The 72,089-nt window shown below is 39.6% G+C and overlaps 1 protein-coding gene across 7 annotated transcripts; it reads left to right on the top strand.

Moving 5' to 3' along the window:
• The first annotated feature begins 19,533 nt into the window (after positions 1-19,533).
• MYSM1 (Myb like, SWIRM and MPN domains 1) lies at positions 19,534-58,948 on the top strand. 7 transcript variants are annotated; one of them, XM_045477582.1, is made up of 21 exons: positions 19,534-19,648; positions 23,996-24,071; positions 25,790-25,860; positions 27,680-27,757; positions 27,850-27,873; positions 28,985-29,063; positions 32,223-32,321; positions 34,347-35,119; positions 39,401-39,531; positions 40,634-40,737; positions 42,178-42,255; positions 43,949-44,034; positions 47,250-47,304; positions 47,650-47,700; positions 48,393-48,467; positions 49,094-49,282; positions 50,218-50,350; positions 52,015-52,120; positions 52,299-52,356; positions 53,396-53,573; positions 53,679-58,948. In XM_045477582.1, the coding sequence occupies exons 1-20, from the start codon at positions 19,566-19,568 to the stop codon at positions 53,561-53,563; spliced, it is 2,517 nt and encodes an 838-aa protein (XP_045333538.1). In that variant the 5' UTR covers positions 19,534-19,565; the 3' UTR covers positions 53,564-53,573; positions 53,679-58,948. The 7 variants fall into 7 exon arrangements, with proteins under 7 accessions (XP_045333538.1, XP_045333539.1, XP_045333537.1 ...); XM_045477583.1 differs by having other exon boundaries at positions 52,302-52,356; positions 53,396-58,948; XM_045477581.1 differs by having other exon boundaries at positions 53,396-58,948.
• Positions 58,949-72,089: the final 13,141 nt, after the last annotated feature.

Raw genomic sequence — 72,089 nt, 5'->3', positions numbered from 1 at the left:
TACGACCTCAACAGAAGTCACTTAACTGACTGAGCCACCCAGGTGCTTCTCAAACACTTTGGAGAGCAAGTCCTCCCTTACATTATCTGTGTAACCTTACATCGTCTTGGCACTTCAGCCCATAACTCCAAGGTCTTGTTCATGTATGTTCTGTGCCCTCGGTTTACAAGGCCCTTTGCCTCTTAATCCATCTGGAAAAGTGCCTTTCCATGCATCACAACTCAGCTTAAACACCACATTGTCAGAGAAGAGCAAAGCTATGTAAGACAAACACAGGCATTTAGAGTCACACAGACCTGGGCTCAAGTCCAGACTCTCACACATATAGTGGAAGGGTGTCCCAAGAGTCTTCTCATAAACTTTTGATCTATTAGATGGTAAGTAAAACAAGAAAGAAAAATTATTTCGCCAAACCCAGGTGTCATTTTCCATGGGGGGGAAGCATATCTCTGCAGGCAATTCAACCTGGTAATAGCACCAAGCCTCATGTTCAACTTCGCTGAACATCTCAAACTGCTGCCCATGTGGCAACATGTCATAGGTTGGATAGCAAATATATCTGATGACATAAAATCTCAGCTATAATGGATGAGCCAGCACTTTAACTCCATCCAATTTCTGGATTTTGTCTGGGTCAAACATGTTCGCCAAGCTTGTGTATCACTGTGCTGGAGGGATCCATACTTAGGGTTGACCAAAGCTGGGCAGTGAGATTCAGAAAACTTGCAACCAACTGAACCAACTGAAAAGGTGGAACTCTCATCATTCCACCAGTCCTACACCTTCTCCCTGTGCCTGAGTCAGCCTTGGCTGATGCACCAAATGTGGCTTGTGAAGCATTTCACCCATTGTCAATCTCTTGGCCTTGGCATTCACAGATGTGTTCAGCCACCACCTTTACTCTCAAGCCTGTTTTCCAGAAGAAACCCAGAAATACTTGAATTTTACTTTCATCATGACATATCTGGAGGACTAAACAACATAAAATGTGCTCAAAGGGCAGATAATATGGACACCTTGAAAGAAACTTCAAAATGATACTAAACCTGCTTAAATACCATTGACTCAAAATAAGTTTTGACACATGCTAGATTTCAGTCCTTAGGCAAGCCTAATATCCCTTAGCTTCAGTTTCCTCACTATAAATTGTGAGTGATAATTTCCATTGCGAGACCTCAGTGGAGCGTATTAACATACCTAGCATATAGTAGATACCCAGTAAACAAAGTCTACAATTATGCATCTCAAAGTTCTACCTTTCACGGAATATACTTTCTTCTTTGGTACCATGTACACAGAGTGTCCTCACCTATTGAGTGGGCAAAATAAAACCAAATTCACAGGATTTTTAGGGCTAACTTAGATAGGACACATAAAATTATAAGCTCATCACAATTCCCATTTGCATTATCCTAAAATGCAACATGCTTCCACTAGACTTCTAATCGCTCCCAAAGTGTTTATTATGTGTCTATATTGTTCATACAGCTACACATTCTTTGAGTTTCTCGTGTGTGTCTTGAAAAAGGATTGGTTGAGTGATATGTGTTGAGAATTTACCATGAGCCAGGCCCGCAAAGGGTGTTTTTGATCCACTGTCTTGTTGGTTCTTCCCCTAGCTTCTGTAAGAAGGATGTTGGATCCCAACACAAGGTGGGCGTACTGATGCTATGAAGGTCAAAGTCCTCAGACCAGTGTGATGCCATGTTCTCTGCATCACTCTGTAGCTTAAGTGAGGCAAAAGCAGGCATTCAATAAATGTGGAAGAATTCTCCGGGTGATGAGGCACCTGTGCCAATGCTGAATGCTCGCTAAGGCTCAGCACTTGAGAGCAAGCACTCTAGAGCCAAAATGCCTTGTTTCTTCCACTTTTCCAGCTGTCTGACTTTTGATAGGTTCTTAACCACTCCATGCCTCAGTTTAAATCAATTGCAAAGTAGAAATCATAATTGCATCTACCTCACATTATTGTTTGTTTTAAGAACAAAATATAATAGTGTATGTTGATTATTTCATACAGTGCCTGGCATACAGTAAGTGCTCAATAAATGTCTTCCTTAAATATTCAGTCTCAGAGCCTCTGAATGACACCACTGGAGACACTCAGGAAGCTGCCCCTTGAGCTGTGGCAGGCCCGGGCCTCAGGAGCCTGCAGAAACGTGGATGCTGTTGCCAATGGGAAGTGAGGCCCATCTCCAGCTATAATGGCTTCACAGCTGACAAAGGGACACTGTTCATTTCCTTCAAAAGTTGTTTTGCTCTCTTTCCAAGGCTTTAGGGCAAATGCTGCTTCAATAGGAAGCTCTCTCAAGTAGTGAGTCAACAGACACTCATCCTAGGAGGTGATTCACACACCAGAGTGTGTGGTCCACAAATGGTGTGGGGGTGGTACCTCTTGGGGAGAGACTGACGTGCCCCTAAATGAGTTGTTTGTGATCGCAGGCTGCTCACCGAGCAGACATGGGAACAGATGCGCTAATTAAGTACTTGTCATGTCCCTCCGCACTCCTTCAGGAGGGGTGCAAATGGTCCTCGAAAAGATGCTGAACTTGGAGATAAGAAGTGTCATTGCCCCCTATCCCCCAGGCCTCTTCAAAATGAGGGCCGGTTAAGAGTCAGACAGAATGAGGAACTGGAGGCTTGCATGGTTTCAAGACTTGCACAGTTTGTGTGGAGATAAAATGAGAGAATTCCTGAAAAGCTGGAGCTGAGGGCAATTTCAACGGGGTGACAGTCTTGTCCCTAAATTTTTACTCAATGATAAAAATTTTATCAAGATAAAAAAATAATTAACCTATTATTTATCCATTTCTTCCAATGGACTGCTCATGTTCTAGAGGTACTATAAATCTTATTCTGTATCCATTACAGCCACGAGGGTTGCATGGACAGTGCCAAAATGCTTGGATCTGAAGCAGAGCACTGGGAAATTCCGAAATCTCTCAGTGCCTCAGCTTCCTGACCTATAATAAGGGTACTCTGAATAATACCTACCTGATAGGGTTGTGAACATTAATTGATCTAATACAGTGCTACTCAAAATGGGATCCACCCACCAGAGCTCACGTACAAACTTTCTTGTCCTCTGTCAGTTACGTACAAAAAGTAATAGTAACTGGGGTGCCTGGATGCCTCAGTCCATTAAGCGTCTGACTCTTGTTTTCTGCTCAGGGCATGATTTCACGGTTCATGGGATCGATACTCACATCAGGCTCTGCACTTGGGATTCTCTGTCTCCCTCTCTCTCTGCCCCTCCCCTGTGTGTGCTCTCTGTCTCTCTCTCTCTCTCTCCCTCTCTCTTTCAAAATAAACATTAAAAAAAGTAAGAGTTGGGTCGCCTGGGTGGCTCAGTCAGTTAAGCGTCCAACTTTGGCTCGGGTCATGATCTCATGGTCTGTGGGTTCGAGTCCCACGTGGGGCTCTGTGCTGACAGCTCGGAGCCTGGAGCCTGCTTCAGATTCTGTGTCTCCCTCTCTCTCTCTCTGCCCCTCCCCCGCTCACACTCTGTCTCTGTCTCTCTCTCTCCTCAAAAAGAAATAAACATTAAAAAAAAAAATAAGAGTAACCTTTTGGGAACCTTTATCCCAACTGCCCATTACAGCAACCGTTTTATTATATTTTACAAAAGTATCAGTTTGAAGTAGATAAAACATTTTTTTTTTAAACTGGCCCTTCATCACAGTTTGAGAACAACTAATGGAGTACATCTTAAAATGTAGATGTGTCGCAGTATCTACTTTTTAATTTTTTTATGTTTATTTATTTTTGAGAGAGAGAGACAGAGCACGAGCAGGGGAGGGACAGAGAGAGAGGGAGACAGGCATTTAAGGTACCCTCAGTTTTCTCTTCCATAAAGTGAGAGATTCAAAACAAATGTATGTATGATAGTGTAGTGTAGCAGAAGGAACAGAAATTTTGGAAATAGGCCTAACTGTGTTTGGTCTTTCACTCCGCTGCCTACTGCTTGAGAGTCACTTTCTGGGCCTCAGCTTCCTCACTAGTAAAACAGGGATAGTAACACTGAACTTTGTTGGGTCTTTGTGAGAATGGGCAGTGATACTTGCAGTGTGCCCTTGACATAGAGTATTTCAATAATTGTTAGCTTCCATCTCCCTGCCCTCCTGTTGCCAGGAAGGAACTTCTGAGAAGTAAAAATTAAAGATGGTCACAAATGTTTTGCTATCCTCCTCACTGAGAGGTGGAATCTAGATCCCCCTCCCCTTGAATCTGAGCTGGGCTTAGTCACTTGCTTGACCACAGCATGTAGCAGAAGTCATGTTCTAGGACCTACAAAGCTAGGTCATAGGAAACCTTGCAGTTTTCACCTGGGCTTCTTGGAAATCTTGCAGTGGAGGAAGCCATCTGCCATGTAAGTTTCTGATTCCTCTGCTCTCCATGCTTCGAGGAGCCCAAGCTAGAGAAGGCAGTGGAGGAGAGATGCCCAGCTAGTTCCCAGCTGGCCCACCTGCTAGACATGAATGAAGAAGTCTTCTGATGGGTCCAATGCCAGCCATTATCTCTGACAATAGCCACGTGAAAGACTCTAAGCAAAAACCACCCAGTTAAGGCCGTCAACAGGCAGAATTATAAGAAAAAATACTGTACTGTTGTTTTAGCCACTGCATTATGGGATGGTTTGCTAAGCAGCAGTAGATAGCCAAAAACATTCTGCTGGAGTACAACTCCTGGTCTTTCCGCCTATTCCTAACTTATGAGTGGTTGCTGGTTTGCCAATAATTTAAACTGCATTAGTCCACAATCTTGTACTGGCCAGGAGTAAAGTGTTTAAGGTTGCTCTTCTCACATGGCCTGCCCTTGTTTCCTATTCTGTGATCTATGAGCATTCTCTTCTGTCTCCTCTGTGATTTGAGTGCCCGTTCTGGGGTGGGTGGGGAGGAGGCTGCTTGCCTCACTGATCTTGCCTGTCTATGACTGAGTAGGTAAGTGAGTGGAAGCCAATTTGGCTTCATGCTGAGGTTACTTTCTCCAGTCTCGATCTGGTATTTTGACCTCCTTCTCTTTGACTCAACTGGGTTAGAACCACTAGTGGGGAGCATTGGGACTGGCACTTCAGAGAGACCCCCAATGTCCCTTATAGCTCTGACATTCTGTAGGGCAAAGAGTTAGGTATGGAGCAGCTTCCTACCTTCCCTGTACCCTTGCTGATATGGAACTCTTGCCTACATTGCTAATAATGTGTTTAATTTCCTCAAACTTCCAAACAAGCTAAAGCAATTATAATCATGGTTAGTAAGTTTCTGGTTTTCTCTTGACACTTTTGATGGTTTGCTTATATTAGTTCCCACAAAGATCATGACAAAAACTTTCTACCAAAGCCAAGCTGATAAACAGAGCCCTGGAGACTGCCATCACATCCTGTACATGACTCAAATATGACTTCTAATTTCCTCAGCCCCTGGGAAGATGACAGTGTGCATCCACTTTATTAAATTCTGTTGGGCCTTCAATATTTATTTATTTATTTTTAGTGATTGTTGTATTGCTTCCAATCATTCTTGTTGCTCAGGACACAGAAGGAGAATGGAAATTCTGTTAAGGTGGCAAATGTGGTGGTTTTCTGCCTTCTCTCCACGACAATGGTAAGTCATATTCGTCCATCCATCCATCCAGTCATTCATTCAGCATGTCTTTATTGGGAGGCTTCTCTGAACCGAGTCAGGGGCTGAGCCCTGGACATATAACTGTAAGTGAGATCCTTGTAAGCCCTTTCCTCAAAGGGAGTACATCTAGTGGTGGAGCACCTGAGCAGAGAGAGGCAATGCTGTGTAATGCGTGTTCCAACAAGGAAATGCATATACACATACACATTCTTCTGAGGGAGGAAAGCAGAGGCACTGAGGACACCATCCTCTGATAGCCATCTCCTCTGAGCATTCGAGTTTAAGCACAAAATTTGAACATTTTTTGTGACTCAGCTCATGGGCAAATTTCACCGTTGCATTTTGCATCCCTCATGCACCTTATTTACAAAATCTTAGGCAACACAATTGCTGGAGGTGGAAAATCAGTCTCTAATAAAATGCATTAACATGGTGATTGCAATATACATTAGCTTAGTTAAGCCGCACCACAGCCCTGTGAAGCAGCCTACTATATAGAAGCCTCTATAGGTTAAGTTACTTGCCTAAGATCACACAGCCAGGGAATGGCAGAAACAAGGTCTGAAAACAGGTCTGTATGAGTCCAATTCCATCCTCTCTCTATCGTACTGCACAACAGGAAAATATCTACAGAAAGAGCAACTCCACCCCTAACATTTAAAAATAATAAAATAATTTAAAAATAATAAAACCCTTATTGGGGAAACAACAATAAAAGACAAATAGGAAGAATGCTAATGGTCTAATAATGTTAAGATACAAAAAAAAATGCAAATGTTATGGGCTTAATGTTTGTGTCCCCCCCCAAAAAGTCTTAGATTGAAGTCCTAGTCCCCAATATGATGGATGGTATTTGAGGTGGAGCCTTTAGAGGGTGATTAGTTTTATATGAAGTCAGGGGGGTGGGACCCGTATGATGGGATTAGTGCCTTTATGAAAAGAGGAAGAGAGAGAGATGATCCATCTCTCTATCTCCAGGAATATGAACCAAGGAAAAGCCATATGAGGACACATGGATGAGGTGGCCTTCTGCAAGCCAGGAAGTGTCTCTCCCAGTCACCAAATCTGCCAGCACCTTGATCTTGGACTTCCCAGCTTCTAAAACTGTGAGGAATAAATGTCTGTTGTTCAGGCCACTCAATCTATGGTATTTTGTTATAACAGCCCAAGAAGACCATGACAGCAGAAGACAAAATTCAATACAAGCATAACAACGTAACACAAATTGTACAAAACAGAGCAAAACAAAACAAAATAGAAAAAAAGCCTTAAAATGTTAACTCTGTTCTAAGTGATAAAAAATACTTTTTTCAAACTCTTCTATATTTTCTAAAATGTTTATAAAACAGCTCATATGAGCTCCAACTGCTCAAAGGCTAATGTTTATTGCGCATTTAACTCCATGCCAGGATCCATAATTTCAGTTGGTCCTCACAACAATCATATGGGGCAAGAACTACAGATTCCTCTATTTTACATGAGGAAAAAGTGAGGCCAAGAGAAGTTAAGTCATTTGTTAAAGATCACACATCTGGGAAATGACAGAGTAGGTATTCAAACTTCACTCTGTATGGCTCTACAACTAACCTGCTTATTCCAAAAACAATAAACTCTATGCTCTTCCTTGGCTTCATCCTAAATTTAGACTCCAAAACTGTTATGTTACTACAAAATTTTAACCTTCATTTGTATATTTATATTTTGATACTGGGAAGACAATAAGCCTGCAGAGGTGGCTCAAAAGTACAGACTACCCTGAGGGAGTAAATTCCTTAGTGTGAGGACATGAATTAATTCTTAAAGACCACTTAGTAATTTGTTTAATCTCAGGGGGCCTCCTTCATCCTTTCCAGCTTTTCCTTTCTGTTACCCTTCTCATTGGCTGACCTATTGAATCACAGGACCCTAAGGTTGGAAGGACCACAGAGACCATCTAGTCAGATTCCCCAGGTGATGCTGGAGGCCTTCTTTAACCTTCCCAGCAAGGGGTCCTCTAACTATACCTTGAATACAGGTCTGTATGGGTCCATCTTGAATATATCTTGAAGACATCTCCAGGGCAATTGCCGCCCTTAATACCATGATCCCAGCGTCACCCAGCTCTTAACTGGGACCATGTTCTGGCTTTCAGGGAATTTATAACAACCACATTATCTGCAGAGACAGATGAAGCAAATACAGTGCTGTCCTTGCTTTTCCCTCATGGAAAAGGAATTTTAATGTGCTGCAGTAAATTGCTTGTCCAGCATATTCAAGACATTAGTGCCTGACTATGGAAGAAATCGTTGTCTATACTCAGCCAAGAGGCATCTTGCATCAGGCCAGGCTGCCTCTGACCAAGGCTTCTTCTTCAGGCTGCTCCTGCTCCAGTCTTCCACATCTCAGTAAACGACACCTACATCCTAGCATCGCTCAAGCCAAAAACCTAGGAGTTATTCTTGTTGCCTCCTTCTTCCTCACCCCCACAGACAATCTGTCACCAAATCCTGTTGATTATACCTCTAAAATATAACTCAATTTCATCTACTTCTCTCATCGACTCATGTCCAAACAACTACCATTTCCCATCTGGACCCCTGGGCTCCCCCACTTTGGCAATACTCCCCCCCCCAAACACACACACACACACACACACACACACACACACACACACACACACATCATAATCCATTAACTGTCCAATACCCAAAGTGATCTTTTAGAAAAATATGCTAGGTCATATCACTTTTCTCCTTAAAATCCAAAAATGGCTTTCCATTGCCCTCATAATACCATTAAAAATACTTCCTGATACTTCCAAAGCCCCTATAATGGCCTCAGCCACCTCTTGGCTTCATCTCAACAGACAGCTTTCAATTCCTGCCTGCCTCAGGGCTCTCACCTCCCACCATCCTGGAATGTTTCCCCTGCACTGTCCATCTCCTTCCCTGACCTTTGTTGGGCTGGTTCCTATTCATTCTTCAAATGTCAGCTTAAATGTCACTTCCTCAGAGAGGTCTTCCGTGATTTCCCAATCTATATTAGCTCCCTGTGGAGGTCAGGGCTCTTGCCTTGCAAATAACAAAAACTTAACTCTAACTGATTTAATTAAATAAACAGTTTTTCTTGGATAAATTAACATTTGACCCATGGAGCTGAGAAGTCTAGAAATGATCTTGCTTCAGACACAGTAGATCCAACATTCAAATGATGTCATCAGAACTGTGTTTGACTCCATCTTTTCATTCAATCTTATATTTAAAGAATATTTATTGAGTATCTAGTAGATACCAGGCACAGTTCTAGGCGTTAGGATGTATCAGTTAAGAAAATTACCTTCATGGAGCTGTTATGCTAACAAAAAAAGATGCACAAAGAATAGTAAAGATAGTAAACGAGGAGAGTATACTGCATATTAGAAAATGCAGAACAAGATAAAGTAGATTGGTAGTGCAGAGAGAGGGAACGGGGCTTGCAATTTTAAATAGGGTAGTCATAGTAGACTTCTATGATAAGGCGACATTCGAACAAAGATTTGGAGGTGAGGAAGCAAGTCGTGTAAGTATCTGAGCTGGTAGGCTTTCCAGGCTGAGGGAATGGCCAGTGAAAATGCCCCACGCAAGAGTGTGTCCGCCATCCTCAGAACCAGCAAGGGAGCAAAAGTGACAAAAAAAGGAATAGGTGAGGGAAGAGAGCAGGAGGTCATAGGTAGCAGGAGTCCCATCCGAGAGAGCCTCATGAGCCATTGGAAGGTTTTTTAGTAGAAGAGTTAAAAATCTGACTTCTGAATGAATCATTCTGTGTTGAGTGAAGATTTCAGGGGAAGGCAAGAGTAGAAGCAGGGGTACCAGTTAGGCCCCTATCACAGTCTTCTGAAGGAGAGTAACGGGGACTTTGGACCATAGTGAAATGGTGAGAAGGGGCTGGACACTGGACACATTTGAGAGATTGGATGTGGGGTGTGCCAGAAACCCAGGATAAAGGCTTCATTTTCCAGCCTCTCTGAAGGTAGGTGGAGTCACCAAATTCTAAGTTTTGGCTCATGGGACATAAGCAGAAGGAGGTGGGCAACTTCTCAAAGGGAAGAGGCATGCCCTCCGCTTTGCCTCTTACCTCTGCCTTGCTGGCTGACTTTCCGCTGTAACACGGGTAGCTGTCTTATATGTCACCATCTTGGATCCCTCCAGGGGAGCCACAGAGTGACCCAGGGAGGAGCTGTCACAGCAGCCCTGATCTGCCATGCATGGCGATGAGAAAGGAAGACATCTCCATGTATATGAGCCCTTTTACTTTAAATCTCTGCACAAGAGGGAAAATGCCTATCATATGTAAGACAATGGCCATGTGAGCTTCATCTCACATGTGCCAATAGGACTTTATATTGAATGTGAAAATCTAGGGTCAACCCAAGGGAAATATTTTGATGGCAGAAATTTTAGAAGTTTTAGAAGTTACTAAAAGGAAGCTTTACTTCCCATAATGAACTATTTCATTCACAAAATATTTTTTTAATTGAATTATAGTTGACATACAATGATATATATTAATTTTAGGTTCACAACATAGTGGTTTGACAATTCTATACATTCACAAAATACTTTTAACTACATTATTTCCTTTAATTCTTGAAACAACACTGTGAGCAGAGTGTTATTCTCCACTCTATTGTGATCACCCGGTGGATAGGGACTGTATTTTAATCATCTTTATAACCACATCCCCTGTATCTTCAGTCCAGGGTCTAGCATCCAAATGTATTTAGTAGATACCTGATTAATAAGTGGGTTTGCAAATGCTTGGATGCGTGAAAAATATGGTTCCCCCATTTTCAAGATATTCAAAAAAATACCAAGATGGTAAGTGACTTGCTCCGGGTCACACAGTTTGTAAGAGATCAAGTCGGAAAGCTAGGCTCTCTGAGTTGACACTTTGCTTTGGATTTTACCCAAAGAAGAGAGCAGGCAGGAGAAATATGGGGAAAGGGGGAGCAAGAGCTGAGGGAAGATAAAGGAAGAGAGAAGATGGGGAATAAGCAGGGACCTTACCCGTTGACTGGGTCATATTGCCTGAAGGAAAGAAAACAAATGCAGTAGGGATTTCCTCACTTGGAGTCCCGGGGTAGAGCATGACGACATGGTAAAGGCACATCAAAAGCTGGCCTCTCTCGGGAGGGAAGCACGCCTCAGAGCCCGCTTGGTGCTCTCAGCTGTCTGAACTCCAGAGCTGCTCTGAGTCACTTTCCCGCTGGCAGATTCCCGACACAGATACTCTCTCTGGGTAATGGATCCTTCTGTAAGAAAGATCATTTAAGAAAACCAGACCAGTAAAGCACAAGCTGCTTGTGTTTGTCGGGAACAGAAACAAGTGTGTCTTTTCCTTTAAATCGTTCTCGTGTGACTTTAAACCTTCCTGCTTGCACAACCTGAAAGGGAATTATGAGACCCAGATTTTTTTTTTTTTTTTAATCATTCTGCAGCTTTAAAGTTTGGCTGCCTTATTCATTTGGTGGGGAGAATGTGGGCAGGGTTGCATGATATAAAGTAAGCAACAAGGCCATGATATTCATCTCGGGCCACAACTGACAGCACAGAGCCATGATGACCAGAAATGACAGAGCTCTCCTCCCTGGGCAGGTGGCAAAGGCCGGTAGCTGGTGGTCTTAGCCACACCTTGCAGGCAGGCTAGTGCCCATTTGAAGGAGGAGCTATTTAGAGCACAGACCTATAGCAGGCGTTAGGGTCAAAACCAGCCCAGTGGGTATGGAGCGCAGCAATAACCTAGACGGACTGTAGCCCGAGGCAGCCATGTTTGTTAAGTACCTACCACGCACCAGACCCTGGGCTGGGCTGTTCCATTTCCATTATCTTTAGGTCATTTTGTTTCATATCATTTCATCCTTCCAACAGCCCTCTGGGGTAGGGATGCTGACCCACCATTACAGATGGTGAAACTGGGTCTCAGGAACAAGTACCTTTCAAATGCACCCTGCTAATAAATGCAAAGCCAGAATTCCCTCCTGTTCACTTTGCACTCCACCGTTCGTTGTCTACCCCAGCAAGCATCACCTTTGCCATTCTGAGGATCCACCTAAACTCCTATGGGAGCAGACAAAGGAGAAATAAAGATGAAATCTCTGCAGCCTGGGAAGCATAGTGTGGGTGTGTGTCTGTCTGGACTCCCCTGGGAAGCAGTTCAGTGACTCTGTGCTGCCTTCCCAAGACCCCGCAGCCAGAATGGGAAGATGTAGACCACAGGGGAAAGGGAGGAAGGCAGCCCCTGCTCTGCGGCTAATGAGGTGTAACCACTGCACCCCAGGCACCGAGCCCTCCAAGGTCTCTGGAACCTCACGGCAGGTCCACTAAAGCTGCAAATCCGAGTGGCCATAGTATATTTTCAAAGGCTTAGCCAGCTCAGTAAGAAGAATGCCCTAGAATCTTCACTAATTCCGTGAGGTCTGTTTCCAAGACATGGGGCTTAGAGTCCAAGAATCTTACTGAATATCATCTGGGCTGCTTAACAGAGAAAAATCACAGCAAGTTCAAGGTGTCGGTGACTGTGATGGAAATGGGCTCCAGTGAGCATGAAATTAAATCAAATAAAAGCGTGGAAAACCTTGAAAAACCCCTTCCTGTCTTAAATGAAAACTACAGAAAATGTATGTGAATAGTTCCTTGATGGCCAGTTTTTTTCTATCCAAGTAAATCCTTTCAAAGGGTTGGAAGAGTTAGGGATAGCATGTGGCCGTGCAAATACACCCTCACATGTAAATAATTAACACAATATCTCTACTTTCAAAATTATTTTTACTACCACATTTACCTAAACCATTTTTTAAAAAGAAGTCCTTGGTTTCCTTATGAATGTGATAGAACATAATCCATGGCATTGAAACAAACATACATAAAACACATTGTGGATAATCACACATGTTAAACCTTGAGTCAGTATGAACAAAAAGATGGTAATAGGATATTTTTGTTGATGCTGAATCGTAGTGGGTCTATTTCATGATACTTTGCAGGTTTCTGAGGTGGATGATGGAATTTCTTTTTAAAGATTTTGTTTTTAAGTAATCTCTACCCCCAACACAGAGATTGAACTCACAACCCCAAGATCAAGAGTCACGCGTTCCACTGACTGAGCCAGACAAGCGCCCTGGATGATGAAATTTTAATCCCATGAACTCTCCTATGCCAAGGAGGGTAAGGATACATAGAAATCTGTTCTGTTTCATCCAACAAACATTTGCTGAACACATATCAACCATACCCGTATCAGGAACTGTATCAAGTATTAGAAAGAATCAAGGTTGAACAAGTCAAATCACTGTTCACCACCCTGGGATTCACAATCGGGGGGTGGGGGTGGAATGAAATTGCAGGCATCAATTTTAAGTGATACGTTTTCTCAAATCTCTGGAATCAGGATGCAATTACAATCCACAATATGTCAAAATATAATTGACACCACTTATTCTTTCTTAATGGCACATAAAATAAGGGAATAGCTACTATCCATGGTAATGAAATTTAGATTCGATGAAATATGATAATTATTGCACAAGACAGAACATAGTGCTGAAACAAAGAGGTCCAAAATTTCCTTTCAAGCCGAAATGTACCATCCGTCCCTGGAAGAGTAGTTGTGGTTGAAGAACTTATGTCCAAGTGGGTAATTAAGGGTAAATAAGATAGACACACTTATAAATTGTTTTGTTCATAACAACAAAACAATGAAAATGCACTGCTATCTTATGTAACTTTAATTAATAATGATGGGTATTACATAATTCATTTCTATTTACTTCACTTCCTTGAAATTTTTCAGGATCCCCTCTCCTTTGGTCACAATAAAATGGCTGTAAATTTGTTTTATGTACCTGCTGATAATATGCACATTGAGAGCAGTGTTAGTTTCCAGAATTTGGTCTTTCACCCAAATATTCAATTTTGTCTTGAGTGCATGGCTCACAGTTATTACTCAGTCCATGGGCCACTGATTTCCTAGAGATGAAGAATACTATTAATGCTTTTTTTTAAATAGCATTTTATTTTATTTTTTAAGTAGGCTCCATGCCCAATGTGGGGCTCAAACTCACGACCCTGATCAAGAGTTGCACACTCTACTGACTGAACCAGCCAGTCACTCCTAGAACCGTGTGAATGCTTATGGGACAAACAACAAACACAACGTTGGGGTATCATTTTTTCAATATTTTCAGTCTAGTGTATCCGACAGGTATCTCTCAACGAACAAATCTTGCCACTGGCTTTCTCCTGCTCATGTCCTCTATACACCCCATGCTTTGGCCACAGCAGCTTGCTGCAACTCCCTCACCCTGTCTTCTTGTACCACCCATGCCTCCTTGTCTTCTCTTCTGCATTTTGTTTTCTTTTGCCTGGAGTGCACTTTCACTCTCTCTACACTTGGAAAGCTCTTGCTCAACTTTCAAAGCCCAGGTCTAACAACAGTGTCTTATCTTGGGCTTCCTGAGGAAAAAAGCCCTGAGATCAGGGCTTCAGACACTCGTGTATTTGGGAAGTAGTCCCAAGGATTATGAAGAAGGACTGGAAAGAGCGTAATAGTAAAGGAGGGAAAGTCATGGCAAGGGTAAGTTATTGCTCTGTTCCACTCTGTGGCCAACTGGGGCTCCATCCCACAGGGATTTGCTCCCCATTGGTGATCTGTTGTCTCCTTGTCTCATGGGGCGTTAACACCCTTGCTTTCCTAGACTGTGCATGTGCGTACTTTCTGGTGCAGAGAGTGAGAGACGCACGGTGCTCTCAGGTTGTATCTGTATGACACTGGTTGCCATGGCTAATATCGATCTTCAATCTCACTGGTTGCTACAATGACTTCTTTATTTGCTCAGAATGAAAAGTAACGTCCTTACAATGACACCTAAAGCTCTATAGCATGTGGTCCTGTTACCTGTCTGGCCTCCTCTCCTCCTACTCTCCCTTCGTTCATTTTCTCCACCCGGCTGGCCTCCACCAGGCACATTCCTGCCCAGAATCTTTGTGCTGGCCATTGCTTCCACCTGAACACTTTCTCCTGACATCAGTTTGGCACCTCCCTCAGCTTGGCAAGACTCTGCTCAAATGCTACCTTCCCAACAGCTCTACACTGAAACTCCTATTTAAAACCTGCACCACTCCACCACTCGGAGCACTTGGGATCCATATCCTGTTCTACTTTTTTTTTTTTCTTGTTCCATAGCACTCAATCACCTCTAACAAATATATAATTAATTTATTATGTCTATCGTGTATTTTCTTTCCCCCTCTGCTAATATATAAGTTCTATCAGGGTAGGAACTTAGGCTTTTTTATTTATTGGCGTATCCCAAGCATGCAGAATAGTGTTTGGCACATAGTAGGTGTTCAATAAACATTTACTGAATTGAACGAAATATCTTGAAGCTTTGAGATAACAAGATGCTTCATAATATAGAGGACATGTCGTTCATCCAAACATTGATAGGGCACCTACTATGTGATAGGTGTGGATACCATGGACATGATCCCTGTCCTCAAGGAGGTCCCAGGCTAGTGTGGACACAGGCAGGCCCACAGACAAGTACTGGCCAGAGTTATGGGCACTCAGCTCAGGTCACGATCTCGTGGTCCGTGAGTTCGAGCCCCGCGTCGGGCTCTGGGCTGATGGCTCAGAGCCTGGAGCCTGCTTCTGATTCTGTGTCTCCCTCTCTCTCTGCCCCTCCCCCGTTCATGCTCTGTCTCTCTCTGTCTCAAAAATAAATAAAACGTTAAAAAAAAATTAAAAAAAAAAAAAGAAGAAAAGAAACATGTTCCCTGCCCTTAAGAAGACTTTAGTCTAGTGCCATACTCAGACCTGTGAAAAAGAAGAACACTGAAGTGTTACATGTAGTGCAAAAGAAAGATTTAGGGCAACAGTCACAAGCTGCAGGTCAGATGCAGCCCACATAAGTGTTTGTTTGGTTCAATAGTGGGTTTTTTTGTTTGTTTGTTAATTTGAATTGTTTTTCACAAATTAATCTTGATTTCTGGCTTGTCTTAAAAGAAAAATCAGAAGATCTGGTAACTCTGAGCCAGAGTTCCAAAATGGCAACAGTTGACTAAAGCTGAGTCAGAACCAGCTCTTTCAGAGGGAAAGAGAGAGAGGGGGTTAGAGAGCAGCAGAGCGCCCCAGAATGTGGATGGGTTGGGAGTGGGGGAAGGGTTGCCGATTCCAGGCAGAGGGAATATTTTGTTTATGGCCCGTCCTTAACTAAGCAGCCAACCATACACAACCCCATGCAAACTTCCACAATTCCATCCCTGTTTTGTCCACAACAATGTTCCTAAATGTCCATGAAATGAATAAGAATGTGATGAAAGAATTTTACCTCTGGAGGAGATTATTTCATAGGTCGTTTTATAAATGAAGAAGCAACAGTCTAGAGAGGTTGAGTAATTTGCCCGATGTAGGGCTGACATGAGCCTGTAGCTGTTAACAGATTGTACTAAGGGCCTGAGGAAACAGAGGGGACTTGAAACACAGCGCAGTATAGTGGGCATCTGTTGTTTTACTTACCCAGCCTCCATTCTTCCTCTCTCTGGAAACAGTACCCTTATTTTGCTCGGGGAGCCACCGCGCCTCCTTATTCCACGTGATGCTGGTGGAATTGAGTCCACCTGGCTTCTTGGATGGCACGTGACCCAAGCCTGGCCAGCTACACCCATCCTCCTGGAGCTGTTAAGAGAGACGCATAATCCTTTCAGTGGGGGTTGCTGAGAAGAAAAAATGCAATTCTAAATGATGCTATTAGAACCTAACCTAAGATAGCACGATGTCAGGAAAAAACGATAAGCTACCGTTCCTTGGGTAAATTGCTCAACTATTCTGAACCTCAGTTACTACATCTGTAAGTGGAAATAATAATTCCTTACCTCAAAGAGCTATAAGGAAATAATGTATGTAAAATGGCTGGCACACAGTAGGAGCTCATTAATATTGGCATCTTTTCTTTCCCTTCCAAATAATGTCAGATGGATGTAACATTACTGTAATTAAAATGTAAGAAGTGCATTGGCAGACGTTCCTTACAACATATTGAGAACAGCTTTTTCAGTAGCTACCTTATGTGATTTCAGGGAACTGGGGAGGGAAAATAAAATAAAATGCAGCTTGTTTTCCTGGAACAATTCAAGCCATATCCACTGCCTGCCAAGTGTAGCCCATAAGTAAGTCTATGTCTGCATTCATCTATTATCTCACCTCTGTATAGATAAAGTGGTTTTCCTATCTGATCACTGGCCATTTTATTTTTCAAATGGGAACTCTTTTGAATCCCTGGCAGTCATTTAGCTGACAGCTCGGATCATAACATAACAATAACATTAGTGAGCAGTTGTGTGACTGCTTTTAAAGCACTTTACAAATCTGAGCTAATTAGCATGAATGCTAACATGCTAGCTTTTTACGGATTAATATTGCAATTATACTTTGCTTCTTCAATAAAAATGCAGTGATCTTTTTTCACCAGAAATGGGGAGAAACAAAGCCATAAACTGCCTCTCCAATGGATTCAAACACAATGTAGTTAAAATGTGAGACAGACACTTTATTGACTGAACGTTCCTCTAACAACATTTGTGAGGATTTGCAGATATGGCACCTCTTACTAATAATTCTGTTTTAGGACCAACGAAGGAAATAGAGTGTATTAATGGGGGTCAGAAAAAGAATTTGTTAACCCAAGATAAGTTTCCAACCTTCAAAATATACTTTCTACTCACTTCTAGACTTAAGCACCTCAAAGAGATCAGAAAAAGTATCTGGTTATAATTTCTTCTTAAACCAAATGAGAAAATACCAGTTCACATAGTATTCCAAAAAACCCTATTCTTTTTGTTGTGAATCAGAATATAATAGAGTGAGGTATAGAGGGATAAAGACTTGGATTGAAATCTCACCTCGAGTACTCAGCTGTATAACTGTAACTCTATGAATTTTGGTTTCCTTGCCTCTAAAATGAGGTGGGGGCGGGGGATAAGGGGTGATAATATTTACTTTGCAGATTTCCTGGGAAGCCCAAAAGCGATTCTATCCTACACAATATCTGGGATATGAGAGGTGATCATACTAGCCATGACCCATCCTCTCTGTTTGTAAGTCATCCTCTTCCCTTTCTACTCTAAAGTTATTCTGACATTCATTCAATTTCAGTTTATGGAAAGCAGAGCATCATAATGAACTAAAATGTTCTTCTCATGTTTGTGTTAGCTATTACAAATAACTAAATTTACAGGGATTGGAATAATTACAAAAGTTCATTTTGATGCGAAAAATCTAAACATAGGATAATTCAAAAACTTTCTTTTAACATACTATGAAATTGTAGAGATATGGCAGTTAAATTTTGTTATTTTGTCCTCTGTTCTTTGTACAAACTTAGCAAAAAGTGATATGAGGATGTATGACAGTGGAGAGGCTGCCTGGATCAGTTAGAAGGCTGTCTTGAGCACACTTAAATTGTTTCATTCATTCATTCATTCGTCACTTCAATATTTATTGAGCATCTATGACGTGTCAGACATCATGCTGAATGTTGGTGGTATAAGGACTAGTATGCAGACTAGCAGATATAGCCTTTGTCCTTAAAGAATTCATAGTTCAGAGCTAGAGGCAGACAAGTGAATAAACAGTTATAGTAATGTGAGTTGATAAATGCTAAGGTACATGAATACTTTAAAAAAATTTTTTTTAATTTATTTTGAGAGAGAGAGAGCATGAGCAGGGGGAGGGGCAGAGGGAGAGAGAGAGTCCAAGCAGGCCCCACGCTCAGCGTGGAGCCTGATGCAGAGCTGGAACCCACCAACCATGGTGAGAGCATGACCTGAGCCAAAATCAAGAGTCAGCACTTAACCCACTGGGCCACCCAGGTGCCGCTAAGGTAGATGAATACTTAAGGCCAATATCTAATTTCTTGAGAAGTCAAAATTTCTTTGAGAGAAATGGTGTTTATCTTTCACAGTTCCTAACATGATTTGTAGAGGGTGAGCACTCAGTAAAGGGTCAAAAGACCCAGATTCTGGTCCTAGCTCTGTCTTTGACTAGCTATATATCCTTTGATAGTCATTTCAATCTTTTTTTTTTTTAATTTTTTAATGTTTATTCATTTTTGAGAGAGAGAGAGAGAGAGAGAGAGAGAGAGAGAGAGCCTGAGTGGGGGAGGGGCAGAGAGAGAGAGGGAGACGCAGAATCCGAATCAGGCTCCAGGCTCTGAGCTGTCAGCACAGAGCCCAACGCAGGGCTCGAACTCATGAACCTGAGATCATGACCTGAGCTGAAGTCGGACACTTAACCGACTGAGCCACCCAGGCGCCCCAGTCATTTCAATTTTCTGAGCCTGTTCCTTCATCTGTAAAATGTGACTGATGATACCAGTCCTTACTGGGTTATTGTAAAGACCAATGGTTATGAATGTGAATTTTTAATTAATTGTAAAGATCTCTATAAAATCAGTTACATTCTTAAATATTTTTTTGAATTTTAAAATAGAAGCTGTTTAGTACTTCATATAATCGCTGAATGATCCTTTTCCTTAAAGAAAAAAGAAAAGGAAAGGAAAGGAAAAAAAGAAAACCAGCAGCAGGTAAGGGTCTTTCATTGTTGTCACCTTTCATTGTTCAAAGCAGGTCTGGTTTGAACTTTTCAGCACTCCAGATACTTACCATTATTCCCATTTTACCAATGAGACAAGTGAGGAGCCAAGAATTTGTCCGAGAGCACAATCTCTTCAAAGAAAGCCTAAACTGCTTCCAAAGGACTTTACACACTGGGTCCAACGAACCAAGGTGCACATTACTGTGGTCCTTTTTTTCTCTGGAGGCCCCGCCTCCCCTGCACGGAAGGGGCTGGACGAGGCTTCAACTCCGCCCCGTGACGCCTGAGACCCCACCCCAATCCTTCCACCTCTCGCGGGATCTCTCGGGAGGACGGATGGGTTTAGGTCCCATCATGGCGGCTGAAGAGGCGGATGTGGATGTTGAAGGGGACGTGGTGCCATCCACGGCACAGCCAGGGTGAGGCGTGGAGACCGAGTGTCCCTGGGATGGGGAGGAGCGCGGGTGCGAGGAGAGTAACCTGGAAAGGCTGCGGGTCCGGCAAGGAACAGGGAAGCGGAAGACCATCCGCTGGGCCAGGGTCTCCTGGTGGCCAGGGAGGCGCCGCGCCCATCCCGCCTGTAAGCTACACCTGAGCTCCGCGGGCGGGGACCTGAGGCCAGTGTCGGACGGCTGTTTAACCTTTTACCGGGATGTTGCGAGGGCGCCGACTTCGCCTAGCACAATGCACTCTCTGCAACAATTAGATTCCTTCTTCCTTTAGCTCCACCGCAGAATCTCGCCAGAATCCGCCCACTTGCCCCCTCCGGACAATAACTAAAACAAGGGCGAACTCTGGGTGGGACCTGAGCTCTAGAATCCTTAATTCTGTCGCTTGTAAGCCGTGTGACCTTGGGCGTGTCGTTTCATCCCTACTGACCATAGGTTTCACTTGGGGTTAGTTGTGAAAAACTTCCTGAAAGGCAGCTTGACTTGAAGGGATAGGACTTTAGGACAGCTCTGGGTTCTCCTGCATCGGCCGGACTTGCCAGTTGCTAGCAGTGTGACCTTGGGCCAGACATCTAACTTGCCTGAGCTTCAGACTGCTCATGTGTAAACTGACAGTCATGGTGTGTGCCTCATGTGGTTGTTACGAACATCAGATGAAGTAATCATGGGATGTGCTGTAGCATACAGTACCAGCTATGTAAATGTTTTATTCTTCACTGTCTCCTTACCCCCGTGGAAGGTACTATGTGGACCTAGTGAGGGGTCACTATTTAATACTTGCAGATTCTTGGAGAACAGGCCAATGTGGTTTTAAGCAACAATCTTCAGCTTGAGAGATCTAGCCTTTTGGCTGCTTGCTTTCCAAGTAAGAAATTGATACGTACTATTTTTAAAATGTGCTTCCCCAGTCACCTTTTAGAAGTGGAAGAGGCATAGACGGGTCGGGAATCAGGTCAGGAATAGGAAGACCTCAGTTCTAAACAAAGCCAGTTATGTTGCTTATAAATGCCAACAGCCTCATTAGAAGTCTGTTAGGTTGAGTGAACCATGTGGATTTGCTAGTCTTAGACCATTTCTTGACTTAAAAAATGGCAATTTCATATGGTCCAACGTAATATTAGGGCCTCTGTAAATTTTGGAGAACAGTACCAACCTTGCCAGTGAGGGATTAAGATAGTGCGTCTAAAATTCTACTGAACACTAAAGCAGTATAAAAATGTGAGGAGTAATTAAATTCATATAGTCATTCTCTCCCAAACTATTAGGCAAAACTGTACAGATGAGTAAGGAACCTTTAATAACAATCATTGTTCGTATTTGTGTAGATCAGGTTAATCTTGACCAAGTGCTCTTGCATGGATGACTTAATTTACTTGTCACAATAAGTCCATGTGATGAGCAAGGGATACTTATCTGCAGTCCAGAGAGAAGTGAGTTGGCCTCGGAAACTCAAAATGTCTGAGAGCATTGGCTCTACCCCTTTACCATAGGTTCTTTATTTTTCTGATCGTGTTTAATTTTTCTGCCTTTTTCTTTCCTTTCTCTTGTGAATGTGCTTGAGCCTTGGGTCTGTTAGTGACATCTATGATCATCTTAGATTCATGCAAGCAGGACTACAAAAGTTACTGGTTCCTGATGGTCAGAGCCATTGCCTTACCCAACTCCAAGGAGCATCATTAACATTATATTCTGCTGAGTGGTGTTCCCTGATGTTGGAGCTCCAGGCGTATGGAATGTAGTGTGAATGGTGCCCCTTGAAGTATGTAGTTACAGCTAATGACAACGTCTGTGGAACCGTTGAGGATTAATTGAAAACACACTTCTAAGTACTTGCTAAACTCTAGCTACCGAAGTTAGAAGGTGACATTGAAACTTTGGTTTCCCTTTTACTTCTACCTTTCGTTTTCATCTTCCTTTTCTTCTGCTTGTCCTTAAAGTGTTCCGTGGGGTTTTGTCATCAGACAAAACTAACAAAAACTAACACTAGCCACGCAGCCCCTAGTTATGCCATCTCTCAAGATTTAAAATTGCTCTCTGGTAGATTGGAACGTGTAAAATATTGCCAATGTTCAACCATTTTTTACCATAAAAAAAAAAAATGACAGTTATTTCAAGTTACACCTTAAAACATGCTGATGTTTCCCAAATCCGTCACCAACTCACATCTCTCCTGAGCTTGATCCATTTATCTACTTCTCTGAATCTGTTTTTGGATGTTTCATAAGCACCTCAATCTCAGCTTACAAACTTTTCCCAGCACACCTGCCATCTGCCTCTCCAAGTTCCCTAGTTCAATAAATGGCACCATCCACTCAGTAATTCAAGGCACAGACCTAGACTTTATCCCTTTTCCTTACCTCTCTTCTTTCACTCCTTCTGTCCTGTTGGTTGCTAAAGGTCTGTTGATTCTAAGTATCCTCTCAAGTTTATTTACTTCTTCCTGTTCATACTGCTTGTTCCCTAGGCCTAAATTACTGTCACCTCTCTTAATATTTATATAATCACTCACTCTCAACTTGTCTCTGTGTCCCCCTTCTATTCCTTACTGAAGTTAGATCAGTCTTTCTTACATCCAAATCTGATCATGCTGTTCCCTTCAGTCCCTAATTTGTTTTATGATAAAATTCTCATTCCGTAACTCTATAGACCTGGGTGACCCATGTTCCACCTATCTTGTTCATTCATTCAACAAATGTTGATTGAGCACCTTTTATATGGCAAGGCCTACATATATAGCAGTTATCAAAGTAACTCCTTGCTCTCCTAGAACTAACATTCTTATTGGGTGAGAGACAGTAAAACTTACATATGGGCCAGATGGGGATACATGGAAAAAGATAAGGGGAAGTGGATGACGTGTCAGCTTTATCTTAGGCACTTACCCAGGAAAAGTGGGTCTGAAACTACAGGACCTTAGAGGTCAGCGTGGATATAGTGGAAGGACTGGATTTGAAAAGGGAGGAAGCCACAGGGTTGGCAACGAATTGAATGTCCATTGTGAGGAAATAAGGGCAGGTTCAGATTTCTGGCTTGGGCAGCTAGGGGAATTAATATGTTTTGAGATAGGAAACAATGGAAGAGTAGCAGATTTGGGTGGAATTTCTCAACTAAGATTTAAACATGTTAATTTATGCCTACCTGTGGAGATTCAGGTAGGTGTCTAGATGTATACACCAGAGGTGTGGAAGTTGCTAATCCTTATGGAGGAACACTGTAAAAAGATACCTGCATTGAACCTGAAGTGATACTAGTCCCACCTCCTGCACCCTTGGCAGACTTCCTTACGCAAAGTTTTCCTTCTGCTGATACAAGTCTCAGAATCCTTTGGAATGCTACCAAATCACAGTTAACACCTGAGTTAAAACCTTTTTGCCATCAACAGCAGAGAGAAATTAATTGCTTTTAGTTCATTGTACGTAATCCATTAATCCCACAATTTATTAGAACTACTGTAGAACTAATTGAGGATTCAAAAGTATAAACCTGTAGATAGGTTTTTGCAGCCTAAGGTACAAAATTCTTACCACTAGAGTAGGCCTGGGAAAAGTCCGTAATTTGCTAGGAAACTATAACTTCAAGACATAAAAAAGCAAATATTAAATTTAATTATATCCTAGATTGGGCCTTCTAAAATTTAACTGTTTGGCTTTTTTGCATAAGAAGTGAACAATGTGACTTCAGAGAGTTTTTAATAGTTTGGTGAAAGGAGTAAGAATTAACAGTTTAGTCCCCGTGGATGTAGAAAAACCCCCAGATAACCCAAGTTAATTTTTTTTTTTTATTATATAAGTTGTTATTAAAACATCAAGTTTTCTGTTCTCTTTACTGCGAGTATTTTCTATTTTGGTTCTTTGATCCACTGTTTTGTTGTTTCATTTTGAGGATGGTGCTGCTGTTGATGGCCTTTATGCTTTAGATATAACTAAAAGAATTAATTGTAAGGTTGAATTCCTGTATTCATATGCATGCACATCAAAAGAACTCTGAAGTGTTAGTTCATAGCCTTAGAGCATGTTGTGGTTGCTGCTGCGGGGTATTTGTTTTCTCTTGAAGTTGTTTACTCTTGGCAAACAGAAGTGAACAGACTAGCTGGTTAGCGGTTGAAATAGGGTGGCTTAACGCCACTGTATATAACACAGGTTAAAGAAATAGAGCAGGCATTTCTGCACTGGTAAGTCTGTTTGTTAAGGGAAGAAGGGAACAAAATATTTGCGTAACATCTATACCCTGCCAGTCACTGTGCTGTGTAAATTATTTTCATTAACTGGCATAATATCCCTTTTTTTTTTTTTTAACCCATTTTCTTAATTATTACAGAAGCAATGAAAATACAGCGTCTGTTTTACAAGATCACTATCTTGATTCATCATGGAGAGCTGAGAATGGTCTTATTGTAAGTATTTTATGAAAATATCAGGTGCATTAAGCTACTACTTATTGCCCGGGTACCTCTTTTCTTGCTTGGTGGTTCTCAGCAGTTGCAGAGGTAATATACTGAAACATTTTTCTTGCTTTAAAAATAAAAGAGGGGCATCTGGGTGGCTCAGTCGGTTAAGTGTCCAACTTTGGCTCAGGTCATGATCTCACGGCTGAGGGGTTCAAGCCCTGCTCGGGCTCTGTGCTGACAGCTCAAAGCCAGGAGCCTGCTTTGGATTCTGTGTCTCCCTCTCTCTGCTCCTCCCCCGCTTGCACTCTCTCTCTCAAAAAATAAATAAACATTAAAAAAGAGAAAAGAAACTTAGTCTTAACTTCTTTTGACTTTGAAAAATGGCCTGTTGAGAAACAACTTTGGAGCCAGCTAGATTTAGGTATATATCCTTGCCCTACCACTTACCAGATTTTTGAACCTCAGTTTCTTCTAAAAGATGGGGATCGTTGCAGGGTTCATTTTTTTCATTTAGCAATTATTTATTGAGTACTTACTGTGTGCCACACACTAGGACAGGTTCAGGGGAAACATAATTGAGACACAGTCTTGCTCACAAGAAGCTTGTATTCTAAAAGGGAGTCAGGTGATAAATAAGTAGGCTAATTAATTATGGACTGTGAAGAACATAAGATGATGGCTGAGAGTAATGGGGTGAGCCTATTTTAGATGAAGGTGTCTTTGAAGGAAACTGAGAAGGTGACAGTTAAGTTGACAAGTAACAAAGAGGAGTAGATACATGAAGAGTTGAGGAAAAACATTCTAGGCAGAAGGAATAGCAGCACAGAGGCTCTGTTTGAAAGCCAGTACCTAGAATGTAGTGGGAAAGCGGGGAGTGGCAGGGTTGGAGAGGCAGACCAGAGCTCTGTCATGTTTGTATGCAGCAAGAGTAGCACCAAAGAGACCAGTTGGGAAACATTTGTGGCAACCTAAGCAAGAGTAGATGGTGGTATGGCCTGAGGTTGTGGCAGAGGTGTCAGATTTTAATTATGTTTTGGACATAGAACTGCTTGGTAGATCGGATATGGGATTGAGAAAAAAGGGAGGAATCCAGGATGATTCCTAGGTTGAATAAGTAGGTGACTAATAATGCTGGGTACAAAGTTGGGAACACGGGAGAAGCAGGTGAAGGTATATGTTAGTGAGTTTTGAATATGTTAATTTTGAGAAGCCTGCTAGATATCCACGTGGACATTTTGAGTAGACAGTTGGATATAACATTCTAGATGGAGCCTGGAGAAGAGACCTGAGCTGAAATTTTTTAGGTTTTGAGAGTTGAAAATGAGTATGATCCTTTAAGGAGAGATTGTGGCATAAGGGAAAAAAGCGTGGTGAGTTTTGGAAATAGGTGAAATATCTAGCAACATGCTTGCTACCTGATAACTTTTCGTACATGATAGCCATTATGACTTTATCATGGGCAAGTAGCCTGAGCCTTGGAATCCAGCAGTCTTGTGTACCAACTCTCTACTCTTCCACTTGAAACATTAGCGGGGCCATGGATGCATCAGTGAAGTAATAACACCTATCTCACAGTATTATCGTGGGAATCAGAGATATGTCTGTGCTTAGTAAATGGTAGCTTTTATTATTTGTAATCCTTGTATCATGTATTTCATGTAACAAGACATAGAAGATAATTTCAAAAAGTGTAAATAAAAAGAAAAATATTTATTTTTTAATAGCCTTGGACTCTGGATAGCACCATCAGTGAAGAGAACAGAGCTGTCATTCAGAAGATGTTGTTGGAAGAAGAGTATCCTTTAATGATCATGAGGAAAGTAAAACTTTCAGGGTTAAAAACCTGTAAATGCAAGACTTACAAAAGAGACCACTGTTATTACTAGATGGATCTTGTTTGGCCCCAGACCGCAGTTACATAATGTGTTATCTACCTATGCAAAAAGCCTCATTTTATTCCTTTGGTTCTGTTTTACTGCAGAGTTTGAGATCTGACTCAGTATGTTTGAGTCTTTTGTCAACCAACTCTTTATACTATCTGAATGTTGAATAGAAATTATAGGATGTTTTACGTCAGCTGGAACCTTTAATCCATGTCCAAGATCATTGAGTCCAGGCCTTTATCTTCAGTTATAGAAGCTGAAACGCAGAGATGTTAACTTACCCAGGGACACAGAATTAGAATATGTAAAAGTTCTCACTTCTTACTCCACCAATTTACAGATGTTACATGGTATGAATCTAAGTAAAAAGCACAAAACAGATAACTGCAGGTTGAAGATTTTTTTTCCCTCAGAAGTCGTAGATGTTTATCCACAGTTTAGCCACTAGCTTCTTGTCCATGTTTAAATTTGATGATGGCAGTTTAACTTCTTTGGGACTCTGTTTTCTTATATGTAAAATGAAAGGATTGAACAAAATGATTTCTGGTTTTATGATTTTTAAAGATTATTAATAATAGTCTGATAAATAGGGGTTTATTTTTAACTCTCTCATCTGTATTTTATGGATATCTACCTCCTTGTTAAGCCAGAATTTCTCTGTTCCCTTTATTCAGTTATTGCTATGTTGATTTCAGAGTGTCTGTGTACCTTTAATTATCCTAGGTTAACTCCTTTTAGGCTTTCTTCTCTTACTTTCCCCAACATCATAGCTACAGCCTAGATCATTGCTTTTCAATAGAAAAATAGTGCAAGGCACATATATCATTTTAAATTTTCTAGTAGCCACATTTAAATCAGGTAAAATTAATTTTATTAAGATATTTGATTTAACCCACTATATCTAAGATAACATTTCAACATTTAATCAATAGAAAAACATTACTGAGATATTTTACAATCTTTGTTTATATGTGGCTATCAGCTAATGCATTGAACCTTGCAATTCTCAATGAATATTTAAGTGGTCATTGACTCACTTCCAGATACGGAAACAAATAATGAGAGTGAAAGCTGTGTGAACTTTCAGAGGACAGGGATGTTTGTTTTCTTGTATCTTGGTCCTCAGCTCCTAGTACCTAGCGTAGTTCCTGACATACAAGATATATAGTCCATATTTGTTAAGGGAAGAACATCTCAGACTAATCTAAGAGTATTACAATGGGCCAGTTTTAAGAAGTTTGAGAGGGAGGGTCCATAGCAGATTTGACTTAAGTTATTTTAATTAAGGTAGAGAACAACCCTGAATTCTGTTCCCTGTAGAACTATGAAATCATAGTCCCCAGTTAATCCTGGACAACCAATCAAATTCATCTATTACATTTCCCGTATGTTTTAAGAAAAAATTATTTAAATGAAACATTTAAGGCTACATTCTTCTCTTAGCCACTTCTATCTAATAGGGAATATAAGAGAAGCTAATATTTTTGTAGCACACATTTTGTGCAGGTGCTATGTTTGTGTGATTTCACATGCAATATTTAATCCATATAACAGCCTTGTGAGGTATATTTTCATCATAATTTTTGCAGACCTGGAAGGGTTTTTAAGAAGAACTAGTTTAGTTAAGGTTCAAGTGTGATTTTCATGATAATGAGTGCCTACTTAATATAAGTCACCTAAAAATTACATGATTTTATTATTGTTTCAAAAGTTTCTTTAATAATTACACAGGTATTACTTATCTAAAAAATCACTTCCAGAAAATTTCTGGCTTGATCAAAAGGAAGGTGATAAAAAATACATGAAGAGGTAAAATTAATTTTTAATACTCTTAACAGTATGAACTGTATTTTTAAAAATGTGTTCCTAAGCTCCCTTATTTTCTTTTTCATGTGGTGCAGTCTACAGAAAACAGCAAAAATCATGTATGTACTTATATGTTTTATATTCTAAAATTATAGGAGAATTAAATACAAATTATAGTTAGCCTGTGGAAAAACTCTTAACCTTGGGTTGTACAAAAATATAAAATCAAAATTTCTTATACAGATGTTGGAATGCCACAAGATAATTTTATGATATTATTTATATGTCAGAATTTCTATTATGGTCCTGCATAAGCAATTCCATTAGGTTATGGAAAAGATGTTTTCCTAGGGATATGTGGGGAAATATTTTAAAGCTGCTAATGTGTTAGGAATTGGCTTGATTTCTATTGTCCTGTCAGTTAATTTTCACTCATTTCAAACAAAAATTTAATTTGAATTTGTGGCCTTCAAAAATTATCTAGAGAAATCCAGTATTAATATTTTATAAATATTCTTTCCCTGTAATTGAAGGAAATTTGATGTTATTTATTGTTTATAACCTTTCACGTTTGTGGTCCCTCAAAGGGTAGACTTACAAAGGGTAGATTTACAATTGCCAAGGGTTTGAGCACTGAGCAGACTTTGGCTTTTGTATTTCGCTGAATAAATAACAACAAACAAAGAAAAAGAAGTTAATAAAGATTAATGGTTTGCTTGAATTAAATTAATGAGCTTCATCACTATTTTATTTTTAATTTCTTAAGGGACTGCGTTTCAGAAGTAATAAACATAATGCCACAGTTTCTTCTTTTCTTGATATTTACATAGATTTACATGAAAGAATCAGAGAGATAATATTTCTGGAGCCAATTTAAACACTCATATACCTTTTAGGATTTGGAAATTTATTAATGTCTGCTGCTTTGTGTCCAGTGTAAGGAAGCCTGCTGGCTACCACATTGACTTCCTTTGATGTCTTTTAGTGTTATCTTCACTCAGACCCAAGGATTATGTCTTTTGAGGCTCCTATCATCCTGGGCTAGAGAAGTATACAAGACAGGGTAAATCTGCCCCCAGGTAGAGGCTGCAGCCTTCTTTTTCTTCTTCTTTTTAACTCTTAGACACAGTATTGAATTTAGCCTATGGCTATCTGTGTAACCTTTAGCTGCATAAATATGGAATGTTCCATTTCAGACTTTTTTTTTGCAATTCCTTTTTTTCCCTTCAGGGCACACTCTCCTACAAAACCAGCCAGTTACTCAGTAAAGTGGACGATAGAAGAAAAAGAGCTGTTTGAACAAGGGCTGGTAAATAGTGCAATTTTTAATTTATAGTAAAATAATTCTAGAAGCCAATATTAATAGAATTATAAGGTTAATTTGTAGAGACCAGAGATTTCTTTTTAATGATCACATCTTTAGTCTTTCTGTAGTGGCGATGTTGATAGTATAGCATGAGAGAATTCCTTTTAACTCGTGTCTAGATTACCAAAATATTAAAATAGATTTGGATCAATATTTTAGATAGTTTTCATCCTCCCCCCACTCTTTTTTGGTATTAGTAAAACCCAGGAAACTGAGCTCTGTCTGTATACATAACACCAACTACCTAGATTAAAAGGAAGAAAATACTTATCTGATGTTTTCTCTTGGGGGGAAAAAAACCCAGAAAAACAAAAAAACTTGTATATTTGGAATGGTCTGCATAATGAGCTGAGTTCTTTTTTATTCAGATATTTGGCATTGTGCACACAGTCCGAATATTTTTTTAGTGGATGTAGTGGAAGACCAGAAATACTTCTTTTGCATGAATGTTTCACTGAGATCTATTTAAATGTCCACACGTTATATAATAGAAAAAAAAAAAGTACGCCAGTTTCTAATTCTGAAAATTCTCCTACTAACATGAAGAAACTTTTAAGAAAATATTTGGAAATTTTTTTCTATTAAGTGTAGGTTGTATCTTTTTCTTTAAGGTACATGTTACCCAGTATTATGCTAATTTTGAAATGATATATACTTATATATAGGATATTTATGTAATATTTATGTGGGATTTATGAATGCAAATTGAAATGTCATTGTTAACATTTCTGCAGATGAGGGAAATAAAATGTATTTGTATTTTTACAGTTATCACCATGACATCTATATATTCTGTGATGTCTTTGTATAAATAAATAAACTATCTTGACGGTTTTATCTCCTCCTGAGGTTTTTATCCTGTACTGTTGATGTTTTTTATATTGGTATTTCATTCTGTTGCATGATTATCATTTTTATAACTGAACTTTAATTAACTAGTCACTTATTTAAGATTGCTGATTGCTTTGGTGTTTTGCCCCTTACTGAAGACTGTGTGTGTGTGTGTGTGTGTGTGTGTGTGTGTGCGCGCGCGCACATATACACACCCAATAATGGGTTGTAAATTTTTAGATTATTGTTGACACTGGTGGTAATGATAGGGGCTTCATCTGCATGGCTCAAAATTCAAAGGGTATCTAAAGTTACAGGGTGTTAAGTCCCCCTATCACTCCTGTCTCTGCCTTTAGTTCTCATTGCCGGAGGCAACCATTGTCATCTGTTCTTTGTGTATGCTTCCAAAGATATTTTGTCCCTATATAAGCAAATATATATTTATTTATAGATAGATAGATAGATAGATAGATATCTACTTGTATACATAAACAGATATATTAAACTTAGAATGTTTTCCCACAAAACTACATGGAACTATTGGTTGTATTCGCAGCCTTTTTAACCTGTTGATATAGTTTGTTTATACACTGAATTCTCTCAGGCTTTAGGGAAAGGAATTGTGTGGTACTGAATGATGAAGGAAGATTTTTCTTTCCCTTTTTTGGGCATAGAGCTCTCTTTTTTCTCTATTTTGAAATTGGTGAGTTTTTTCTTTGTTCCCCTTGTTAGTGTACCATCTCCAGTTTTCATAATGCCTAAGCTCCTACAGCCCCAATTGTCCAGATCTTTGCTGCGTCCAGAAGTGTTCCATGCTATGAAGTTATTCATTTGCCTTCATCCCACAATAAATATAACTAATTTTGCAGTAAGTTGCCCTCAGCTAGGTGTTAGTTAGGAGAAAAAGTATTTAAGATAGTTGTTAATTATTTATACTTACTAAAAATTATCCTAGAAGTACGTTGAGTTTGTTTTTTTTCTTAAGTTTATTTATTTATTTTAGGGAGGGCGGGGCAGAGAGAGGGAGAGAGAATCCTAAGCAGGCTTTGCACTGTCAGCACGGAGCCCGATGTGGGACTCGAACTCATGAACCTGAGATCATGACCTGAACTGAACTGAAGAGTCAGAATCGTAACTGACCAGGCCACAAGGCACCCCAAAGTACTTTCAGTTTTAAGAAATGTTCATGTGTCAGATTTTCTCATGAATATCAGAAATAAGTATATAATTAATTTATTATTTGGGTCAGGTCTTGAAGATGATTTGCCACTGTAAGTCATGACCTGCAAATGTCATAACGTGACCTATAAATCTGGCCCTGAGATCAGCTTACCTGAGTTGTAGAACTACTGTGAAGATTTATATGTCAAGTAATAGAGTTGACACGTAAAAATTCCTTTTAGCTTTAAAATTATACTGCATTCCCAGGGGCATCTGGGTGGCTCAGTCGGTTAAGCATCTGACTTTTGGTTTCGGCTCAGGTCATGATCTCACACAGTTCATGAGTTCAAGCCCCACATGCTATTAGCACAGAGCCTGCTTGGGATTCTCCCTCTCTCTCTGCCCCTACCCCCACTTGCACTGTCTCTGCCTCTCTCAAAATAAACTTAAAAGTTAGAACACCAAATCTAGTTTAAAAAAAATTTATTGCATTCCTTTCTGTACTTCAGAAACCTCCAGATCTCCCCCCTGGATCCCATTTTTCTTCCCATCACAGCTTCATTGTTCCCAGGCACACAGCCTTAAACAGTACAGGGCTACAGGAAGCTGTTGGTTGCAGGTCCTATCATTTGTGATTCAGTCTTGTAAGTCAGTTTACTGCCATACCATGTAGAGGAAAAGTACTATGGGATAGGTAATGAGTATTGTAACCCATGGATCTGGGTTTAAAAAAAAAAAAAAAAGATATTTTGAAATCACTGTCAGAATATAATCAGTTGATTCTATAAATGGGAAATGTAACCTCCCTTTTTTGAGGCATTTGTTTTTTAGATTGGGAACCTCATAATGTGCAATATGAATACATAGTGTTAAGAATATATAAGTGGTGCATCTTCATTTTGAAAGCTGTAAAAACTAATTTTAAATCATTTTGGTCAGTTTTCAGAAGTCTAGATTCTAATGAGTTTAAGAATCTTAGCTATATATGAGACTTCATTGTGTGCTTTAGAAAATAAAGATGGGTTGTTCTTTTAGGTTTTTCTTAATGTGACAGTTGCTTGGAATATTAAGTTAATCAAAATCAATTTCTTTTCCATTTTGATAATACAGGCTAAATTTGGCCGAAGGTGGACCAAAATTGCAAAGCTAATTGGAAGTCGCACTGTTTTACAAGTTAAGAGTTATGCCAGGCAGTACTTTAAAAATAAGGTAAGCAGGATATAAATATCCTAGTCAGTAATAATAATTGCAATAAAAATTAGTAAGCAAAAGTAGCTTTTTAATTGAGGCATTAAAGTCAATGTCTGAAGTTTTTGTAATAAAAGTATTTTTTATTCATAAAGTACTTAACACATGTTTATCTTCTAAAATCTGAAAGCATATCTTTAGTTTTTTGAGTATTGCTATTGGAAGTCATTGTTTCCTGGAAAATACCTTTTCTTCTTAAAGATTGGCTACATTATAGCTTTTAAGAATGATTAGAGCTTAGGGGCCATAAATGTTAACATGATGCTAAAATCTGTTTAATAGCAGTGAAACTTTTAAAATTTTTGTGTAAAATTATCTGAGAACTTCAGTAAGTTGCAGTGTTATGGTCTAGTGCTTTATCCTTTCAAGTAATCTATGCTATATTTAACCATGTAGTTTTGATATTTAGAAAATTGTAATATGTTTTCTGCTTGAGTTCTGGGAACACAATTATACAGAATTTGAAAGGGTCTTAAGTGATACTTGCTGTTTTCTTTTAATGTAAATAATAGGTTTTACCCTGTATACAAGATTTCTCTTAGTGTCATTTGAGCATAGGAAGTAGGTAATGGAATGGATTCATTATACATCAGTCATGTGCTCCGTCTTTAACCGAACAAAAGCATTTACAGGGCAGCCCACCATGGCCAAGGTATTATGGAAGAGAATAAAGATTAACTTGGTTATTCGCACTTCCATGCTTCTCAGAGTCAAACATGCACAACATCTTGTAGTGTTAATCTTTCTCAAAGATTTGGGGTGAAAGGATACACTGTGATGTTGAAAGAGACATTAATATCTTACGAAATATAAAATTTTATCTGAATTTTTAGGGTAAAAACAGGAGATTTCGAGTAAATAGCAAGATTGTTAAAAGCTATTCCAGGCTATATGTCCACATCTGTTTTTCTCTCCTCCTACCCCTTTGTTCTTTACACAGTAAGCCAGTTAACCTCAAGTACTGGATCCTGGGGTTCTATTGTGATACGGAATCACAATAAGCTCTTTTTTAGGAGCTGTCATCCTTGGGAATGTCAGTCATGTACAAGATTTTTCAAAAACCATTTATGTAAAGATTTTATTTTAAATCCTTTAATTCATTGACAATTGTTTTCTTTTCCTTGACTGGATATTTATGTCTATAATAGCAGATATGGAAGATAATTTCATGCTTTAAATTATAAGCTGTATAATGCTGGAACTCTATTAAATGAACCTTTGAAAAATAGTTGTTTCTATTATCGCTGTATTTACCTTCAATTTACTAAATAAAGATATGTGACATAGATTCCTTTAAATGAGCTGTTTAGCTTTATAAAAAATGATCAGTGGAAGTGTCTGACATTCTAAAAATTAAGCCATTAAAAATATTTTAATATCTTAAAGAATCCCTTTGTATGACAGTTTTTTTTTTGTTTTGTTTTGTTTTTTTTGGTTCATTCTCTGGTTGATCTACACCAGATTCCTGTTTTAAACTTAAAATGTGGAGGGGCGCCTGGGTGGCGCAGTCGGTTGGGCGTCCGACTTCAGCCAGGTCACGATCTCGCGGTCTGTGAGTTTGAGCCCCGCGTCAGGCTCTGGGCTGATGGCTCAGAGCCTGGAGCCTGTTTCCGATTCTGTGTCTCCCTCTCTCTCTGCCCCTCCCCCGTTCATGCTCTGTCTCTCTCTGTCCCAAAAATAAATAAACGTTGGAAAAAAAAAAAAAAATTTAAACTTAAAATGGAAAAACAAGTGTAGTTGTACATAGGTCATGATTATTTGATTAATAAAATCACCAGACCATAAATGAGTCAAATATATTTATGGAAATTTGAAATGATGATATTTTACATTTAAAGTGCAGTTGTGAATCAGTCCTTAGAAGGAAAGCACAATAAAGGTATGCCATTGACATGTACTCGGTTTAATAATTGTATTTATCATGTATGTACCAGTGGTTAAATTTTTAAATGTTAATATGGGGGTTTTATCTTGATTTTTAATAAGGTAAAATTAGATGGTCCAGAGAAGGGAACACCACATCAGAAGAGCAGCAGTGGTCTTCAGATTAAAAACGAAGATGAAGGCACAAAGGCCTGGACGCCATCAGGTTTAAGGGGACATCCTGATCCCAACTTGAATGCTATAAAAATTGAAAAGTTATCTGATGACGAAGAAGTAGACATTACAGATGAGGCAGATGAGGTGACTTCTCAAGCTCCTCCCAAAATTCCTGGCAGTGATGTCTTATTAAACATTCCTAATAGTAAAAGTCATGAAACCAGTCAAGGAGAATTTATTGCTTCTTTCAACCAGGAAGATTCCATATCTAAATCTTCCAAGGAATATTTTGAGAATACAAAGCAGGGTGAAATGGAAGTACTGTCAAGCTCAGGAATTACATTTTGGACTGAAAAACAGAGCACTAGTGACAAAAAATCAGTTGAATTAAATGATCAGAAATGTAATAAACTGGTGAAAAGCTGTGAAAAACATGATGGAAATGGAGTAATAGACGATGCCAGGCAGCTGCCTTCTCCAGAGCTTTGTGAAGTTCGGGAAGATCTGAGTGATGAAGAAATGCTTTTTCATTCTTCCTGCCAAATGGAGGGGGAGAGCCATGAGGAAGAAGAGCTTAAGCCACCAGAACAAGAAGTGGAAATAGATAGAAATACCATTCAAGAAGAAGAAAAACAAGCAATTCCTGAGTTTTTTGAGGGGCGCCAAGCTAAAACACCAGAACGCTATTTGAAAATTAGGAATTACATTTTGGATCAGTGGTAAGGAAGAATTCTATTTTAGATACCGTTTTAAAACTTCTGATACTCTAGGGTATTTTAATGAGGCCTATTGAGGTTTTAGTCATTTACATTGCGAGTGATGCAGAGAGCTTGAACATATGAATATATTTTAATAGGCAAGACTTCAAATTTCTCATAAGGAAGTTTTCTTTGAAAGCTTTGGTATATATTGTCATCTATAGCTATTTCATCCCATCTGTCTATTCATTAAGGGTATTTGGTCCTGGAAAAAAGGGATAATTTGCTTTAAGAAGCAGTTTCTTAGGACAGTGTTAGGAAGATACAGAAAGAAAAAAACTTGAAAAGGAGAATGTCTTTCCTAGTTTATCATGTACTTGTAAGTACAAAGAGAAAATTTTGGTAACAAAAGGATAGTGTCATTAAATGTGGCTAGATTACAGAAACCTTTTCCTAAATTGCTATAAATGCTTTCAGCTTTGAACTTGTAACATAATGTGAAAGTAATCCCTTCATCTAGCTTCATTAGGATACAGGAATTTTCTGATAAAGTTCATCTTTTGAATTGTCAATACGTTTTATTTGAATTGTTTAGTGTTGGGTGGGGCGCAAACCAAAAAACTTCCCACCTTATTAGCCTAAGTGCTCTGCAAATTGAATTTTTCGTGATAGTTTAATTAAGACATTACCAGACATTCATAATTGTTGTTACTGCTTCTGGAGACACTGAATTGCATAGAGCCATCTTTACAGAGGACTTCTGCCATAACCTCGGAAGATTACCAAAGGAAAACAAATAATCATGTGTATTCTGTCCGTAACCTTCAGTACTCACACAATATTAATTTGACTAATTTTTAAAACAGCTTTGTCAGAAAAGAAAGATTTTTGTTCTTGACTCGTGGTTGTCTTGATGGTTGAGATGGCTAAAAGTAAAATTTCTGGGCAAGGTGGTCTCAAAGGAAAGAATAAATATAAGGAACAGCTGCTATTCGCATAGTACTTAACAGTTTACAGAAAGCTTTTCTCTGTTGTTTGATTCCTCACAACAGTCCTGTAAAATAGGCAGGTGGTATCTTCTGTGTTTGGGAGATTCTAAGGTCAGGAGAGGTCTAGGGGCCTGCCTTTGATTATATAACCAGCCACGGACAGAAAGAGGACCTGTGAGCAGGTCCTAACTCTGTCAGTCGTTTCCTCCATTATTTCACATTGCCTGATTGACACTATTGAAAAAGACCAGTCAGATTAGATCTAATTTTGTTTTTGGAAATAAGAGGATGAATGGCCAAAATGGAAGGACTTCAAAATAATAACTCAAAAATTTTTTTTACCTGTGTGAATCATCAGTGAGTGACTTAATGGTCCTTTAATCAAATTTCATTTGTTTGAATTTTGAATTCTCAATAAGGCAGAATAACTTATGTAGATAGTATAAATTATATGGCAGTAGTTTCCTAATGACATTTGCCTTAGTCATAACACCAGTTAAATGTTGTTTGAGTATGTGATTTAACAGAACAGTGTGAAGGGAGAAAGAAGTGTTTTGAACAGGAACTCCAAACTATTCTCTTCGGAAATAGAAGAGGGGACTGGAGGTGGTGTTAAAAAAAAAAAAAAGTAGAAGAGTTAAAGTTTTAAAAGAAAAGACCTGATTTGTTTGTAGCTAAAGGATCCTTTCCATAAAAACACATGCAACTGACCCCCTGTTTATGGGAATGTTTTTTTGTTTTTTTTTTCAACGTTTATTCATTTTTGGGACAGAGAGAGACTGAGCATGAACGGGGGAGGGGCAGAGAGAGAGGGAGACACAGAATCTCGGAAACAGGCTCCAGGCTCTGAGCCATCAGCCCAGAGCCTGATGTGGGGCTCGAACTCGCGGACCGCGAGATCGTGACCTGGCTGAAGTCGGACGCTTAACCGACTGCGCCACCCAGGCGCCCCTATGGGAATGTTTTAAGATAGTTAACACTGTTATGGAATGCCTCCCGAATGCATTTAAATGTATTTAAGTCATCTCCAGTTCTGACAAACTCGTCCTCATTCTACAGATGAGAAAAATGAGTCTCAGAGAGGAAAAAGAACTTGTTCCAGGTCACATTAGGTGAAGGTGACTTCAGGGTCTGCAGTCTTGACTTGTAATTTTCACACTTCATCTCAGGTCCTTGACTCAGACTTTTTCACTCTGCCCTGAATGCTTCCCCCATGCTGCCTTCTAGATCTTGGTGAACCATGCATCGTTGTCCCCTCAGGTCTGCTCCAGGGAAATTAGAGGACTTCACTGACCACCCTATCTAAAATAGCTCACATCTGCCCCTCACTCTCTTAGTTTGTATTCTATTTATCTTCATAGAACTTACTACTACTGAAGATACGACGTTTTTATTTCTGTATTGTCTTCTCTTCCTTCCCTCTCCCTCCCCATGATAATACAGACTTCATATGGACAGACTTTTGTCTGTTGTGTTCATTGTTTCACCTCTAGTGCTTAGGGCAGTGCTTGTTCTAAGCAAATATAAAAGGCACTCTTTGTTAAGGGGAAAAGTTGGCATGATGAATCACGAACAGGGATCTTTAGAGGCCTTACTGTTTGTTCAGCACCAAACTAGTGCTGAGCTTTGTTTAAAGTCTTTCGATTTGGGCAGTCTTTAATTAAATCAATACTGTTTTTAGATTGCTACAGATTTTTGGTAGCTTGTTACACCGTGCTCATTCCTGTTTTCTTGCCTTCATTTGTGCAATTTGTTTCCTTTTCTTTCACACTGAACTGAAGTGAAAACACTGAAATCTCATCTTTTCAATGGCATTTCTGATACCCTGCCATATCACAAATTACTTCTTGCCCTCACTGAATGTCTGTAGAATGTATGATTTTAACTTTGGTTTCTGCTTAGGCAGGCCTTCCCTAAACACCCTCTCTGAAGTAGTCTGTGCCTGTTTGTCTCTCTATCCCTTTATCCTTCTCACTGTTTCTTCCTAGCACTTACTGCTATATATATAATTAATTGTATATTAATATAAGATTACAAGCAATATATTAATATGTAATATATATTAGTCATATATATTCTCCCATTAAATTTTTTTTTTAATTTTATTTTTGAGAGAGAGAAAGAGAGCAGAGGAGGGACAGAGAGAGAGAGAGGAAGACACAGAATCTGAAGCAGGCTCCAGGCTCTGAGCTGTCAGCACAGAGCCCTACATGGGGCTTGACCTCATGACCCATGAGGTCTTGAGCTGAGCCAAAGTCAGATACCTCACTGACTGAGCCACCCAGGCGCCCCTATATATCCTCCCATTAGCATGTAAAGTCGGGAGCTTTATATTCATGTCTGTATCCTTAGTGCCTAGACAGTGCCCGGTATGTAAGATGCAAAGTAAATATTTGTGGAATAAAATAAAGATTCAATAAGAAATCCTGTTACATGATATGTCTGAATACTTGGTCTATAATGTCTGTATGTAAATCTTGACTTTAACTTCCTCAAATAAGTACTTTAATTCCTTTGACTTTTTGCTTCCTTATCTCTAAAATAAGAATAATAAAATCTACTTTGTAGAACTGTTGTGAGAATTAAGGTTGTGTAACTGTTAGTACTGGCATAAGCACTCAGGAACTGTTTGCTGCTATTATTAAGTTCTCCACTACTCTTAAACTGTATCTGCCATGTACAATAAGTACATTCAGTAAATATGAACTGTATTATGTAAACCTTGTATTTTTTTCATAGTCTTTGGGCATTTCTTGATTTCTTGGAAATCCTCTATAATGTTAATATTTCTGTTTTCCACTGAGAGTGCTTACTCTTATTTATTGGCCTAATGATCAAAAACCGGTATAAAACTTTCAAGCATTTATAAGGTAGCTTATAATTAAAAGATACTGCCCAGCAAAGTGAAAGTGGACGAACCTTAGTAATATATTAAAAATTAGAAAAGTCTAATACCAAATACTTTAGATATGTTGTCAGAGTGCCCTTTTTATTCTTGAAGCTTGAATTTGGATCTGTTGACAAAACCTCTAACTTTAAAATCCTGGGGTAACTGGAATCTATGGCGTTTCATATGGGAAAAAAATAATAGTTAATAAAAATCACATTATACTTGTAAGTTATTGTATCATTTAAAGCTAATTTCAGGAAAAAGTACAGTTGGGTATTATGTATTAGCATTGTTTGTACTACACATTTACAGATTGAGAGGGGGTAAATTTTTAAGATATCTCAAATATTAAAAGTTTTCCCCAGAAATCTTTTTTCATGTTTTTATTTATCCAAAATAACTGTACTTCCATCTCTTAATTAGGGAGATATGCAAACCGAAATACTTAAATAAGACCTCAGTACGTCCTGGCCTGAAGAACTGTGGGGATGTTAATTGTATTGGACGGATTCATACATACCTCGAGTTGATAGGAGCAATCAATTTTGGATGTGGTAAAAATAAAAACCCAACAACATCTTTTACTCAACATTTTTTATCCTTAGAGCACCCGTTAACTTCCTTGATGGTTAGAATTCAAGCAGATTTAGTATAGATGCAGAATTCAGAAAGATGCTATAATATGGAATAACTGTATTACTAAGTTTTTTTGTAAAAACAGATTTCTGTTGATTAAGCTACATTTTCCTGTAACCTACAGTGAAAATTGGTGGTATGAAAAGGAAAAATATTCTCTAAGTGGGAGAAATAATTTAACAATGAAGCTCTTTGTCAAGTACAAGTAACGTCATTTTAAGAAAAGTCTGATAGTAGCCCATTCAATATGCAAAATCTGTATTAATGCTAGAAATACTGTCTAGCAGTGTTTAAGTAAAGGAAATAATTTATGAGCCTCTACACTTAAATGTAATAAAAGTGCCAAAATATTTTTCACGGAAGAAAGTTTCTTTCACCCTAGTTTTTCTCAAATATGCATGATTTTGAATGTATTTTTCACTTTTATTGAATTAACTTGACACAAACATTTTGAAGAAAGTTAATAACCATAGTTGTGATAAGGTAATTAGATAGATAATTAGAACTTTGTAACCCATGGTTTCAGAAGAATATGTGCTGTCTTTGAGAAGACAGCTAACCAGAAAATCTCCTATCAGAGATTATTTATTTATCTTGTAGAGAGAATTTACAGTCTGCCCTGTGGTCTGTTTTTCATTTCGGTGTCTGTGTTTCCCCAGGCACTGTATCTTGGGACTGGCTGCTCAGGAAAACTAAGGGGTCGCAGCTTCCACAGCCACTAAAAAAAAATGAAATCACGTTTTCTGTGTTAGACCTCTGAATTCAGCAAAGTGAGCTTAGCAGTCGTTTAATTAGAAATTAAATTACCCATTTCCTGAATATCCCATTTTGCTGAGATTTCCTTAAGAGTGTTAGTTTTACGTGAGACTGCCAAGTAATTGCAGAATTAAGATAGAAGCTTAGGTATAACAAAACTTAGAAATTGGCTTACAACTTCCAGTCAGTATAGGTGTGCCTTCCTATTGAACGAATGAGTTTCAGAAAATAATAGACTGTTTTATTTTTCCTGAATTCCAATAGAACAGGCTGTGTACAACAGACCACAACCAGTTGACAAAGCACGAGCCAGGGACCGAAAAGATGCGGCGGAAGCATACCAGCTTGCACAGCGTCTGCAGTCTATGGTAAGTGTTCACCTGTCATCTAAGGTGTGCCCCCTTCTAGCCACCTGTTAAACACATGGACAGTGAGTGGAAGAATGTGTTTTCTCTTGTATGTCACCTTAGCCATTTACTTTTGTGGTTTCTATTCAGTGTCATGTTAGTTTATAAGGCAAAAACCAAAAACACCTCGTAATTCGCCAGCAGACTTGACACGGAAGCGTCGTACTTTGTTCGCCTGGCCTCAGAATTCTTGGTTCCGGTTTCTAAGTCTAGTGTGTCTTTTACAGCCATACAGCTAAGCTCCTTTTTCTTTCAGTTACTTTGTTTAGCTAAAAAGTCTTAGGTTAAGATTCAGCTTCTTGGAATAGCTATCCAAACTATTGTAGCCTTTCTTTTTTAATTCTTGAAGTTAGGGAGTTTTACAGTATCTTACAATTTGTGAATCTTATTTTAAAGGTGAGTGATCTACAAGTCTCTTAAAAGGCAGAGTCATAGCGTGATCTCATTGGTTTTACTAATAAAGTAGATTGGTAATAGGTGAGGTAAATGAAGAAACGTATAGATAATAGAGTGGACATTTTTCTTAGCGTATTTAGGCTGTTAACCATTTCTGCCTACCTAGATTTACTTTTATGAGAAAGGATGTATTTAGATACAGTTGCTGGAAAAGGTGCCACTCAAACACTGGCCTCTGAGCCAGTCTTTTTTGTTTGTTTGTTTGTTTGTTTTTTTGTTTTGAGAGAAAGGGAGAGAGTGCAAGCTGGGAAGAACTGAGGGAGGGAGAGAGAGAATCTTAAGGAGCCTCCACCACGCCCAGCACAGAGCCTGACATGGGACTCAGTCTCACAACTATGAGATCATGACCTGAGCCGAAATCAAGAGTTGGACACTTAACTGACTGAGCCACCCAGGCGCCCTTGAGCAGTCTGTTTTAAAGGCTTCAGTATTGGGGTTTATAAAACTAGATATTAGTAATCTTGTCAACTAATTTCATAATGTTTTATTGTTTTTATTGCATCCACTAGGCAGTCTTTCCCTTTCTGAGGCTGAGATGTAATTTTGCTTCTAGTTTTAATATTCTACCTCTTGCTACGTGTTCTTGCAAGTTTTCTACCACAAGTGGTTGAAAGGGAAGTCATTTTCTTGGTGGTTCTTTTTAATCTTAAAAATATTTTTTGTCCTAGTATTTTAGTTTCTAAGTGGCAAAAAGAAATGAAAATTCAATAAGAAATCCAGGTAAAATTCAGAAAATCATTACTGATTTATTTCTGAGCAGAGTGCAAACTATTAAACATAAATTAATAAAATAAAATTTAGTCAGGCAATGCTGATCAGGGATTACAATATTTTAATGGAGAAATTAACTGATTTTTTAAAAATATCATTTTGGCTTTGTGTATTGTGCTGTGATTTCCCCGGGTTAATCTTGTTACCTTTTGCTTCATTTTAATCTTATCACAGCGCACAAGGAGACGTAGGGTCCGAGACCCATGGGGAAATTGGTGTGATGCAAAAGACTTAGAAGGACAAACCTTTGAGGTAACTTTGACCTTAGCAGATAGGTCATCACTAAAAGTTGTTTCGTCATTTATATATGTATGTCTTAATGTCACATATATTACACTTGTTGTGTGTGTGTGTGTGTATATCCGTCCCATGTTAATTCGTCTAGAAGTCACCAATAAACAACAAAATAGAAGGCATTGGTGCAATTAACTAGGAGTTGGATTCGTTTTCCAAATTTTGTCTAATCTGTATTCTGGTCTCTAGCTCAAGAATATCTGCCAAGGTGCCAGGAAGTTGGTATGTCTAATTCATTTCAGTAAACATTTATTTATAGAATGATGTTCTGATATACCAATTAAAATATTGTCCCAAGCATTAGACATAAATTGAATTACAAATACTAAAGTGTCATTTCTACCAGTAAAAACTGTGGTTCTGAAAAGAAACATGGGTGATGAATGTGTGTGTGTGTATAAGTTCTGTATCTATAGAATTTATTTGTGAACACCCAGTGCAGTAGAATGGAAAGAATGTGTGAATGTGTACTTACTGGCTTTCTTACCTTGAGCAGTTTCTTAACCTCACTGAAATTCAGGTTTTTGTCTATGGAGTGTGAATAATACCTCTGTCCAAGAATTGTTATGAGAATTAAGTGAAGTAAATGGAATAAAATGTATGAAGATTCTAGTACTAGGTTACTTAATAAGCCTTGCATATACCAATTACTCAGTAAATTTTAGTTTTCCTCTTGAGTTTCAGTACAAAAACAAAACAAAAAGAAAACGTTCTCCTCTTCTTCTCTTCCCCATTCCCTGTCCCTAGCCTCACTTAATCTCTAATCTAGGCACAACATTAGTAACGCATGATTCCTGCCTAGAAAGAACTTCTATAGTTTCTAGTAGGAAAGATGAAACCTGTGTTAAGTTCCATAAGGTTGATCTTAAGAAATGTCAGGTCTTCCCCAAGGGGTGTGTGTGATGAGAGAAGGTTTCACAGAAGATGTGACTTGAAGGATTAGCAGGACAGTCTCAAAATGTAGAAAAGTAGGTGAGGGCATTCCAGGCTAAGGGAGCAGCATAAACAAAGGTAGAGATGTGGGAAAATACCAGACATATTCTGGAAAAGGTGCCTAGTTATTTGGGCTAAAGTGTAAGAATGATAGTAGAAATGGAATGAAAAGATTAATTTTGTACTTATGTAGGACTTATGTATGTGTCCAACCCTATTCTAGTGTTTTATAAACATTAATGCATCATTACGATGACATCATGACACTGTTATTGTTACTATTTTTGTTCCCATTTTAAAGATAAGGAAACTAAAGCACAGAAAGCTTCAGTAATTTGGCCAGGGTCATCCAGTAAGTAGCAGAGCAAGGCATTCTGTCTCCAGAATCTGTACTCTTTATCATTATGTTGCGCTGTCTCCCTGTTGGGAAAGAAAACAACACAATAGGACTAGAGATGGGAAATAAGTAAAAGGAGGGCCTCAGGTGATTCTGAGGTTTTTAAGTTTGGTGTGGCTGTAGATTTTGGAACAATTTTTTAATATATTATCTAGCATTGCAATTTGTTAGTAGAAAGAAGGAGGTACATCTCCATCAACATAGTCTATCCTGTTCTCACCTGCCTTTAATTATGGTGTTAAAGAGTATTCTTTATTATTATTGATTCTGCCTGTCAGTGGCTGATGGACTGGTTGATCAAGTGGTTGTTTTCTGTTTTAGCATCTCTCTGCCGAGGAATTGGCGAGAAGAAAAGAGGAAAAATGTAAATCTGTTAAATCCTCAAAAGTACCAAGACCAACAAAAAGGTATAGTGTTTTACACATGTAATTTTTTTAACTTATCACCAATGATTAGGAATGTATGGAAAAAATACCTGATTAGCAACATATTATTCATATTAAGTTTAAAAATACTACTAGATGGGGCGCCTGGGTGGCTCAGTCTGTTAAGTGTCTGACTTCAGCTCAGGTCATGATCTCACAGTCCATGAGTTTGAGCCCCACGTCGGGCTCTGTGCTGACAGCTCAGAGCCTGGAGCCTGTTTCAGATGCTGTGTCTCCCTCTCTCTCTGCCCCTCCCCAGCTCATGCTCTGTCTCTCTCTGTCTCTGTCTCAAAAAAATAAATAAAAACATTAAAAAAAAAATTTTTTTTAAATACTACTAGAATTTTTGAGATTTTTTATTTCACTGATTACCAGTTTGGAAGAGCTTGAGCAAAAGTTTTGAATTTATAGGTTTAGTGACTATAGGATCCAACATATGTTGTAAAGGGGCCTTGATTATAACAGGTGGTCATTCAACTCCTTAGACATTATAAATAGGTAACCTCATGAAACGACTAGTGCTAACCTTTGTTAGCAAGGTTTTTGGGGGTTTTTCTGTGTGTGTGTGTGTGTGTGTGTGTGTGTGTGTGTGTGTGGTTTTGTTGTTTGTTTTTTTTTAATAATCTGTTATTTGTAACATAACAGTTAAGAGTCACCAAATAAGTTAAATGTCTTGGTTTTCTGGACCCTCACTTTCTGTAGATGCAGAAATAGAGTATGGTTTCACCAGTGTCCCTTTTAAAATAAGATATCTAGGAATTTCCCCAGGTCATTTTCAGTGAAAGAGCCCTGATGTTTAACCAAGTGTAAGTCCCTAGGTAAGTTATGTAAAGCCTTAAGCCTTCAGTGCTCATTCATAAAATAATAACTATAATAGCTAAGACTGTTGACTATGCTTTAAGCACTTTGTATATATTAACTCATTTAATCCCCATAACCACCCTGTGCAGTAGTTAATAATATCATTCATGAGGAAACAAACTTGCTCATTCTTGTTAGTGATGGAGCTGTGATTTAATCCAGGCAGTTAGACTTATGAATCCATACTGCTAACATTACATTATATATCCCCTCTCTAAAAGAAAAATTAAAACCTACAGTTGTTGTGAGAGTAAAATAAGATAAACTATGTAAAAAAATATCGTCATCCATAAGCTAGGACTCCTTATCTAGTATCCAGACATTTGCTTTTCTGAATCTCAGCATGAGACATATTTATTGTGATTTCCAAGTCATTGTTCCAGTTTGTCACAATCTGAATCCAGCTCCACTTTTCTTATACTAGCCTTCATAGATTTGAGTCAACATTTCAGTAAGCTTACCTCTTCTGCCATTGATCACTGCTTAAAATGTTTAACTGGAATAAGGGAAAGCCTCAGACATCATTGTTCCATCAGCAGTACATTGCCACAGTTGACTCATGATTTTTCATCTTGTGCAGAAGAAAAATCATAGTAGATGTCTTGCTTACATTCAGACAAAATATATTTGAATCTTTATGAGTCTGCTAGTTTCTAGCAGATCAGTTCTATCAAAAATAAAATTTAGGGGCACCTGGGTGGCTCAGTTGGTTAAGTATCTGACTTTGGCTCAGGTTATGATCTCACGGTTCGTGGGTTCGAGCCCCGTGTCCGGCTCTGTGCTGACAGCTCAGAGTGTGGAGCCTCTTAAGATTTCTTTGTCTGTCTGTCTGTCTGTCTCTGTGGCCCACCCTTGCCTGCATCTCTGTCAAAAATAAACATTAAAAAAACATTTAAAAAAAAATGAAATTTAGATTTACTTATCATGACATATATTTTCATGAATCCATTATTACCCTTAGTAGTCCTCTCTTCACTTGCTAAAGGCTCAAAATCAGCTGTTGAATAATCTTTTCCAGAATTTTCTCAATATTCACATTTAATTCCTCTGCTCCCAAAGTCCGCTTTTTTTGTTTAAGAAAATAAAGCCCAAAATTGCCTATTTGTAGCCCTCCAATAATTTTTCCATTCTGAACAGTTCCTCCAAAAAGGTCAGTGGGTTTCACATCATGGTTCTTCATTGCTCTGGGATGCATATGCTGTCTTTGTGTTCTTTTTTTTCGTGTTGATGAAGCACTTTTTTACTTGAAGATCTTTCCTCTTCATTCATCTTATATTTCTGAAAAAATGCTTACTATCTATCAGGCACTGTTCTAGGCACTTGGAGTACAAAGTGTCTGAATTGCTGACACTAACAGTCTCTGGTAGAATAGGAGCTAAATAGTCCTGCTCTTTTCTGGTTGTGTTAACATGAACATATATTCCTTGTTTTTTTCTTTCTCTGACCATAGCCTAAAGAAACCTTATTCTTGATATCTTCCTCAGACTTCAGTTCTTTACTGCTCAAAGCCTTTCTAATATTGCTCTCAGATTAATACATGCTTTTTTATCTACCCTTGCTTACGTGCCCCTCTTTTTTTTTTTGTCTTTTTTTTTTTTTAACTTTCTCATTTTTTTTTTTTTCATTTTTTTTTAATGTTTCTTTTTGAGAGAGAGAGAGACAGTGCAAATGAGGGAGGTGCAGAGAGAGAGGGAGACACAGAATCTGAAGCAGGCTCCAGGCTCTGAGCTGTCAGCACAGAACCTGACGTGGGGGCTCCAACTCAAGAGAACTGCCAGATCATGACCTGAGCTGAAGTCGGATGCTTAACCTACTGAGACACTCACCTGCCCCTAACTTTTTTATTTTAAAATACAAGTTTATCATTGAACTTTTCATATACATTAATTTCTTTAGTAGAACCATTGGCATTCATTCAACAAATATTTGAGTCCCTACCCTGTGCTGATACCGTACTGACAAGTGTTTTTGAGAACTTTCTTCTTGAAACTTTTTTTACCATGTCATGTCAGGGAGTTGTTTACATTTTCTTCAAACTTTTTGAAACCTTTCAGTTTAGGACACATGTGTGGGTACAACGTTCTTCTCTTTGGGTGTTAAAAGAAACTAAGGCAACAACTACTTTCTCCCAAAGGCCCTGTCATTTCCCATTTTTTTAATCAAGTCCAAAACTCAGCAGAGTTATATGGGATGTCCTAAGAAATTCCCCTCGCTTAGTATTTTTCTGAGAATCTAGATTTAGATTATTGATACACATTTTCAAATTTAAGTGAATGTTATTTTCCTGATCTTGTCATTGAGATTATATTAGAAATGATTTTTTTTTTCTTTTTCAGCTCATTTGATCCCTTCCAACTGATACCTTGTCACTCTTTCAGTGAAGAAAAGCAGGTACTATTTATGCATCACTAAATGGCCATAAACCATGCCCTTCTGTCAGACAGGAAGTATTTCTTTTCCTTTGTGTGCAAGGCATATATGTATGTGAAAGATTGGACGAGGCAAGGTACATGATGGGTCAGATGAGTGATGCAGATGGGAAATGAAAGAGAATTTCTCCATGCTAAGATTTTGAATGATAATATTTGTAAAAATCTCTGATTTGTGCTGAGCCTTGGTTGGTGATGAGAACTTGGTGTGATAGGTAAAGAAGAAAAGGGTGGACATTCCAGTGAGGAGGAATAAAATCTCTATTTTTATGCTGCCCCATTTTTTTTTTTTTTTTTTATATTTCAGGAGCCATTTCAGGTGAAAGTGGCTTCAGAAGCACTTTTAATAATGGATTTGGTAAGGATAATCTATTGTGTTTACTTACTCTGATTTCTATTCTTGTGTATTTTTATTGCAGGCTTAAGAGAGAGTATGGAAGACGTGTATTTTGGATCTTAACTATCCTCTTTTACAAGGAGTCTAAAAATAAGTCTTTTCTTTTGGAGAAAAGCCAAACAATTGCATGTTTCCATATTTTAGAGAAAATAAATTAATGTGAGTTTTTGCAGACTATTTATCATCATTAACCCTGTTTTAATTTCCTGGCATCCTTTGTCTGCTGCCTTCTAGATAACTGCAGCAAAGCACAACTCCTACCACTTGGAGGTTCCTTGTTTGCACTAAGTTACTGAGACCTCCAGTAGCTGTGTTGGTTTTGGATGTTTTTCTAGAGGATGTTTTTTGTAGGACTACCAGGAGTGACTTTTACTTTTTATCTTTAGGGTCCTGAGTGAGGAAAGCAAATGGTGTCTTCATTTTGTAAATTAAATAATGACATCTTTGAGTGTTTGGTTCAAAGCTTCTTAGCTGGCAGCGCAGATAGATTGAAATCCCAAGTCTTTGTGTAGTGAGCCTAGTGTCTGATTCCTCTGCTATGCCCGGTTACCATACTTACAAATGATTCTCCTATGTATAAGTGAGTTTTTTTCTGATTTTTTGTCAGATGGATTTGTATGTTTGGGCTAAGTCTATTTTGTATTTCTTTTTAGCATGCTCATGTTTCTATGGCAGAAGTGATTGGTCTATTAGGAGGAAGATACTCAGAAGTTGATAAGATAGTTGAAGTAAGTTCTTGCTCTTAAATATTTTTTAAAATCATTTAGTCCTGCTGCCATACCAAATATTTTTATAGATTTCAGTGGATATAATTAAAATAGAATTACCTGTGATATAAATGAGAATATTCCAGTGTGGGCTGGATATTCCCAGGAGTAAATTAACATTCCATATATTGAGTACCTGTTTCCTTTTACCATCAAGAAAGAGGGAGCACGGCCAGGCCTCGCCTCCTCGTTGCCTTCACCAGTAAAATGCTACAACTACTCTTAAGAGGCCAGGAACCATGCAGCAACCTTATAGTTGAAACTTGGTATGCATCACTTTGTTGAAATTATTATCATAAATAATAGGACTCATTGAAAGACTTTGTATGTGCAGGTATTATATGGGCTGGCCTGGAAAACTAACAATTATTATGGCCTTGTCTGAGTGGAAAAGTGGATTCTGAGTTCCTACATCGAATCACTTTTGAAGTGTAATTCATTTGCAGGCTAAAGGCTGCCTGTGATACTGTCGGATAAAAGACGTGGCCTAAAAAAAGCCTCTGTATCTATGTATGAAAGAACTAAAACATTAAAGTGATAGAATTAACGGGATTCAGTGTAACCATGTAAGGATTAATCTTTTATAGGTCTGTGCAGCAGAACCATGTAACAGTCTGAGTACAGGACTGCAGTGTGAGATGGATCCTGTGTCACAAACACAGGCCTCAGAAACCTTGGCTGTGAGAGGCTATCGTGTAATTGGATGGTATCATTCTCATCCTGCCTTTGATCCAAATCCTTCTTTACGAGATATTGACACTCAAGCCAAATACCAGGTGTGCCTCTAGGTCTTGCATGTATGCACGTTTTCTCTCCTCTCGTTGCTTTCTATTCTATTATATAAATATACTTTTTTTTTTAACGTTTATTCATTTTTGAGAGACAGAGCATGAGCAGGGGAGGGGCAGAGAGAGAGGGAGACACAGAATCTGAAACGGGCTCCAGGCTCTGAGCTGTCAGCACAGAGCCTGACGTGGGGCTCGAACTCACCGACCGCGAGATCATGACCTGAGCTGAAGTCTGACGCTTAACCGACTGGGCCACCCAAGCGCCCTCTATAAATATACTTCTAACATTTCTAGCGAAGTATTGAATTTCTAATATTATTTACATCTGGAGTTTTGAAATAACTTTGCATTTTTTCTGATTACAGGGGTAATATATGTTTATTTAAACATTTGGAAAATCAGCTATTTAGTACAGGCAAGCCATCTAAGTGACAGTGGTAATTACTCCCAGAGCCTCTAAAAATTGATGGGAACAACTAGTACAGGGACTGGGTACAAGTGAAATAACCAGAAGCAGTCTATTTTGCATCTCTGGAAAAAAATAAACTTTTGTTTTGTTCCAACATTTTATGTTTGATAGGTGTATGTTTCTGCTGTAGGCAGCTATTACCATATTGATAAAGATTATAGCTGAAGGGTAGTGAAAATAATTTGTAGACATATTCATGGTAAATACAGATTTTCAGGCCAGGTCATATTTTTAAGGATCATTTCTGGTTGGGTTGAGTACATTTTGACCTGAAAAATTTAGAGTGTGGAATGATATATAGTATATTTCATTTAGTTGCTGTTTGGATATGAAGTTTTTAACACACTTTGGTGCTCCTTTTTTCTCCATTCGTTGTTTAAGATGTTGCTATGGGTAAATACTGATTTTTAAATTTATGTAGTCAAGACTAATTTTACTTTTCTTTGAATTGTAGAGTTACTTCTCCAGAGGCGGTGCCAAGTTCATTGGAATGATTGTTAGTCCTTATAATCAGAACAATCCTTTACCTTATTCCCAGATTACCTGCCTAGTTATAAGTGATGAAATTAGCTCAGATGGCTCTTACCGTAAGTTTTCAACAAAAACAACTTCATCCTCTTTCTGCCCACATTTCTTTGAATCTTTCATAGCAACGAATTTACAACTATGTGAAACTATGTGATGGAAAGCTTTGCAGCCTCAACTAGAGAATTGCTGTCTACATACCATGTAGTGCGGCCTCCCTCTTTCCTTTAGTGATATCCTTCTAGATTCAAGTCCCCACTGTGTTACCATGGCCTCTGGGCACAAGGGTTATATTATGCAGAAAAGTTAGAGCCAGGCAGCGTGCATGTTAGTTACAGGCAGGCGTACCACGGAGATACTGCAGGTTTGGTTCCAGACCACCACAATAAAGCAAATATCGCAATAAAACTAGTCAAATGCTTTATTAAGTTTTTGGAGGGAAGAAATGAAATAGAGGAGAACTAAGAAATGAAAAAAAAAAAAAAATCCAGCTGGGAAAAAATGGGGAAAAAAGACCATTTTAGAGCATATTGACAAAGTATGCTTATATTGTAAGGAAGGACAATCATAATGTTTTCCTTCATTTTTTTTTTTCATGCCTTTCGATTTGCTGGCATTTTATTTACCTGAAAAGTCTTAATATTGGCAAAAACGCAGTTGAGAGGCAGTATAATGTAAAGTTAATAACATAAACTGGAGCCAGACTGCCTAGGTTCAGATCCTGGCTCTACTTAGTAATTATGTGTATGCTGATGAACAGGTTATTTAACCTCTCTGTGGCTCTGTGTCCTCATCCAAAAATAAATAAATAAAGGATAGTACTGGCAGCTAGTGCATTTAAGTGGCATTCCATGTAGTAAGCATTGTATAAGTTCTACAGTTAATTTTACGGTGTTGCCCTCTGATAACAGATCAACTCAGCTTTTCTTTTAATACACTGCAAATATAATTACAGGGGGATCTTGAAGGCCATGTGAAAAATTTCTAAGTAGGCTCATCCTTTGGTCTTTTGCCTTTCTGGCTATGTACATGGCATCCACCCCTTGGGCTCCTGTCTCTGGAACTGAGCATGACCATTTTGACAGGAGTGCAGTTGCTGCCCTTCCAGAGTTCATCCTATTCCCTGACTGGTTAGGTTAGCACCTGTAGGCAGGTCAAGTGAGTGTGGGCCCAGAAGCCAGGCAGACCTGCTAGGGCTTAAAATCCAGGCTCTTCCACTTCACCAGTCTAAGCAGGTCGTTCCACGTGTCTCGGCCTTCGTTTCCTTATCTTTAACATAGGAATAATGCACCTGCCTTATAGCATTGCTGTAAGCTCAATGACCCGTGTGAAAATAAAAATCACTAGGATGGAATTGTCTTCGTTTGCCTACCTCGGTGTCTGTTTAGCCGTAGTTCTGGCACCGTTTTTAACAGTGCCCCCTTTCACTCAAAAAGTCTCTTGATTTGGATATAAATTATGTGATCATCCTGCTTCTCCATTCCTTACATAGAATTGTCATGCAAATGGTACATGTACTCTTCTTTATTGTTATTAATTGCTGAGCATTAATATGCTCGATGGGCCAGGTTCAGCCAGGCAGTAAATATTTAATGAATGCCCACTATGTTTAAAGTGCTGTTCAGCTGGTCTGCCAGGTTGTGGTTGTGAGGATTCTTGGTAATTAAAAGGAGATTGGGGATTGAAGCGATAGTTGATGACAGTCTGCTTCATTATGCTTTTCTAGGTTTACCTTACAAATTTGAAGTACAGCAGATGCTAGAAGAACCTCAGTGGGGATTAGTGTTTGAAAAGGCAAGATGGATAATAGAAAAATACCGACTGTCCCATAGGTATGTGCTGTGGTTTGAGGTGGCCGCACATCTGCAGCGCGTCTCATTAAATGATGTTTTAGAGAAAACCCAAGTTAAATATAAAATTATGATGTATGGCGTCAGTGACAGTTTATTAGAAAACAGATTCGTTTGTGGTATTTGTTTCATCAGTTTGTCTTCATATTTCTTCCAACAGCAGTGTCCCTATGGATAAAATCTTCCGCCGGGATTCTGACCTGACTTGTTTGCAGAAAGTAAGCTGCCTTGATTTTAATTGGTTCTATTGTTCACAGATTCTAAAGCTATTCATCTCGATATGGTTTCCCATGATGCCTAATGCTTTGTGGATACATTTTCTGTGTATTTTTGTTATTGCCGTTTCCTATCTAAAATTAATTTCTAGGAGAAAATTAGTAACGTATTTTGTTGCCCACACTTGCATATAGAAGTAATACTAGTTTAGAATAAATTTGTCAGTGTTGGCTGATAAATTTCCTAGCAGATTATTATTATATACAATGGAGAACATTTTTCTCATTTTATTAAATTCAAAAGTCTCATGTTTCCATTTAGCCTTAATAATTGTTCGTTTTTAAGATTGGTAGTATAAATCTAATAATTAAGTTTAAGTGTCATTTTATTTAACTTTCTGGTAGGAAATAAAGAGTCCTGAATATTTTTATTTTACTTCTTGTTTTGCTTCTATGGGTATAAAGAGTTAAAGACCCATAGACTGGTAACATCTCTTTTTTTTTTTTTTTTTTTTTTGGTAGCAATTTAAGAAGAGAAAACTGAAACATTCTGAGTTTCTTTTTAATATTTTTACCCCCTTGTATTAAAACTTTCTTTTTGTTCTGTTGGAAGATTAATGTGCATGTTTCTCAGGAAACAGCTCTACCATCCTGATGTAGCGTCCATGTATGTACATAGATTTTCGTTCTACAGGATTATTTTGCTTTGTAAATGTAACTACTAAAAAAAGAAGCAAAGTCACAAATTTGTCCAAAGTAAAAAAATCACACTTAAAATCTCAAGTGTTTCTCCTCATATAAAGTCATAAAGGAATAAGCCCAAGCATTTCTCAACAGTGACTTCCTACACTCTAGGCGTGATTATTGATCACAAAACTGTCTTCAACCACATTTAAGGAGACTGTTTCTCTTTTGCTTATTAGAAAAAGATTTGGAAAGGGATACAATAACGATAGTAGTGCAAATCTTACCCTTTTTAAATATTTAAAACTGCAAACCCTCTTCTTACCCTTTTTAAATATAAAACTTTTCTCTCCAATAGCTCTTGGAGTGTCTGAGGAAAACTCTGAGCAACGTGACTAATTGCTTCATTGCCGAAGAATTCTTGACTCAAATAGAAAATTTATTCCTTTCCAATTACAAAAGCAAGCCAGAGAATGGAGTGGCTGAAGAGAACTGTGCTGTGGGTCCAAAGGAATTGTTAATGTAATTATTTTAAAGTAAGGCATTCTAATCTGGACACAGAGATCCTACTCTCAAAGTAATAACCTTGAAATTATTGTAATTTAGCTAATAGTGGCACACCTTTAATATTTTGTCTCTAGTTCACAGAATCCAACTTGGTCACGTAAATCATGTGACAAAGAGATATGGACTTGTTTTCCTACAGTGATTATCAGAGTCTTGTGTGAACCAGGGTCTGCTGCGGTGCTCCAGTCCGACCATGGCCAGTAAGCAGTGCAGTAGACTCTGAAGGGCTGTCTGCTGTACTGTTGTATTCAGGTCGATAAATGGCATGTATCTGTCATATTTATTTCTTCCCCAACTAGTCATTCCATTTTTGGTACTTCATGTCTGTGTCTCATTAGGAGCACTTCCATTTTTTCCATGTGTTTTGGTGAGATTTGGTTATGGTTGCAAACGAGACATGGATGGATGGTCACTGAGGTAATTAATAACATGGTTGAGAACTAGTGGTCTAATGAATCTAGCAACATGCTATAGGAGGCCAGCGCAGGCATAAGAGACCCAAAGGAGAGAATCAGCTTGCCAGTTTTCCCATTGTAGATATTTGTTTCCATTTTATTTTATAGCAGTAATACTACAGGATATGGCATTTTCTCAGCTATCTGAAACATTTTGTATGGATTTCAGATACATGAAATAATTAGCTTCAACTGTATGTCCACTTCTGTTAGTGTGTGTGATAAAACCTCATTTAATTGGAAGATGAGTAATCTTCACCCTCAAACTAGATTTTTTTCTACCTGTTCTCAGAAGAGGCAAATTATAATACTGCTTAAATATTAAATCAGAGATTTAATTTTAAAAACAAAAAAGCCTTCCAGGGTATATTACATATCTAATCCAGTTTCATATACTTTCTAAATGTAGAACATAAGTTAGCAAACTTTCTTTTTTTAATTTTTTTAATTTTTTAAATTTTTTTTATTTTTTTATTTTTTTTTACATTTATTTATTTTTGAAAGACAGAAACAGAGCACAAGTTGGGGAGGGGCAGAGAGAGGAGACACACAATCCAAAGCAGGCTCCAGGCTCTTGAGTTGTCAGCACAGAGCCTGATGCGGGGCTGGAACCCACAAACCGTGAGATCATGACCCGAGCTGAGGTTGGACACTCGACCAACCAAGCCACCCAGGTGCCCCTTAAGTCAGCAAACTTTTTATGTAGAGGGGCATTTAGACAATAAGTTAGGTTTGTAGGCCACATACTGTCTCTATCAGACATTCTTCTTTGTATTTTTTTTACAATCCTTTAAAAATGTAAAACCATTCGTATTACCTCATGAGCCTCACAGAAAACGAGTTGCTGGCCATTATCGTCCAACCCCTGCTCTAAAGAATTAAAAACATTTATAATTTTATTTTCAGATGCATGAACCTGAGAACCTGAAAGCCCTTATTTACATCATCTTCCATCATCTTTGTTCTTCCAACAAAACTTAAAGTTGTGATTTACATTTGAGTACATTTTCAAGTAAAATTAGCAATCATGCTGCCTGTTTACTCAAATAGATTTGAGTTCATTTCTATTAGCTATAGAACTGATTTACACCCATTCTCCAAACATCCTTATTAATAATAGTTTTATTACGTCTTATCTGGATGTGATTCTGTATTTTTATCTCTTTTGGTTGTAATCATTAGCTACAGAAGAATATGGCAGTATTTGAGAGAGCAGCGAGCCAGTTTTAGATGGCCTGGGTCTTGGCTCAACCTTGTGACTGTGACTTGGAGGTGGGGGGTGGAGAGATGGATACAGTTGACCTTCTCTGGGCCTAAATTCTTGTGTAACTGAGGTCTAAATGACCTTCCTAACAGCCCTGCAGGTCTAAATGTATTCCTCTATAGGTAGTTAGGATAAACAATGAAACAATGTATAAGGCAATTACTTTTGGGACTGAGGTTTATAAGAGCTATAGACCAAAAATCAGGAAACCTGAGTACTTATCCTAATTCTATTATCAGCTTTGCTCTGTGACAGTGATAAAATCACATAATCTGTCTGGACCTCAGGCCCTTCACCTATAATCCACGGGTCTGAGTTTTATGACTTAGTTTATCCTTCCATGCACACAAAGTCTGCGATTCTGTAAAACATAGTAATTGCTTCCTTTGTACTCTTCCTTTTGACATATTTTTCCCATTGTACATTGGGAACAGATCCTAGAAAGTGGTATTAATTAGCTCTTGATTGATATTTCTGTATAAATTGATGAATTCGGGTGATGGGAAATAATCGAAATTGTTAACAATTCTTTTCTCAAATCCGGTTCCTCTGCATGCCAAGTTAACCATATTTACCAACCTAAGCCATACTGTGAGGAAGTCAAAGATGGTAATCTTCAGAGTTTAGAGTTGGAGAACACAATTTTTTAAATATTTACTGAGTGTTTTTTCTGATGATAGAGTATGTTTTATCATAAAATATTTTTTAAAAACAAAATGAATAAAACAAAAATATATAAATCCTGTTATCTAGAAAACCACAGGTAACATTTTAGTATATATTCTTCCCCCCTTTTTTTTCTTGGACCATGTAATTTTGGAACATTAAAATCTGTAGTTTTTTCCTCTCCCCTGTTCCCTTTTGCTCTTATCATATTCTTAAAACATTTTTCAACTGCAGGTGCCCGCATTCACTGCCCACTTGGGCTACTGAGGGCAGTCAGAGCCAGGGCCTTGGAGAAGCACAGAGGAAGTCTGTTGAGGGGCAGTGTAATATAGGAAATTCAGGAGGAAGAGACCCAAAGGAAAACCTCCCTCTGGTAATGTTTACAGGAGTGGAGACTGGACCTGAAAACATCCAGATCTCTTCATCCTGATTTGATTCTTACAGTTGCCCAATGACAGTAAAATAATGAACTTTTTTTTTTTTTCTTTTTCCTGCTTGGCTAGCAGAAATTGACAGTAGTACTTTGCCAGTATTAGACTTAGTTCTCTTTAAAATCTAATCTCAAAGTAGCTTTCAAAAAAGAAAAATCAGTGGAATAAGATCGACAAGATCAGACTCTCCTTCCTCCTCCATTATTTTATCCTTGAACTGTGTTCAAAGCCACATTAGGACTTAGACACTTTTGCTGCCTTTGGATATCTTCTTCCAGAAAAAATTAAAAATAAATTCATTATAATTGCATTTGTATAAAATGAATCTGATATTGTATATAAACATGTCCTCAATCTAAAGGATTGATTTTTTTCCTTCTGAATTGAAAAGAAATTAAAACATTTTATGGGCCTTAAAGGTATTGTGGGCTGGAGGCATGGTGCCTAATAGATAGTAAGGTGGCCTTGCCTGTATTCTGAAGAGTATCCTTGGGAAGACGGTAGTCATTGGCCTCTCCCTGGAAAGCCTGTCTCACCGACCCTGGGGCAGCTTCTTCACCCCAGCCAAGAACACTGCGGTTCCTGGGGCTTTAGATCTATAGATTTGCACTTCATTCTTCACTCACCTGACCAAAGCTTAGGAATGTTGATTAGGAACAATCATCCTTCCAAAAAAAAAAAGATAGGAGGCGGTGATTAGTTTTAGCTGTCACATAGATATTTTTGTTCTGATCCTTAATCTATAGTTTTGAACCTCATGCCATGTATCCTACCACCTTTCATTTCTTCATTTCCCTCAAGCCCTTCTCTTCATCCCCACCCCCTCTACTTCTTACCTCTCAACCCAGAGGTACAAGATGGTTCGTTTAGCATTTGTTGAAACCGGGCCTGAAGAGCAGAGCTAAACAGACCCGTTCGTGTTTTGTGGAAGCTCATGCTGCCCCCGCCTTCCCTCCACAACTTCGCTGCCCCACGCGAGTGGGGTGAGGTCTGCGATGTGCAGACTGGAAGCGGGTCAGAGCTTCGGCAGCAGTGTGGGCAGCAGGGAGACTGCAGGCTCAGCAAGCCCACCTGAGCAGGCCTCCTGCCGTGCAGTTTGCGTGCTTCCGTTGGGTCCCGACAAGGGGAGCTGTTGGGCCTGCGGGAAGTGATATGGGCAGGCCACCCCAGGATTGAGGCTTTGCCTGTGGACACAGAGACCTATGGACACCTGACCCCCTGACCTATGGCTGTCTATCCACACGTCATCAACACGCATTCCACCCCAGTTGTTGGGTTTCTCAGTAGAAATTAAGGAAGGGCAACTAAATTTTGTTTTGTTTTTTTCTCTTTTAACCTACATTCTCCTCTACCAGTAGCCAGATACTTAAGTCCAGAGTCCTACGTGATGGCATTCAGGAAAACTTACTTTATCCAAGCACAGAGGAAAAAGCACATTTTTATCATCATCTCTATCAGGATTAATACAAAATTTAATAAATTTGATCAATATCCCCAGTTTACCAGCAGTTAGTTTTCTTACAAATTAATACCCTACTTTGCAATATTTCCAGAAAATCACTGTGGAGAATAATATACTTTAATTCCTGACCTTTCCTTAAATGGTTTTATATGTGCTTTTCCCCCCAAACTCTTTATTTTCTCTGTTTTGTTTTGTTTTTTCCATTTACCCTGTAATTTGTGCTTTCTGGCCTTTGCTCAGTCTTTTAAGCGACCTTAAATTCCTTCTGGAACAAGGCAGAGAATAAATATGTTAGTTCCCTAAATACGAGGAGAAAGTCAAAGTTTCCCAGAGAAGCCATGATTATACCAGATGCTTCCTCTATACCAAACTAAATCTGAGAAGGTAAAATTAACCTAGGATATCTGGGTTGTTTGTATTTTCTTCCTTCGACTATATTTATGAATATATTCATAAGAACTTTAATTTCAGGGAAAAATGCCTTGTGTGCTGTCTTTGAGGTTTTCTAGAGTAGTCTTTGAGGATTTAAGAAGAATGTTAAATGTGATTTCATAGTTTGTACTCCTGTTTCATAGGTTATCACAGAACATTTGTTTCAGCTATGAACTATAGAATAGTATTTAGATTCCAGCATGACTTAAATAGACTGATCAGAGATCTTTAAATTTGCGGATTTGATGTGCAAATTGTGTATTATGTATAAGTTTACTCTATTGATAAACCTGTTGCTGTTGTTTTCCCCAAATGTTATTAGTGTTTATGGATTTCTTTTATTACTTCGAATTTTGGAATGTTCTGTAATGAAAGATAATGACTTAAACTATTTTGTACATTTAAATATGCCACGTTGTCTAAATCTGTATTAAAGAATATTGTAAATATTAACGTTTATACAGTTAAGAAAGCTTTTCCTCGAAATGGTTGAACTCTTCTCCCTGTACTTAACAATGACATATTATAAAATACCTGATTTTAAGCTTTGAAATTTTAGCTTGTGGTAAAAATTAAAGGGAAACCTTCTGAAGATTCTATATAAGTAAAATTTTGAAAAAAAAAACCTGGTGAATCATTTGGTATTTCTCAGTTTTTAACATCATATACATTGAATTGCAAACTATGTCTCATTAATTCAAACATTGATTTTCTATTATGTTGAACATTGTAGGGGACACAAAGATGAGTAAATTTTGATTTCTTTTTCCCCCATAAGAAGCCTATTTATTACCTAGTACATGGGAAAGACATAAAACCAACATGAACAGTGAGGATACAAACTGGAATTGATTATAAATGCCTGTAAAAGACTTCAAGGGTAATAGGTGTTTAGGCAATAAGAAATAGTTCTCTAGAGTGTGAGTGGTGAGATTGATTTCTTGGAAGAAATCACCTTTAAACATCCCGGCAGGATTTGGTTAAATGATGTTTGGGGAAGGATGTTCCAGAGAGAAGTGACCTTAGCAAAGGTATGGAGACAAGGAGTGGGAAATATTTAGAGAATGGTGAGTCTTTGGTCAGAAGGTAGGGTAAGTGAAGATGTTAGGTAATTCACATGGAGACAACTAAGGACACAGAAGGTATAAAGTGAGAAAAATCCCGTCTTAAAACCAGAATTCATTCATTAACGGTCTTTAACTTTCCAGTCTTTTTTTCTAGCATAAACAAAACTCTATTGAAAGAGGACTTCCATTTTTAAGATTTTTTTTAATGTTTATTTACATTCTCCTTGATGAAGTTCTCTCCATTTATTTACTTTCTCCTTGATGAAGTTCTCTCCAGCTTAACTGTTAACTCAGGCAAAAGACCCTGCAGGCAAAGCATCCCCTGATGGGGGTTGAAACTACCCCCTCAGATAAAAGGGAATGCCCTGACAGCAGCAAAACCCTACGGTGACTTAACAGGAGAAAATGATGGACTTGACCTTTACTCCCCACCTGAATGTATCCCCCCACCATTGTGCCACATTTTCCCAATATAGACCTTAAGTATTTTCGGCACTTTGGAGACCATCTTTGTGACTTCAGTCCACCGGGTTCTTGGTGTTGCCTCACTGAAATAAATTTTCTTGTTCTACTACCATTCGTCTCTCTGCCTTTGGATTTTGTCAGTGGCGAGGGGCCAAGCCTGGTCTGTTGGGGACCCCCAGAACCAGGTGCCCTTGCACCCCACGCCGCAGTTGCAATTCTTGGCAAGCTAGCCAGAAGCTGTACTTTCAGTTTGTCCAGCCCCCACTCTAGAGACCCCTGACGGTTGCATTTGGGCCTGGCAGTGCACCTGGGCTCAGCCATTCCTTTACTGAGCCCGTGGCTATGATAGGTCAGGGTCAGCAACTCGTGGTTAGTCTGCCCCGGATGGATGGGGAGGACCAGGAAGTCCTATGCAGCTGCTGACACCTTATGATGTTTTGAGGACTTGCCCTGAACTGCATCAGTCCACTGCCGTAACTGCATTTGGGGAAGCAGAGAAACCGACAAGTTGCAGAGTAAGCAGGTGCTAGAAATTTGGCTCCTGGTAAGTTCGCCCCCATAGGTGCACGCCCTGAAAACCATCCTTCCTTGTTACCCTGCTGTTGGGTTCTTTTGAACCATTTGTTTCAGGTTTTCATAACGCATTTGTTCAGGTTTGTTTCATAACCCATTTGTTCAGGTAGCTGGAGTTGTGGCAGGGGGTGTTGTAATTTGTGAAGGTATCGTGAGGTAAACGGGAATCCAGGGTGTGCATTTGGGAAGATCTCTGTTGGAAATTGGGTGTGTTCAAGATAGGGAATGCTAACTATCCCCTCCCAACCCCCACCCCCAGGCAGAGTACTAGCTGACTGGTCTACTTTTAGTTATAAAACAGAAGATGCTTGTTTTTGTTTCGTTTTAAGTTTACTTGTTTTGATAGGGCGCGTGCACGATGGGAGAGGGGCAGAGAGGGGGAGAAAGAGAATCCCAAGCAGGTGCTACAATGTCAGTGAAGAGCCTGACGAAGGGCTCAAACCTGGGCTGAAATCGGGAGTCCAACACTCAACCAGCTGAGCCACCCAGGCACCCCTAAGAGGATGGCTTTTTATTCTAATTCTGCGTGGCCCATATACGTTAAGCTCAGAGGAAAGATGGCCACTGAATAGCTCTCTGGGATTCCTTCCTCTCATTTGGTTGCCTCCAAATACGGGGTTCCTTTTGGCTCTCTTAGTTTGTCCTGGAAGCCATTTGGTTCAGTGGGCGAAGCTGACTTTTGGGGAAGAACGAATGCAAATGTAGGCACTCTGGGCTTCATTCATTCACAGCTGTGTTTTTCTGAATTTTGTGTCCTTTCTGAATTTTGACCTAGGGAGATGGGGGAATACGCCTTCTGCTCTCCCAAAACGGTGATTAGAACGTATGTTGAATAAATGGTGCAAAGGGCTGAAAAGCAACCAGAGAAAAAGCAGGAGGAGAGACAGGAGACAGAGATCAAGGAGTGTTAGTGCACACTTTGAATCCACCTCCTCCTGTGTCTGCACCACTGCCTGTGCCTCTCACGCAGCCAGCTCCTTTATCGTCCTCCGTGCCTCCCGTGCCATCGCTCCTGCTCTTCCTGCCCTCGCTATTGAGGAGCGAGAGCACCCCAAGCTGTCGCCACCTCCTTATGAGGTTCAAACTAGAGTGCCTCCCAAGTCATCGTGAAGGGGCCCAGGGCCTCAGACTGTCTATTTCAGATTTCCCCACAGGAGGCCCAGGTGAAATTGACAGTAGGGTAACAGGTTGATTGACTTTGGACACAGGTGTAACCTATCGGTATTAAAGCTAATTTAAGTCTGGTGGTTTAATTAAGATGGGCATGTCTTGTGGAGTTAGCAACATCAAATACAGTTCAGAGGATCAACTTCCACCTGAATTAGTTAAATTCATGTGTTATCTGTTGCAGTTGGACTTAAAAGGACAGTTAATGTCTGTTTCAGAAAGCTTTCATGGGTAATTGTTAAGAGCAAGTAGGTTGAATGACAAGGTTAATAGCTTTCGACATCTTTGGTAACCTAAATCTTTGAAGTTTTGCTAGGTTAAGTAATAAATTGGTTTGAACTCATTGGATATCTAAATCTTTGCCAAATAAGATCAAATACTGAAACATTAATTACTAAATATCGACTTATCTACTATTGGCTTCTTATTATAGAGAAGCCAAAGATACTGGGGTCTGCTTTATGCTTTAATTGAAAGATTCTATTATGGAAAAGCACATGTTTCTAGAAATTATGAAATGTATTTGTAAGCTTCTGATCTAAAGAATTCTGGTGTAATGGACAGTTTACAGTTGGCTACTACTTAGTTTTCATTGGAAACTAAGGTTTCTAAGAGTGGGAATTTTGATAAATGTAATTAAGACTGCTAGAAAATGATAGAGCAACTTTGTATGCAAGGAAAGTAAGACATGTTTTTGATAAGAAAGGCGTGAGGAATGGGGATACATTTTTGTGGAAAAGAAAGTAATTTTGTCCTAAAATGAGACTGGTTTATTTGAAGAGAGAAAGCTTAGGAGAAAATATGAATGAAAAAGGAAATTGTAGAAGGTCTGTAAGGGGAATCTTTGGGAAAGAATTCTATACATGGTCAGGACTAAGATTGATATGAATGGATTTTTAAAAATACACTGAAGATTGGGATTTGCTTTTTCTCTTTGTTAAAAAGATTATTGGTCTACTCTTGATAAGAAATTGTAAACAAAGTTTTTTTCTTTATCTGCCCAGAAAACCAAATTTTCTCTTTTTTTAAGTTTTTATTTTATTTTCTTTTGAGAGAGAGAGAGAGAATGTGAGGGTATGCAAGAGTGGGGAAGGGGCAGAAAGAGAGAGAGAGAGAGGGAGGGAGGGAAAGAGAGAATCCCAAGCAGGGTCCACACTGTTAGTGCAAGCCCAATGTGGAGCTCAAACCCATGAACTGTGAGATCATGACCTGAGCCAAAATCAAGAGTCAGACGCTTAACCAACTAAGCCACCCAGGCGCCCCCCTCAAAAAACAAAGTTTCTATGTTGCCTTTATCATGTTGTTGATTACTTTAAAAAGTTAAAACTTCTCCGTACTAAAAGAGCAAAGTTCTGCTAACAACTGTGTAATGTTCTGTATTTGTCTTTAGAATCTCTTATTGGGGCGCCTGGGTGTCTCAGTCCATTGAGCGTCCAACTTCAACTCAGGTCACGATCTCGCGGTCCGTGAGTTCGAGCCCCGCGTCAGGCTCTGGGCTGATGGCTCAGAGCCTGGAGCCTGCTTCCGATTCTGTGTCTCCCTCTCTCTCTGCCCCTCTCCTGCTCATGCTCTGTCTCTCTGTCTCAAAAATAAATAAATGGTAAAAAAAAAAAAAAAAAAAAAAAAAAAAAAAAGAATCTCTTATTGCCACTTTAGTTAAATATTGAGTTTTGTAATGATCTGTAATCCTATTTAAGCATGTGCTTAAAGCCTTCTGAGGTTCTTAACAAAGTTCCCAAGATTCCAATTGTAAATGGAGTCTTTCTGACAAATCAGGCTTCTTTATTTTGTATGTTAAGTTACATGGAAGCATTGTTAAATGATGATAAACCTACCTGGGTTATATTGTATGGGCGAACGCTATAACTGTTCTAGAAATTATATGAAATCCCTAAGGTTTCACTATGTCCAGATCTAAGGTCGCTTAGCGCTCTAATTATTGACACGTTGTGTGTCACAAAAATAAGTGGATTTTCCTGCCAAGTGCGTTACAGTGAACTCTCATCACATCTTTAACCGGGCCCGTTTTTAAGTCTTTTGTCATTTCTAGTTCTTGTTCTGAGGCTCTTGCAAAACATGTTTCATCTTCAGGGAGATTCACGAAAAGGGCTTTTGACAAATACAGGCTGCTGATATCTTTAAGATGGTAAAACTCAGCTGAGTAAGAATTTCCAGAACTAACGGGAAAGCCGCATTCAAACAGAACAGGAATTAGTAATGTGGGACTGAATAGATTGAGAAAGATGATTGTAGTTTTTGTGACTTGTGTTTGAAACATTGCTGGTTCTCCAGTTTTGCTCTCCCAGCGTCCAGCTTTAGGGAAAATTTTTATTTTAAGATATCTATGATTTACATCAATATGATAAAAAATCCTTTTGTAAACAAAATGAAATACTTAACTTTTCTCCCTACCTGAGCCCTCTAGGATTCAGAAACTCTTAGTGAGTATTCTTTCTTTCATGGCCGTTATAATTCTTTCCATAAGTTCAGTAAGAATCTTGTAACAGGATACCATTGGAAATACTGGTTATATTACCAAGGCTTTGACTGGAAAGGCATATTTGAGAGAGGCATGCACAGACAGCCATGACCAGACAGCTTTAAGGAACTAAGGTGGACTTTATGGAGCCAACAGAGCCTCTGGAAATGTCAGCCTAATACCTTGTTTACAGAGTTCCCAGCAGCGTTACCAGGTGAATAAAAATGTCGCTTCCCAGCAGGTGCAGGGACCGCAGGATATTTGGGGGACCCCAGCATATTTCGAGGAAAGGAATTCACACAAATCTACAGGCATTGCAGGCAAATCTGATGGCAAGTATTTGGCGTGGCTTCTGGCCTTGAGAGCCTATTAAAAGTCCGATCATGGGGCACCTGGGTGGCTCAGTCGGTTGGGCGGCCGACTTCGGCTCAGGTCATGATCTCACGGTCTGTGGGTTCGAGCCCCACGTCGGGCTCTGTGCTGACAGCTCGGAGCCTGGAGCCCGTTTCAGATTCTGTGTCCTCCTCTCTCTCTGACCCTCCCCTGCTCATACTCTGTCTCTCTCTCCCTCAAAAATAAATAAACGTTAAAAAAAAAAAAAAAAAAAAAAAAGTCCGATCAGGAATTCCTTATGAAAAGTTCCAGCAAAGCAGATTTTAAAAGAACATACATGGTCAATCACAATTCTTGCTGAGCTTAAGTAAATAATTAGGCCACATTTGTTAAAACTGGACTTGTTTTTACAAACAAATCAGTCATAATTTGGCTATCTTTGAGGGAAATGGGGGTGATTTTAGAGAGAAAAATTATGTTTCAATAACACACACCTTTGTGGAATTAGATTCTAGTTCTAATTGTCTTTGTTGTTTGCCTAGGGTAGATAACTTGGGGTAATTTCTTCAGAGAAATTGCCACAAAAGCCCATGTGTAGATAGTCTCCATGCCTGTTACTCTGTGGGTATAATAAAAGGCCTCCATGGGTTTAGGAGTATTTCAACAGCTGGAAAATGGAATGGACTCTCCCAACAACTGTGTAACTCACCTGTCACCTTGACAGATTCTATGTGCCTGGGACGGCAGATTCACTCCTTAAAAGCCAGAGCATATCCCCACTTTATGGGGTTACCCGCGGACTCGTGAAAATAGTGGATGGATGACTGGATTGGATGGTGTACTTGGGGAGGCACATATCTCCCGAGATGAGTCACCTCCCACTTGCCAGTGATTCATAACTGCGATATTGTTAAAAGCTAGACACCAGGCAAGGAAGCCTTCTTGGCGGTCTTCTCCCTTAGCCCTATTTGTCCAGGGAGCCCCCTCTACTGATGTAGAATTACAAGTAGAGGCTTTAGCCACACATACAGCGGCTGCCCAGCACACACTCACCCTCCGAAATGAGGAAGCCGCACAAATTTGAAAACAAGTCCTTCAAAACCAAATGGTCTTCGATGTCTTGACTGTAGCCCAAAGAGGGGCCTGTGCCCTCGTTAAAACAGAATGTTACGGGGCACCTGGGTGGCTCAGTCGGTTAAGCGGCCGACTTCGGCTCAGGTCATGATCTCGCGGTCTGTGAGTTCGAGCCCTGTGTCGGGCTCTGTGCTGACAGCTCAGAGCCTGGAGCCTGTTTCGGATTCTGTGTCTCCCTCTCTCTGACCCTCCCCCGTTCATGCTCTGTCTCTCTCGTCTCAAAAATAAATAAACGTTAAAAAAAAATTTAAAAAAAACCATAATGTTGCGTATATATTCAAAATTACTCCAAAAATGTAATAGAGCCATGAAAGATTTAAACAAACACATCACTGCTACAAACGTCCTAGCCCTAGATCCTTGTAGCGGTTGGCGACATTAGATTTTTTTTCCAAACGGAAATATACCCCGCTATATTTCTTACTCTTTTTCTTTTCGGTTGTTGTTTTGGTCTTTGCATTTGTCAAATGACAGCCTGCACTATTCACAAAAGCTTGGAGATGCCCTAGTGTCTCTTTCAGGAGAGACGCAAGAAATGAGGTTCTCCTACTGGTCAAAGTCTTCCGTTCCACAATCCCTACATCATCCCGGGCAGTGGGAAGTAGCTAACAGAAGGCATGGCCATCGTCCGTTTCCCTTCCGTAGAAATGAAACTGTTTTGACAGTGGGGATTCGAAAGAGGATTTCAACTCTCTCCATTTTGACCTCAGTCTGTGCTTTCTACTTGATGAAGTTCTTGCAGCTTATCTCTTAACTCAGGCAAAAGACCCGGCAGGCAACCTACCACCTCAAATAATAGATACCGTCCTGACACCAGCAAGAGCCCTCATGACTTACCCGGGGACAGTGACCGGCTTGATCTTTACTGCCCACCTCTGTGCACCCACCCACCCACCATTGTCCCACATTTTCCTAATAAAAACCTGGAAGTATTTTCAGCACTTTGGAGACGATCTCTGTGACTTCGGTCCACTGTCTTCCCGGTGTTGGACCCAGAGAAATAAATTCCTTTCTTGTTTTGCCATCACTCTCTCTCTGCCTTTGGGTTTTGTCAGCAGGGAGTGGCCGAGCCTGGTCTGTTTGGGGTCCCCGGAACCAGATGATCTTGCACCCTTGGCCTCAGTTACGCTATCAGTTTGAAAAACAACAAGGACCAACAGGATCGTATAATATAGCCTCAATTTCTATCCTTGCACTGAGGACTCCTTCCTCCACCAGCATATAAATACCTATTCATTCTTTGCAAGAGGTACCCAGCATTCTATGGTACAGATTTGCCGCAGTTTATTCAATCAGGTTTTTAATTGATGAACTTTAGGTGGTTTCCAGTTTTCTACGAAAAATAATTTTCTTGCACACTTAATATTTCTCTGACTAGATTCCTAGAAGCTTAGCTGCCAGATCAAGATCTATGTACCCTTTCAATGTTGTTACTATCTGAAGAAAAATCTTCAATTTCTATAAGCTAATTTTCCTCATAGTAATACAGCCACATTTATCATCTTGTTTACAGAACCAATTTAAACTCCAGGCTCCTAAATGATATAATTTAGGTGGCAAAGTACAATAAAACCCTAAGAGTTTTAATTCCACAAGACATTTATTTCATTGGAAGTTCATTCCTCTCTTCAGCTGTTCTGGAGGCTTGCTAATTAAACATTTGCTGTAATTTTCGGATTGTGACCAGCATCATCACACTCAGCGGATAGTTCCAGACCAGCGTCGTGCCACAATCCTATTTGTACCGTAATGGTTTTTCCTACTGTTGCTGATGTGTTTCTACATCACTGATTCTCAATTATCTTCCCATAGGATGCTAGCTTAAATAAAATATTGTCAGTGTTTGCAGAGAGATATAGCTGAGTAAAAACCCTGTTTTTGTCCATGTTTTTCTCACTATCAAAACGGGACTTATGATTAATAACTCTGATACCCGTTACTGGGTATAATTCCTTTCCCACCTTCCCCCGTTAACAAGGTCACTTCCAAATGCAGACGAATTGGAAAGTTTCAGAAGCCTCTTTAACTGCTTAGTTTATTTTATCCAGATCAGCAGTTGGTAAACTTTGTTTTGTTCCAAAACACCTGACAGGTATGACTCAGCAGGTAATGGTAGCGTCTATACCCATCCACAACCCGAACAACCAGAGATCGTCTTCTTCGCACTCATTTTGTGTAACAAAGTTCGAAGGAAATCTTGATAAGACCTTTCTGAGAATAGAACCATTTTCCTAATCAGGAAACAAACATTGAGTAAACTAATTCTCTCTCCCTCTCCTAACCCCTCCTCCACCCCAGAGAGAGAGAGAGAGAGAGAGAGAGAGAGAGGACTTGCTTTGATGAAATCAGTTTGCTTTGATACAATGCTCCCAATTAGATTTCAGCATCATGCAGTTGGAGAGTAAGTTCAGATAATGAACACTAGCTGCTATACCAAACCACCCCTAATTTTCAGTGTCTTAACATAGTAAAAGTTTATTTCTCACTCACACAAAGTCCATTGTAGGTGTTCTGATTGGGTGGCTCTCCGGGGCAGCCCATCTCTAACAGGTAATTCAGGCACCCGGGTACTTTCCCGGGTGGTTCTGTTTCTCATGACTCCACGTGGCTCAAGTGTCATCTATTTGAGGACAAGGGAATGAGAAAGAATGGGGGAACGCACACTTGGTATTTAACTACCTTGGCTTGGAGGACACACATCTTTTTCACTCCTATTTCTTTTTTTTTTTTAATTTTTTTTTAAATGTTTTATTCATTTTTGAGACAGAGAGAGACAGAGCATGAACGGGGGAGGGGCAGAGAGAGAGGGAGACACAGAATTGGAAGCAGGCTCCAGGCTCTGAGCCATCAGCCCAGAGCCCGACGCGGGGCTCGAACTCACGGACCGCGAGATCGTGACCTGGCTGAAGTCGGACGCTTAACAGACTGCGCCACCCAGGCGCCCCGACTCTTATTTCTTTATCAAAAACTAGTCATACGGTCCCACCTGGATGCAAAGAGGGACTGCTAGGGGCACGTGGGTGCCTCAGTCAGTTAAGCATCCAGATCTTGATTTCAGCTCAGGTCATGACCCCAGGGTTGTAGGATCGAGCCCCATGTCATCTGCTGAAGATTTCCTCTCTCTCTCTCTTTCTCTCTCTCTCTCTCCCTCTGCCCCTCTTTCTCACTCACGCTCCCTCTTTCTCTAAAATTAAAAAAAAAAAAATTTTAATAAGGACTGCCAAATAGGCTTCTGCACAAAATCCTACTCTACAGAAGGAGAACATGCATCTTTATTAATGACCAGCCATTTCTGCTACAGATAGCTAGAGCTGATTTTACAAAATGTTACAAACGCATCTTAAGATGGGCCTTAAACTACTATCTGAGGCCTCCAATTCGTAAAGAAAAGTTGACATCAAGTTTCTTTGAAGCCAGAGCCCTAATATTAAAAGAAAACGGAAAATGTATCCCCCGCAAATCAAAGAATCTGCAAACTGGAAAGGACCTGGAAATCTTCGGGTTTAGAGTCTTATATTCTAATACAAGGCAACAGGTCCACAGAAATAAAGCACCTTGCCCAAAGTCTCCCAGCCAATTTTGTAGCAAGGCCACCCCTAGAAAACCCCAGTTTTGAGTTGGCATCCTGTTGAGTGATGCCAAATTATTTTCAATTTCATGGCATAAAGAACTACTGGGAAGATTTTATGTGCAATTCAAATGTCCAATATAATTTATGTTTTAATTTAAAATGTAATTTTGTCTTTTCGAACTGCAAGATCCAATAAATGCCTGGAACATGACTTTTATGGAAAAGTTGACTAAAGAATTGCCAGTAGAAGTGTTATAATTAATGGTACTTTACTAGCTTTATCTAAGATTAGCTATATTAACTTTATCTAAGATTAACAAACCCCCAAACCCTTGCTGTTTGCTTTATAAATCCACAAAGCTACATTTGTTCTTCGATCATCTTAATGAAAATGTTAACTCTGAGACCACCAGAGGGCGCTCTGTCACAGTGGATGAGCACGATGATCTCAGACCTGTAACGTTGCCGGCATCGCGGTCAGAAAACATCTCAGAGCGCTGAATTTGTAAACATTGTGAAACATTCAGTTGTCTAGTTCCTTGACAATATGTGATCTAGGGCTGAGTTTCCTTGTTTCATGGCCTCTCCGGGTTAGCCATTTTTTTCTGTTTTTTCTAATAACGGCATCCCTCCATGTCTGGATAGATACAGTGCTAAATACTTTATGTTAGTATCACATTTAATCCCCACAACGACCCTGCAAGAAGTCTTATTATCCCCATTTTTAACCTTAGCCTTAGAGTGTTGAAGTAACTTATCCAGGGTCATGCCGCCAGAAGTGACAGACGCAGCATTCAGACTGAGATCCACAGGATTCTAAAATCAGCTCACCAAGCTGTCCACGTTAGGGGGTTCAGAGCTGGAAAGAACCTAAGGAGCCATGTAATACCACTTCCTCATTTTTGGCCGGGAGAACCGATACCCAGAGGTGAGAAGTGCACATCACAGACCCAGTCAAGGCCAGATTGAGAGATCACAATCTTCCCATTGCCAGGGCTCCTGGACCACAGCTCACGGGAATCCTTGCCTTCTCCGGGCAACCAAGAAATCCTGTGCTCGTAGATTCTGCACCACCCTGTACCCCAACGCAACCCCGTAGATGAAGCTATAGGATTATTAATCTTGTTATCCAGACGGAAGAAATGGACCTTACAGAAATGTTGCTTCAAGATGGTTCTCTGCCTTCTCCATCATGGCCAAGCCTGGGAAAAGTGAATTCTAAAAGAACACCTTACATTCTCAAAAGTAGTCTCTCTGCTTCCAGTAGGTCTCCCTCCATCCTCTATACTGCAGCCAGACGGGTGTGTTTTGTTTTGTTTTATTTGTTTTATGAAGCACAAGTCTTAGCATGTAAGTCCTCTGCTTAAAGTTCTCCAAAGGCTCGCCAAGCTTCCTGCACCAGGTCCAGCATGGATGTTTAGAAGACCCTTATGATGTGCTCCTGTCCCTTTCTAGACTCTCTTATCTTGGCTTCTTTTCTTCCCTTCCAACACACACACGCATGCATGCACTTTTTGCCCTAATCACGCTGAACTATTTGGTGAATCCCAACATGTGTAGCCCCGCCCAGCAGGCCTATACACGTCTCCCCTTTCCCATGGAAGAAGGTTCCAACCTTGTCTTACTTCTGTGTGACCTTCTAACTTCAAACATCCCTTCCACCTAGAAGCCTGCCTTGATTTTTCACTCCAGACTGGGTGAGATCCCTCCAGCTGAGCCCTCTGTCACGGTCCCAGTCACAGTGGCTTTTCCTGGTCTCTCTCCTTTTCTGCTGCCTTCACTGGACTGTGAGCTTCTGAATGGCTTGGATCCTGCCTTTTTAAACAGTATATCCCCAGTGCCTAATACAATACCTAGCACAGATTAAGAAGGCATTTAATGCCGGTTTGATGAATGAATAAACAATTGAACGAAAGAAAGAAAACAAAAAGAACAGACAACAGTTCCTTTGGTGGGGGGGGGGGGGGGGGAATCAGTTCTATTACACTCAGAGGCCAGATTTTCTTGTTTCCTACCAAAAGGAGGAGAGAACCGAAGCCGGACTCTCTGTTCTGAAAAACAAGCCCCGGAGTCAGGACCAGGGAGGAGAGTTTCTGAGAAGCAGCAGATCTTCGTTAGCCTAAGTGCAGCGAGATCTTCTGAATATGAATCAGCTGGTGAGCCAGGGCAGCCTGCTCCAGAAGGGGTGTGCTCCTGCAGTTTCCTCAAAAACACAGAGGCAGGCGAGAGGGTAACATTATAACATAACTGCGCGTTCCAATCAAAAGTGCGAAGCGAGCTGGATCATCGTAAGGCTTTTACGGTTTTACCACTCTGCGTCCTGAGTGTTTTTATCCGTGCGGGCTGGGGGAGGGTGGTGCTCAAACATTTGCACCCATCCCCTTGTGTCCTTTCCTGTGCTACCTCCAGGTGGAGAAAACAACTCGAAATTAAAAGGCAGGCAATGAGGTAGCATGCATTTTAAGATGACAAAGCTGCCTCGGTCATCTGAGGTCAGGCAGTGAAATGGGCTCTGCATTCTTTGAGCACGTGGGCGAATGGGGAGCATGAAATGTGGCACCCTCAAAGCGGGCCGAGCAGACCAGGAGAGGCAGCCCCAGCTCACTTTCAAGTCCCTTCTCCACCTTGAGACATACCCTCGAACACCACCTTTTCACCCAGGGAGCCGACACAGCCCGGCTTCTCTGCCCAGGGGCAAGTGGAGGGCATACGAGTGCTGTGGGCAGACCCGGCTCTCTGGACCCACAGGGAGTTCTCCTCCCTTCCTCAGGAAAGAGAACAGCAGCAACAAAAACCAGAATAACAAAACAACCAAACGAAACCAGGCCTTTGCAGAACTGGAGGGCTTTCTCCTGACTGCCCGGAAAGAAGAGGACCGTACCCCACCGCATGGTTTGGGGTGCAACGGCTCTTCCCTCCGGCCGACAGACACAGAGCCCCGCTGTGCACCTTGCAAGGCTCCGTGCAGCTGGCAGGGTATTTTGGT

The sequence above is a fragment of the Leopardus geoffroyi genome, chromosome C1 (assembly GCF_018350155.1).
Source record: "Leopardus geoffroyi isolate Oge1 chromosome C1, O.geoffroyi_Oge1_pat1.0, whole genome shotgun sequence".
Classification (NCBI taxonomy): Eukaryota; Metazoa; Chordata; class Mammalia; order Carnivora; family Felidae; genus Leopardus; species Leopardus geoffroyi.
Note: the sequence above shows the minus strand (reverse complement) of the source record. Positions and strands in the feature narration are given on the sequence as shown.

Bases quoted from the DNA above. Each gene is read 5' to 3' on its own strand.
- MYSM1 (XM_045477582.1), top strand. From the start codon at position 19,566: ATGGGTTTAGGTCCCATCATGGCGGCTGAAGAGGCGGATGTGGATGTT. The intron at 25,861-27,679 runs GTATCCTTTAAT...ATAATTACACAG, and splicing joins AAGATGTTGTTGGAAGAAGA to GTATTACTTATCTAAAAAAT. The intron at 40,738-42,177 runs GTAAGTGTTCAC...ATCTTATCACAG, and splicing joins CACAGCGTCTGCAGTCTATG to CGCACAAGGAGACGTAGGGT.